The sequence below is a fragment of the Centroberyx affinis genome, unplaced genomic scaffold, assembly GCF_046629955.1.
Source record: "Centroberyx affinis isolate AG114_WGS23_722 - 3 ecotype Tasmania unplaced genomic scaffold, CSIRO-AGI_Caff_v1 ptg001915l_1, whole genome shotgun sequence".
Classification (NCBI taxonomy): domain Eukaryota; kingdom Metazoa; phylum Chordata; class Actinopteri; order Beryciformes; family Berycidae; genus Centroberyx; species Centroberyx affinis.
This window is the reverse complement of record NW_027280278.1, coordinates 1-60,827: the sequence shown is the minus strand read 5'-3', so window position 1 is coordinate 60,827 and position 60,827 is coordinate 1. Positions and strand designations below refer to the sequence as shown.

The 60,827-nt window shown below is 42.1% G+C and overlaps 10 protein-coding genes across 11 annotated transcripts; 6 read left to right on the top strand and 4 right to left on the bottom strand.

Moving 5' to 3' along the window:
* The first annotated feature begins 744 nt into the window (after nucleotides 1-744).
* Nucleotides 745-9,410, top strand: plch2b (phospholipase C, eta 2b). The gene is given in 20 exon segments (XM_071530345.1): nucleotides 745-1,072; nucleotides 2,083-2,229; nucleotides 2,637-2,880; nucleotides 3,120-3,249; nucleotides 4,015-4,185; nucleotides 4,328-4,421; nucleotides 4,518-4,721; nucleotides 5,015-5,135; nucleotides 5,287-5,458; nucleotides 5,624-5,740; nucleotides 5,930-6,013; nucleotides 6,159-6,256; nucleotides 6,352-6,764; nucleotides 6,863-6,970; nucleotides 7,056-7,180; nucleotides 7,279-7,363; nucleotides 7,495-7,641; nucleotides 7,762-7,841; nucleotides 7,929-9,030; nucleotides 9,190-9,410. Coding segments are annotated over 20 exon segments (3,987 nt in total). The 3' UTR covers nucleotides 9,207-9,410.
* A 607-nt stretch (nucleotides 9,411-10,017) lies between these two features.
* LOC139653500 (probable glutamate receptor) lies at nucleotides 10,018-13,817 on the bottom strand. The gene is made up of 9 exons (XM_071530350.1): nucleotides 13,754-13,817; nucleotides 12,569-12,600; nucleotides 12,300-12,479; nucleotides 11,853-12,076; nucleotides 11,578-11,675; nucleotides 11,205-11,422; nucleotides 10,862-11,081; nucleotides 10,507-10,751; nucleotides 10,018-10,122 (listed from the first exon to the last, which is right to left on the bottom strand). Exons 1-9 carry the CDS (start codon nucleotides 13,815-13,817, stop codon nucleotides 10,018-10,020), a joined length of 1,386 nt encoding a protein of 461 aa, XP_071386451.1.
* A 4,889-nt stretch (nucleotides 13,818-18,706) lies between these two features.
* On the top strand, nucleotides 18,707-26,997 carry brpf3a (bromodomain and PHD finger containing, 3a). The gene is made up of 12 exons (XM_071530326.1): nucleotides 18,707-20,214; nucleotides 20,487-20,643; nucleotides 21,865-21,996; nucleotides 22,204-22,332; nucleotides 22,444-22,756; nucleotides 22,901-23,233; nucleotides 23,391-23,945; nucleotides 24,082-24,136; nucleotides 24,246-24,334; nucleotides 24,562-24,659; nucleotides 24,778-24,932; nucleotides 25,046-26,997. The coding sequence occupies exons 1-12, from the start codon at nucleotides 18,707-18,709 to the stop codon at nucleotides 25,227-25,229; spliced, it is 3,708 nt and encodes a 1,235-aa protein (XP_071386427.1). The 3' UTR covers nucleotides 25,230-26,997.
* An 859-nt stretch (nucleotides 26,998-27,856) lies between these two features.
* Nucleotides 27,857-32,478, bottom strand: mon1bb (MON1 secretory trafficking family member Bb). Of its 2 annotated transcripts, none has more exons than XM_071530328.1 (6): nucleotides 32,371-32,478; nucleotides 31,463-31,560; nucleotides 30,761-31,366; nucleotides 29,828-30,620; nucleotides 28,873-29,020; nucleotides 27,857-28,649 (listed from the first exon to the last, which is right to left on the bottom strand). In XM_071530328.1, exons 2-6 carry the CDS (start codon nucleotides 31,542-31,544, stop codon nucleotides 28,422-28,424), a joined length of 1,857 nt encoding a protein of 618 aa, XP_071386429.1. In that variant the 5' UTR covers nucleotides 31,545-31,560; nucleotides 32,371-32,478; the 3' UTR covers nucleotides 27,857-28,421. The 2 variants fall into 2 exon arrangements, with proteins under 2 accessions (XP_071386429.1, XP_071386428.1); XM_071530327.1 differs by lacking the exon at nucleotides 32,371-32,478 and adding an exon at nucleotides 32,252-32,364.
* A 409-nt stretch (nucleotides 32,479-32,887) lies between these two features.
* On the top strand, nucleotides 32,888-34,913 carry tcta (T cell leukemia translocation altered). Its single transcript, XM_071530341.1, has 3 exons — nucleotides 32,888-33,214; nucleotides 33,334-33,385; nucleotides 33,736-34,913. Exons 1-3 carry the CDS (start codon nucleotides 33,004-33,006, stop codon nucleotides 33,776-33,778), a joined length of 306 nt encoding a protein of 101 aa, XP_071386442.1. The 5' UTR covers nucleotides 32,888-33,003; the 3' UTR covers nucleotides 33,779-34,913.
* Nucleotides 34,914-35,045: 132 nt separating this feature from the next.
* On the bottom strand, nucleotides 35,046-39,567 carry glyctk (glycerate kinase). The gene is made up of 5 exons (XM_071530340.1): nucleotides 39,363-39,567; nucleotides 36,869-37,255; nucleotides 36,606-36,757; nucleotides 36,321-36,496; nucleotides 35,046-36,232 (listed from the first exon to the last, which is right to left on the bottom strand). Exons 2-5 carry the CDS (start codon nucleotides 37,222-37,224, stop codon nucleotides 35,342-35,344), a joined length of 1,575 nt encoding a protein of 524 aa, XP_071386441.1. The 5' UTR covers nucleotides 37,225-37,255; nucleotides 39,363-39,567; the 3' UTR covers nucleotides 35,046-35,341.
* Nucleotides 39,568-41,562: 1,995 nt separating this feature from the next.
* Nucleotides 41,563-45,722, top strand: LOC139653486 (WD repeat-containing protein 82). Its single transcript, XM_071530330.1, has 9 exons — nucleotides 41,563-41,923; nucleotides 42,399-42,496; nucleotides 42,935-43,001; nucleotides 43,109-43,208; nucleotides 43,350-43,466; nucleotides 43,626-43,781; nucleotides 43,975-44,044; nucleotides 44,559-44,701; nucleotides 45,477-45,722. The coding sequence occupies exons 1-9, from the start codon at nucleotides 41,763-41,765 to the stop codon at nucleotides 45,504-45,506; spliced, it is 942 nt and encodes a 313-aa protein (XP_071386431.1). The 5' UTR covers nucleotides 41,563-41,762; the 3' UTR covers nucleotides 45,507-45,722.
* A 1,668-nt stretch (nucleotides 45,723-47,390) lies between these two features.
* On the top strand, nucleotides 47,391-52,159 carry LOC139653485 (twinfilin-2). The gene is made up of 8 exons (XM_071530329.1): nucleotides 47,391-47,487; nucleotides 49,500-49,678; nucleotides 49,796-49,891; nucleotides 50,057-50,161; nucleotides 50,619-50,744; nucleotides 50,834-50,984; nucleotides 51,242-51,363; nucleotides 51,726-52,159. The coding sequence occupies exons 1-8, from the start codon at nucleotides 47,391-47,393 to the stop codon at nucleotides 51,891-51,893; spliced, it is 1,044 nt and encodes a 347-aa protein (XP_071386430.1). The 3' UTR covers nucleotides 51,894-52,159.
* A 2,817-nt stretch (nucleotides 52,160-54,976) lies between these two features.
* Nucleotides 54,977-57,603, top strand: LOC139653487 (cytokine-inducible SH2-containing protein-like). The gene is made up of 3 exons (XM_071530331.1): nucleotides 54,977-55,587; nucleotides 56,201-56,364; nucleotides 56,638-57,603. The coding sequence occupies exons 1-3, from the start codon at nucleotides 55,568-55,570 to the stop codon at nucleotides 57,129-57,131; spliced, it is 678 nt and encodes a 225-aa protein (XP_071386432.1). The 5' UTR covers nucleotides 54,977-55,567; the 3' UTR covers nucleotides 57,132-57,603.
* A 70-nt stretch (nucleotides 57,604-57,673) lies between these two features.
* On the bottom strand, nucleotides 57,674-59,726 carry LOC139653488 (MTRF1L release factor glutamine methyltransferase-like). The gene is made up of 5 exons (XM_071530333.1): nucleotides 59,687-59,726; nucleotides 59,498-59,603; nucleotides 59,086-59,181; nucleotides 58,687-58,797; nucleotides 57,674-58,325 (listed from the first exon to the last, which is right to left on the bottom strand). Exons 2-5 carry the CDS (start codon nucleotides 59,524-59,526, stop codon nucleotides 58,292-58,294), a joined length of 270 nt encoding a protein of 89 aa, XP_071386434.1. The 5' UTR covers nucleotides 59,527-59,603; nucleotides 59,687-59,726; the 3' UTR covers nucleotides 57,674-58,291.
* Nucleotides 59,727-60,827: the final 1,101 nt, after the last annotated feature.

The window sequence follows — 60,827 nt, the reverse complement described above, 5'->3', positions numbered from 1 at the left end:
TATATTTATTATATTAAACAATATTATTTACTGAATGTGTCTGAACAAAGGGTATAATAAGGATATATGTATGTATGAGTTAACGCGTGCGCAATATAATTGCCTCTAGGGGGAAATCATGACACAGTTGAATGGTAGATACTTCCAACTTGATTGATCTTCGCCAATTGTGCCAATCTGACTACAGTCTTGCATTATCTACATACCTATGATGGTACTAGTTTATTAAATCTACCATAGTTTCTATATTATAATAAGCACAACCAGTTACATGAATATTCCTACCCATCCCATCCTACCCTCTTCCCTTTTCCTCAGAGGCTTATTGGTTGCGTGAAAATCCCTCCATGAAAGCAAGGCTGAAGCCTCACTCCAGGATTAGGCTACAGCTTGAGGAAGATTTAGTGACTGACACATGTTGTTCACTTCCTCTCCGCGAGCCTTCTCTCAGTGCAAAAAAACAAACAAGGAAAACCCGTCAGGTCTAATGGCTGCATAGGCCTCTACACTGGAACACTGGACGGAGGATGACAAGAAATGGACCCTCAAAAAGTACAGAAGGTTTTCTGATCCATGTGGGAAGACTGTAACTGGAAGAGGTAGATATGTTGATGCTGACACTTTCAAAGCTGTATGAAAGAAGCTGTGAGATAAAACGTATTTTGCTGAAGAGCCCAACAGAGTGAGGGGAAGGGACGAAGGAAGGTTGATGTCCTGTGAAGGGGACAGGAGGGGTGGACCCAGATGTACGGTGCAGGAATGAACAGCGCCCCAGCTATGGCACCTCTGTCTCCAGGGCTGAGCAGCACCCCACCAATGGCTTCCCTGTCACCTGTGAAGAGCACCTTTCAATCTTTGGGGTCCTTGTCACCCGGAATGTTTTGCCCCTCTCTCTCCAAGAGCTCCTCTTCCCAGGGGAAGCAGCACTCGAGCCCCTTGAAGTCGCCCTCCCCATCCATCATGACTTCCCCAAAGCTGTGGCAGAAATCCTCCATCTCCAGGCTTGCAGAGGAGTTTTTCTGGATTGGTGGAAGTGTGGTCGCACAGCCTAAATGGAGATTGGGTCAGATAGGTAAGACAGTACTCATTATTCCATTTGTCCTGTTCTTCAAATACTCCCAGGAGGGTGTGAATTGATTGTTTAGCATAAGTTTAGGTACAGTTCACTGCTAACTGAATTTTAATTCTTCCTCTGTTAGCATCCAGAGCTGCTGAGCCTGAAATTAATATGATATTGTAAGACAAGGACACATGAATTTGGAACTTAAAACATAGTGTTATCATTCAGGTGGCCTCCAAAATGTTGGATTGCCCAGTATTAGGCTACAGAGTGAAAATGCAGGGAAGCCTGTGAGTAGATAATGGGCATATGGACACTAGACAATCCTTTAGGATTAGCCTGAATGATGTGCCAGGTTGCGTCACGCGTATCTGAGCTTCAGATTACAAACAAAGGTTACCTGCTCTCACCTCAAAAACAGCCATACAAAACAAAACAAAACAAAGCAAAACAAACACCAGTTCACCATGAAGAAGAATAGTCTCAATGCCAATGAAAAGTTGTTGAATTTCACATGCTATTCCACTACAAGAACTATGCGCACACAATGCACAAGATGAAAGTATTGGCTGCATATACTAAGTGTCTATAAATCAGTGTCAGGGGAAATGGTCACAGTAATCACAGTTATTCTATTGATGATTCATGGATTTGCTTTTTAGACCATGATCCTTTTCAGGGTTGTGTATCTTTTCCTTCAGTTATCATTAACATATACAGCTACTTAACCCCCTGCATGACGTAGCCTAGTAATCTCATAAACAACTGCTTGGTGGTAAACCTCTACTTGTCTAGGCCGCTCATCAGGGAAACCCCATAGTATTCCTTTGGGCTTTTCATTATGTCTGCCCCTCTAATGTTGGCAGTAGATACATAATAATGCGATGAACCCACTGCACTTCTGTCAAGCTTGAAAAATAAAGAGGACCAGGTGCTCAACTGGATAGATAATATAATGTGTGCCATTTAATCTATGTGCTCAATATCTGTCCTGTTCTCCAATCCCTTGTGTGACCCTGCAGTGGAGAGGTGTATGTGTACCATGCAGACAGGCACCCAGATGACCAAAATGAAGGGGAAGAAGAAAGGACTGGTCCGATTCTTTTACCTAGATGAACACAAGTCTTGCATCCGGTGGCGGCCCTCCAGGAAACATGACAAGGCTAAAAGTGAGCCATATAAATATATTTCTTTTACAGAGCCGACTATCTACAGCTGGTGTTTTGCTAGAGGATTTCTTGGTTCTGTTTTTGATCTAGCCCTGGCAATGAACTGATTCAGATCTAATACTGCAGGCATGGGAGCACTAAAGCCAATTACCATCCCTGATTGACAAATTAGGCCTAACAACAATTAGGAAGGGGTAGAAAATAGATTGAATTCCCTTTTTATGCTCCATGAGGCTATATCAACATGTATATCTGTAGAGGATTACAAATGTAAACAGAAATTTAAGCCGGTGGTTCAACACAAGTAGAGGGTGGAGGCACCCAGTGAATTTGATTGGGGAATGATGAAGAGATTCGAATGACTATACCAAAACATTTATTGATTTCTTGAACAATTCTTGTTTCAGTAACTATCGATTCCATCCATGAAGTGTGCGAGGGGAAAAAGTCTGAGATCTTCCAGCGGTACGCAGACAACCGCTTCGACCCCAACTGCTGCTTCAGTATTTACTATGGGGACCGTGTGAAGTCTCTTGACCTGGTCTCCACCAATGGAGAGGAGGCCCGCACCTGGATCACTGGACTTAAATACCTCATGGCGGGTATCAGTGACGAAGACAGTTTGGCCAGGAGACAACGTACCCGCGATCAATATCCTTTACCCTGCCATTCAAATATATGGTCACTCCATCCATATGATTAGCTATTATACATATACTGACTATTTTCCTGTGAAGTGATGGTAAGAACTTCCTAAATTGGTTCCTTAGCCCATTTCTATAGAGCAACAAAAGTGAGAATAACAATGTCATCCCATAACGGAGCAATACGCATGAACTGATTCATCAGTCTGTATCATTGTTGTGGTTCAGCCTTAACTCCGGCCTTACATGGTTACAGCAGACCTTCTCTGAAGCAGACAAAAATGGGGATGGCACTCTAAGCATTGGAGAAGTTCATCTGCTGCTCCACAAACTCAACGTTAATTTACCCAAGCAGAAAGTCAGAGAGATGTTTCAAGTAAGATCTTATATCTCTTAATGGTAAATATATATATTGCCAAAGATTAAATGCACATGACCTATCGAAGCAACCCCTGGGCTTAATGAGATGCTAAAAAATAGATGCTTTGTATTGTTTTATATGATAAGCCACAGTAACACAAAACGATTAGTGCATGCCATGTAGCACAAAATGTTTCAAACTCTGAAAGAGAAAGGAGTTATCCAGACTTTGAACATAAGCAACAAGGGGAAAGAAGGTTAAAGATCCTTTCAAGCTGATCTTTGCTCAAGAGGATTATGGCCTTTGTTATCTTGTGTTTGTGTTCCAGTGTCATATCTTTCAAGTCATAGAAGCAGTGAGAGATGCAGGCAGAGATATACAGAGACAGCGAGAAATAGTTAGTATACGTTGCCAGGACAGTGCAGGAGAATGCCACAGGAAGGCCATATGGCCACCGCTGAACAGATGGCTTAGTTGCACTGCAATATTGCATTAGTTCAGTAGCTCAGTGTGCCCCCCCCCCCCCCCCCCCATCCATGATGATGTACTCTCTATAATACATAAGTTCCATTACCTTGGTTGGTGATATAGACATATCCTTCAGATAGGCATATGGTACATACTATATTATACATACATATTATACATATTATATTATCTATAAATATGTTATGATATATACTGTTAATTGTTTAGTTCTTTGATAGACTAGTTATCTCAAACACACATACTGAGTCGTTTATTTCTTGCTCCTACAACGCTTTTTGTCTCCATCCACAGCAAGCAGACACAGACGAGAACCAGGGTTCACTGGGGTTCGACGAGTTCTGTTCCTTCTATAAGATGATCTCCACACGCCGAGACCTCTACCTGATCATGATCTCCTACAGCAATCAGAAAGAATTCATGGATCTAAACAACCTGGCCCGTTTTATGGAAAATGAACAGAAGGTAGAACAGACCGGAAAAAAAGAGAAATCATCCTGACCTGTCATGTCAGGGGATAGATCTAGATATTTTATGTGTATGTGTAAAATACTGGATGATTACAACATAATTCTATACTTCACTCCTGCGATTTTTTCTTTTACAGATGGGAGGCATAACCAGAGAGCATCTTGTCGAGATAGTGGCCCAGTTTGAGCCGTGTCCCGAGAACCTGCAGCGTATGGTGCTGGGTATTGATGGTATGGGGAACTTGCTTATAGAACAGCTTAGCCTCTGAAACATTATGACTATCAACAACAAGTAGACAACTTGTTCTAATCTGCACCTTCCTTCAGGTTTTACCAATTACATGCGGAGTCCTGCGGGTGACATCTTCAACCCGGAGCACAATCAGGTGAACCAGGACATGACCCAGCCTCTGAGTAACTACTACATCGCCTCATCCCACAACACCTACCTGACAGGAGACCAGCTGCTCTCTCAGTCCAGAGTGGACATGTACGCCTATGTTCTGCAGGCTGGCTGCCGCTGTGTGGAGGGTAAGGCTCTGCAAAACCACAGCTTCAACTCTCTTTACTGGCATGTCATGATGATACGGTATATACCGTATCATATAAGGGAAGGTACTGATCCTTACCTCTTCTTTGTTTCTTTCTTCTTTCTTTCTTTCTTTCTTTCTTTCTGCATTTCTGCATTTCTTTCTTTCTGCATTTCTTTCTGCATTTCTTTCGGCATTTCTTTCTTTCTGCATTTCTTCCTGCATTTCTGCATTTCTTTCCACATTCCTCTCTTGCATTTCTGTCTGTCTTTCCATCTGTCCTCTCTCTCTCAGTGGACTGCTGGGATGGGCCAGACGGGGAGCCCATTATTCATCATGGTTACACTTTGACATCAAAGATCCTCTTCAAAGATGTTATTGAAACAATTAACAAATATGCCTTCACAAAATCACAGTAAGTGCTTCTGGGACAATTTATTCTGATCTGACACTGATATATTTTGTCAAACAGTTGAATAGCAGCATGCTGGTATGCCATGCTGGCTCATGTATCATGGTGGCAAAATGAATTCCAGGTCTGCTGTGTATTGTTGCTCCATTGCCAGGTACCCAGTGATCTTGTCCATAGAGAACCACTGCACTGTGCCTCAGCAGAAGAAGATGGCTCAGTATCTATCAGAGGTGCTGCAGGACAAACTGGACCTGTCCACTGTCAACGTGAATGAATGCAAGAAGCTGCCCTCGCCTGAGCACCTGAAAGGAAAAGTTTTAGTCAAGGTAAAGTTGTTTTAACCTTGTCAGTAATCAGTGTGCTGCCTTCTGTAGTCTTTTCAATACTAAACTGAAATTATTCTCACACAAAATACAACAATACAACAATGATATACAACAATAATACACATAAACATCATTGTCACACAATAACTAGTTTTTGTTTTTCAGGGGAAGAAGCTCCCAGCAAACCTTGATGCTGATGCAGAGGAAGGAGATGTGTCGGATGAAGACACTGGAGAGGAAGAGGATGAAGAGGATGAAGATGATGACTCACAGGCAAATACAGTGAAACCTTGACAGACCGACAGACCGACAGACGGACAGACAGACAGACAAACAGACAGACAGACAGACAGACAGACAGATAGATAGATAGATAGATAGATAGATAGATAGATAGATAGATAGATAGAGGGTCTTTTCAGCTACTTCCTCATAATTTCATTAATTACACTGCATGTTTGACTGTTTTAGGATGGGAATAGCGCAACTACTGCCACTCAGCCCAAAAAGAAGAGACGATTTGGCAGATCCATCATGAGGAGCTTCAAACGTAAGGTCAGCCATTTTGCTTATTTTCTCAAACTATTTTAACTCTCACACTCTTTCAAAAGTTGTGTAAATAACCATTTTGACAGCTTGCTACTTTGGCTAGTTGTGACAAAAAAAAAAAACTCATCCTCTGTGACTGGTCTTTGTTCAGAGGAAAAAGAAAGTCAGAGTGAAACAGAAGCCGATGTCTGATGGAGAATCAGAGTACAGCAGCAGCAAGGAACGGACACAAATTGTTTACCACCCCAAGTAAGGCTAACCACTGAATTTAATAGTTTAGCCATCCAGTTCTTTTAATCTTGCGGGTTAGATTTGCATCTCTGTGTCCATCACTCTCTCGTCAGGAAAAGGAAAACGATGAGGTTGTCCCGAGCTCTGTCTGACCTGGTCAAGTACACAAAATCTGTCCGTGTGCATGACATAGAAACACAAGGTAAATGCAAGAGTCCTTAAAGTGAACATTCAACTTGAAATCTTTTAATCCTTTTTAACATATAAAATAAATTCATAGTTCCTAATAGGTTTTTGGAATGCATGCTTGACACATTTTTTTTTTCTTTCTGTCTGGCAGCTTATATGAGCAGTTGGCAGGTGTCCTCTCTCAATGAGAGCGTTATGAACCAGATCTTACAGCTGAAGCCAGGTCAGTTGGTCCGTTTCAACCAGCGCCAACTTCTAAGGGTCTACCCTTCCAACTACAGAGTCGACTCAAGCAACTTCAACCCACAACCCTACTGGAGTGCAGGATGCCATATGGGTAAGACCGTCACAAAGACTGTAATCATGCCTACTTGGAAAAAAAAATTAGATTGCAGCAGTTTTTCATCTTGTATATAATTTGGTATTTCATTTCAGTTGCAATGAATTATCAAACAGAGGGCCGTATGCTTGAACTAAACCGAGCCAAGTTCTCAAGCAATGGCAACTGTGGATATATTCTGAAGCCTAAGTGCATGTGTAAAGGTATGTATATGCAGATAGTGCAGTAAATGGCAATTGTCTTTGTGTGATTGTATAAGAGGTAGCAAATTGTCCTGGTGTTCCTCAGGTGCCTTTAACCCGATGTTTGAGGATCCTCTACCAGGACAGAGAAAGACTCAGTTAGTTGTAAAGGTCATCAGTGGGCAGCAGCTTCCCAAACCCAAAGACTCAATGTTTGGGGACAGAGGAGAGGTGAGGCCATACACACTGCAGACATAATCTTGGCCCGATCAAAAAAGCACTTTAAAATCAAGAATTCGTCTTTGTTCATCACTACTTTGTTGCTCCAGATTATCGATCCTTTTGTTGAAGTTGAGATTATTGGTCTGCCTGTTGACTGTTCCAAGGAGCAGACCAGGGTGGTGGATGATAATGGTACGTGTGGAAACCTCATCTTGGAATACAAATACTGTCAAACCCAGTCTGTTTTCATATTGGTACAGTCAGTGAAAATTCCTTTTACATTAGTAATGAATTGTGGTACTGACAATTCTACTGTCTTCCAGGATTCAACCCCATGTGGGAGGAAACTCTTGTCTTCAATATTCACATGCCACAGATCGCCCTGGTGCGTTTCCAGGTGTGGGATCATGATCCCATTGGACGAGATTTCATTGGACAGAGGACTATAGCTTTCACCAGTATGATGCCAGGTAGATTATTACATGATGAAATGTTTGATTTAACAATCAAAGAAATACAGTTTACAGAAGAGAATTATTAATATGTATAAGATTAAGGTTAATACAATTCCTCTAATGCAAAACATGCAGGTTATCGGCATGTGTACCTGGAGGGTATGGAGGAGGCGTCCATCTTTGTTCATGTTGCTATAAATGATATAACAGGAAAGGTAAGTAACTCCAAATGTACTCACAAATCAAATTTCCTTCACTTGAAAATTCTATCTTGAAAATCTTTGGTGTCCTTTATGAAATAGGTGAAGTCCACAAATGCAGTGAAAGCGGCCAAGAAACATATCCAGAAAGCAGCCCAGAAACATATCAAGGGTCATCAAAGACGGCCTTCTGTGGACTTCTCCATCCAATCCTCAGATGATGGACGCACGCTTCACTTCCGCAGGGAGATGGATTCCTTCTCTCAGGACAGCAGGAATGGGGAAATGTCTCCCATCAGACTAGGGCCAGCAGCCAAGGCTGCCTTCCACAAAGGGGTCATGAGTGAGCCATTGAGGCGCGCTCACAGAGTTAAAATTCACGAACCACCAGAGACAAAGAGCGGGATCCTCCACCGGATGTCCTCCACTGTCTCCAACTCAGGGGTTGCTGTCCCATGTATGAAAGGGGGCAGCTCTGACCTTGAGACCTCTTCCCAGGCTTCCTGTCCTAATAGTCCTGCTCCTGAAAGCCAAACTCCATTTCAAGCAGAGTTGGAGAATCAACCTAAATCCCCACAGTCAGACTGGGCTGACCAGCAGAACTCTGTTCAGACATTTGAACCAAAGTGGCCTGAGCCACTTGAGGAATTAGCAGCGGGACCAGAGCCAGACAGTGAAATTGCCGTTGACCCGCAGTTAGCACCAGAAACTGAGAGTCAGGCTGATCCGATCCCTCAGCCTCAGCCTCAGCTCATGGCAGAGCCTCTGCCCAAGTTTGAAGCCAAATCCTTTCCACTCGTCGCCCCAGCGTCCCCCGCCAGGGTCAGACGGACCTTGGAGGCTCCAGCCAACCCACGCCCATCCAGCCCCATACGAAAAAAGGCCCGCTCATACAGTTGCCCACGAAAACGGACTACCTCTCCCCATACACCAATGGTGAACCGCAAGCCTGCTCTCCACTGGAAGACACAGCCTGCACAAAACTACGGCAGCTACAGCAACCAGGTGAAGCCTATACCCAACGGCCTCTGCCTGTCTGACAGCATGTCGAGCAGCGATGCCAGTATCGACAGCCTGGAGTTTGTGCCCTCCTGTGTGGCAGCTGGTGGAGAGGAACGTGAAGGCACCCTGCAGAGGGAGATGAACGCTCTTTTTGACCAGAAGATCAGAGAGATCCGCTGCAAATCGCCACTTTTTCTAAATGGTGAGTTATGGTTGTTTTGTGATTCACAGGACATTCACAGGGGTAAAATAAACAACTATTGCAATTGTGCAAGTTCCCATCTTTCTCCCCTGGTGTGTCTGTATTAAATCATAAATATTCATGGCTTTTGTTTTTACTGTTTTTACTGTGATTTATTAGATCACGCCACACTTTAGATAAGTGACTACAAGGATAACAGAAGAACAAGAAGAAGAAGAAAGGAGGGGCAGGAGGAGAAGGAAGATCAGGAGGGGATGAAAAGCAACAACAAAAAAGGGAGAAATAAAAAATTCAGTAAAAAGTTACATAGGTGTTCAAACTGCAAATGTACGTGTAAATGTTTCTTTCCTTGCTAGAAAAGAGTGACCAAGCAAAAGTACACAATTAGACTTCTTTATTATTTTTTAAAACTGCTGTAAAGTTTACAAACATCATTTTATGAATGAAATGATGTTTTTGAAATGATGATAACAAAAACATATTTTTGTATAGTAAAAAAAACAATGGATATGTATTTTTAAGAATGTTGAAACTGTGATGCCATTGCCAACTGTACAAAACAGCATGATATAAAAGTATACTGCAAGGTCATAAAAAAAAAATGCAGTACTAAGTACGTAAATACCATTTGTTAATCAAATTTTCAGTTTTCAGGGGTAAACATGTATCATTTTAACGTTTTTTAACATTCATCTATAATTTCTGCTTTTTCATAGAGTTCATACCTCTAAATCAATAAATTGATTTTTTAATAAAATGTTCTTGTCAGATGGAGCTTTTTATCAATTTGATACAATGAGACAAAAATGAAAACTACTTTTTAAATTCATGTGTTGTTAATATCTGTCAAATGTTAAAACAAAAACATTGAAGTTCTCTAAACAAACAAAATCTAAAAATTAAAGTAAACAAACTGTTCACACTTGTTAATACTGCAAAATCACTAGTTTCTGGAAAGTTCCTGGGCTTCAGTTTAAATATATTCACTCATGCTTTTTCTTTATCTTTTTCCACGGCCTCCTGGGGTCTGTTTGCATTGCTGGTCCTCAAGCGCAGGCTCAGTTCATCAGTCAGTACGGTGCAGCATGATTTCTGTGGGACAAACAAATTTGATTATGTAGACGTACTTGATATATCCGCATGTGTTCATGGGTGCATGCATGTGGGTGTGCATGACTGGGTGACTGTGGGTGTGTCTCCTACATTTCACAGTGAAAGCCTTGTAACTCCAGTTTTAGGGATTTTCATGTTTTAACTTCAATTGAACGATTACATGGTTCTCTATGGGATGAGAAAGTTCCTCGACCCTTGGGCTTATGAAACCCCTTCAAAATCCTATTGGATAAACTCAAAAACTCATGGTCAAGCAAAAAACAAGGCTGTTTTTCATAGTTTCTGAAAAGTTGACATTTTGGAGTCGTGAGGTTTTCGCCTGAAAGCGAGGATTTGTATGTGTGCACTTGTGTATGCACATACCCTCTGCTCCCCAGCACTGCTGCGGCTCCTGGAGGTGAGCTCCAGCACAGCCAGCACTATTCCCAGGACCAGGCCCAGGGCCAGAACCAAAAACATCCCCTTGAGGCTGTGGGGATTTGCAGCCGAAGCCTTGGCACTGTCTGCCATGCAGCTGCTGGCCCACCACTTGCTGCGCAGGTAGGTCAGCTCTCCTGCCTCACTCAGCTGGAGGATTGCCACACTTAGGTTCTTTATGACTGGAGAGCCTTGAGGAAACAGAAATAGTTTTGACATGACTTTTTCTATTTTGTAATACCATCTACAAACTTAGTTTTTTTGGAGTTGTTTAATGACATTTCTAAGTCAGTAGCCTCACCAACGGCAGCAGCAATGCTGTATCCTCTCATGCCGATGACTTCATGGGCTCTGACCAATTCGCAGTGACGTGCGACTGCTAAGTCCAGCGAGACAGACTCTCCAATAAAGGCAAAGTTGCCCTCTTTTGCACGCTGAACACCCTCATCCATAGAGGAGACAAAACTCTTGGTTCTCTCCATGTGTTCATAGATTCTGCGGTACGCTGGGTTGTTTGAATTCTGAATAAAGGAAAAAAACATAAAAAGAGAGGATGACTATAGCAGTAAACTAGAGAGAACTAAGTGACATGAGCTATCTCTTTTAAGGCTAAAGAACCAGGAAATAAAGATTATGAGGTTTACCTTGAAGAAGGCAAGGGTAGAAGAGCCAGCCAGGCAGCCGTACTCAATCACGTCTTGATTGGCCAAGTCCTCAAACCCTTTCACCATCAGGTGAGTGGACTCAGAGCTCCTGGAGGAGCTGAGGTTGGAGAAATAGCAGGCCAGGAGTACGACAGTAAACAACCACCAGCTGCAGCAGATGACCCGTCCTGACAGAGCTTTGGGGTGAGGACCAGCACCTGACACCACACAGAGAATGGATAAAAAGAAGAATGAGAGTTTACAGAAAAAGAAAGTATCATTGATTAAGTATAAAAAATGCTTCTCTCCATTTGCTGCATTGTGATGAGTAACAAAATAGGTTCAAGTGCTTGGTTTGGACCCTGTTGTTCACCTTGTAGGGTGAGCGCTCCAGCTGTGTACCACAGGCTGTGGAAGAGGCTGAATCTGTTCTCCTCACTCTGGGGTTGACTCCACTCACATGGGCTGAGTCTGCATTTACATAGATATTAATCATGTAGTAGCACTCAAAGAGATTTCAAAACAGGCAAACAAGTGGGAACATCCAAAGGTACGAGGTGTAAAAAAAAATGATGCCACATTCACAGCAAAACAATAAACAACAAATGATCACATTCTTTTTTATATGAATCTACGTGCATCACCAACCTGGCAACTATGAAGATACAAGCAGCAGTCCCCAGGTAGGCAATGAGGATGCCCACCCAAGTCTCAGCTGAGAAGGGAGACAAGAAATCAAAGAAGCCTGCGGCCTCTGAGATGTCCTTCCTCAGCAGGATGCTGATCCCTGTCTGCATGAAAGGTTTGGTCATCCCCACTGCTTTCTCCCGCGCTGCAGTGAGAGTCAAGGGAGCAATCGCAAGGTCTGCCTCCTGTAAGGAAAGCATCAATATATCTGACACGTACGTACATACTGTATGCATCCTTAAAATCGGCTCAACATCACACTGAATATGCTGATATTCCTCACACCATATATTTATTTATTTTGAATGCATTAATCATGAGTCAAAGAAACCAACTGGGAAATCCAAGCCTCTGTATATGGGGTTACTGTCCTTTGATCCCTCCAAATGTCAGTTTTCATGTACTCACCCCTCTCACAACCTCTCCAATCATTCCATTCCAGTTCCCATTCTCATCCTGTCTGCCATATGAACCGTCTTTCACCAGGTGCACTTTGTACTTGAAGCCCAGTTTCTTGGCCAGTTCAGACAGCAGGTCCATGCAAAAGCCTTCCAGCTGTGAGCCTTTAGACATTGTATATGGATCTTGCTAAAAGAAGACATGCCAAAACGTAATCAGTACAACGTATTTCATCTCTAATTTTGTATTCACAGCCACAACAGAAATAGATGAATTACCTTTATTGTTGTGATTCTCAGCTCTGATTGCACTGATGTCGAGAAACAGAAATAAGGAGCATGTAAACAGGACAGTTTTTGGATATACAACAGCAGTTTAGCAGCCATTCATGCCTATGGAAATGGAACTGAAAAGTTATTATGCCAACACATTGTAGAGCAAGAGGGCAAGAGGGCACCACTAATGTTTACGAGTTCTCAAACCATGTGCATTGAGGAATTGCCATTGTGTCTTTTTTGTCCCACTGATTAAATATTTCTGATTCACCAAAGTGTTTCACAGTTGAAGTCCAGCCTAAATTTAGCAGAATCAAAGACGCGTTTGTGCAAGACCATCTTTAGCCCTTACCCCAATATGCAGTGAGCCTCTATTATAAAATGTGTGAGGTGAACGTGGGGGTGCATTGATGCCCTCTCAGCCACAACTGGTTTCCGGTATCCTAGAGATCTGGCCACTCTCCTCTCCTTCTTGAAAACAGTTTGAACACCACAATCTATTTGGAGCAGTGTGTTAATTCAAAGGATCACAAAGCCGTGGCGCTGTGAGATGGGAGGGCAGTCAAAGAGTATCAAAAGCCTTGATTCAGGCTACGGCCTTGGGGCTCCATCACCACAGGGTGATCCTGACAACCATCAGCTCCTCCTTTTCAAAAGATGACACGTATACAAGCTCTTCAGGCCCCTGTCACTTTTTGGCCTCTCTGAAACACAGGGCCTTTGTTTGTTTTGCAGAGTTGATTTATAACCGTTTTTTTGTGAGGATGTCAACTGGCTCGCTTCCTTTGCTACAAGAGTTGGGTTTGGTGTGTGCCAGACAGGATTTGGCGCTTCACTTTGATATTGAGCCCAGCTGACAGTTTATCCATTTATGTCTCCTCAAGCCTGAGAAATTCCTACCAAATCCAGCAGTGAAAAACATGAGGAATCTGGCACAGAAAGTTGTATGCTGCCATCACACAGAATTACAAATGCGGTGACCCGGTCAAACTTCAAAATATCAGTATCCGGCGACAAAACATGTTTTTAGATTTTCTAGTGTTGTCAATCAGGTCGTCTTCCATATCATTACACAGTCAATCTCCTCCAATAAGGTTTGAGGTTAAAAATAGGTCAGTGGTTAGATCTAGTATGTTAATATTATTTCTGCAGCATGTTTAAAAGTGTGATAAATAAATAGTTTCTTACCTGCAGTACATGTTCCAAAGTCCAGAAGAAACCCCACAGAGAATACAAAGGAGCCAAACAGCATCCTTATTTTATCAATTTGCATCCTACAAGTTATGAAAAGAATTAGTGATTGGTATAGTGTACCAGATGGATAAACTTAAAGAAAAACATAGATAAAGACTTTTAATACAATTTCAAAGACCTGAATCAAATAAACAGATTAAATCCCAGAGTAATTTTAAAGACAATCAATGAGACTGCATAATATGATAGATATCATACCTGACAAGACTCCAAGATGTGACTGCTGGATTGGCACTTCAGACGACAAGCAGATCCTAATGAGCTGGACTGTGATAGAGGATGATGTGAAGTTTCCAGATTCAAGCCAGTTAAGACAGCCAACAAAGCTTTTGTGGGTGGAGAATGTGGAGGATTTTTTGAAGGGGTGGGGAGAAATGTAACAGGCTGCTTTTAGTACCTATAGCTTCCACTGAGGAATTAAATTTGGTCATTTATATGAAAAATGACTTTTTAGGAGACGTTAATAATGCAAATTAATGCAATTGTGTCTGATTGTGGTTAGGCTAACTGGGCGACACACATTGATGTTTATGACCACTTAATGTGTAGAGGTGGACAAGAGAAAAGCATTTTTTTTTTTTCTTGTTTTTTGGTATTATTATCATCATGATTATTATTATTATTATTATTATTAAGTCCCTTGTTGTTAGAGGTATATTTTATTGACATACACAACTAACACGTCTGCTTCTTATAATTTGAATATTGGCACTATTTGTCCATTTCAGACCATTTTTACACAAATGAAAAGAATCAGATGTTAATATCGAACTTCATGTGATATGATACCAAAAGTGGAGGAGCACTGAGGGTCAATTACAATACTTGTTCTGGGTATTATGGAAGGATTGAAATCATTACTTGTTCAGGTTACATTTTCTGAAGAAAACATGAGTGTACATCCCCATTTTAAAAATTCTTTAAGGATTATTGGATAGCTATTATCAATATAGCGACTTGTAAAGTGAATTCTACAACTTATAATGAAATAGCATGTGATAAAGTATTGCAAGTGCATGGAGCAAGACAGCATATATTAAGACAAAGGCTGTACAAAAAGGTTATTAAAAAGATGTAAGTACAAGTGTTGAGGACTATTATAGCATATAGTAACTTGTAAAATGTATCACCTGTTCATATGCAACTTGTAAATTAAAGAGATGAACTTGATTTGAATTGTGTGTTATATGTATATTAGAAGTCCATGGATTAGGTGTATTTCCATGTGCTATGTGCTTCAATGTGCAGCAAGACACAAAAACCACAATACAAGAGAAACTTTAAAAAGCTATAACAATGAGCTTTTGCAGCATTACATAGTCAGGGAATTTTAAAAGGTCAAATCTCCCCATAAGATTTACTAACTTATATCACTCAAATCTAGTGAGGTCCACAAGTATGAGAGCTTAGATCAAAGAGTGGCAGCAGTATTTTAATTCAGAGGACCAAACAAAAAAGGAGGTTTGTGTTTGTCGTAAGCAGTTTACTGATAGAGAAGACAACCTTGTGAAGACATCCGAGGCTCAGTGAAGTGGTAAGGAAGCTAAAAAGCCTTCATTATGACATGGCTTGGTAAAAATAAAAACTACCAACGTGTTTTCAGCTCACAGGGAGCCTACGAGGGTTAAGGTATAAGGGAATAGCAAGCACAACGAGAGGGAAGGAACTACTGGCAGACATGTAAACAACAAGCTTCTTCAGTCTGCATGAATCATTCATTTTTGTTTTCACTTGTATACCCCCATTAACCATGTGAAGCAATATATGGGGCTGAATCCAGGTTAAACAAACAGCAACTGATTTTTGGAGCTACAGTTAATATATGATTACTGATAATATGTGTGAGAGCTAGTAATTAGAATGGATTTTCTCGTTTGAGAGCTGACTGAATTAAAAATACAATGGAAGCCGGTGTGCTCCATTGGCCACTGATATTGAATATACCAAAATTAGCTTGATTAGCACATCAATTTGAGTGTTCGGCCAACTGGAATGGTTTCTGAATTATAAATAAAATGGAAGTCTCTGAGTTTGATTCTTCAACATGTATTTTATAGCTCATGTGGTGAAAATAGTAGCAAAAAGAGCTTAATCAGCCTTTTGTCAGCTCATCAATCTGAGTGTGTAGAAATTGCAATGGGGGTTTTGAGTGCAGCCTATAAACTGAGTTATGAATTCAACAAAAGCCTATTGGCATGGTAAAATTGTTCTATAACTCAGCCTTGACATATGCTCACAGTATTATTTGAAGCAACCACACCTACTCCAGCCGGTAGAGGCACTCAATTTAGCAAAAATCACTAGCTGTGATGTGGTTGAAACATTATTGTAAAACTCTGTAGCCTACCAACTGAACTGCAAGGTCACCCGAAGCTAAACTTGTGGTAATTTCTAATGGAATGTAGGCTACTGTCACTTCAGGTGATGACAGTATATAAATTGGGATTTTGTTTAATTGTATCTAAGCATATATGTTTGTTTGTTTTGTTTTTTAACAAACTGAATTCCAGTACCAACAACATGATGTTTTATTGTAGTCTAATGTTAGCCTAGCTGGCTTGATCATTATATTTGGTAATTATAGGTCACTAGCCTGGTCAAACCTAAACCCCATGTAGAAGGAAAAAGAAAAACCAGTGGGCATAAGTTTGTTTGGAAACTCAAGCATATAGGTACAAAGGCAACATTCTGTGGTTTTCCTCAATTTTGGACAACACCTGGCATTAGCTACTGGGTTGGTTGACTTGCACACCAGCTTCAGAAAACATGTTACGCTAGAAGTAGTACGTGTGGGTTAGTTTAACCTTTAACGCACAGTAAACGCGTATCACGACCTGGGGTCTGTCGAAAATGAAGATAAGGCGCGCAATAACGGTCTTAATGTTTTTTTCATCGCTTCATTCTCGTATGTGCTCCAGGTTGAGTCCGATGACTTCGGGTTTTCGTGTTGACCAATCACAAACCAATGCGCGTTGCGTGCGAGGTGAAATGGCGACCTACAATTGGCTGTGGTCGTTTTTTCCAAAGGGGCGTATTTTTCAAGCCATCTTGACTGAATATTTAGCCCCATCCAAGGTACATTAACTTGATATCTACAGATATTTTATTATCCTTAAATTGAGAATCTGCAACGTTGGAAAGGTTGAATCCATAGCCATGAAACCAGGTCGAGTTTGCGTGTTTGTCCGAAGTCACAGCGGAGGACTGAAGTACTGAAGATGACGCTATCGCTCCTGAAATTACCGGCTAGCTAAGCTAACGGCTAGCATGTCCGCCTTGGTTGTAGTCTGTCACTAGCTGACATTTAGCTAGGAGGTTCAATTGTTTTCTCTGGCACTCGCACTGCAGAGGACGGTTTCTCAAGGTAAACGACTTAGGTATTTTCAGTAATTCTGTCGCACTTGGTAGGACATTTGCCGTTTTTTGTGAGAGCTCCGTGTGTCCTGCCCGACCGAGTAAACGTTATCACACCAGAAAGAGAAAATCTTTTTGCAGGGGTCTGGAGTACAAAGCAAAGACCAAAGCGTTGCACATTGCAGTGTTGTAATCTAATGTCTGCAAGCGATTAATTTATGCAGTTTGGTACTGTGCATACAATGCATTTGCAATGTTGTTGCTGTTGGCATGTATAATTGGGCTGCTAATCAACTTGCAATACAAATGTTGTCTCTGTTGTTGTACGGGTAAAATGGCTGACAGATGTTAGATACTCGGGTTGGTATTTAGCGCTCTTCAACCTAACTACGCACAGCAACAAGGAAAAAATAGAGGATGCTAGCATTTGATTGGCTTGAGAGTAACGTGGCAGTGTTACAGACTCCTGATTGGACCAATGGAGATACGGCTGTGGTGCATGCAAGCAGTACAAGTTACTGTAGTTGTGTTTGTGCAGCTACAGTACTTGAGATAACACACACTGTCATTTTTATCAGTAACAACAGCACTACAGCTGTCCTCTTTTGACAATGTGGTGATTGAGTCCAGCAATAATGAGAAATACAGTGCACCTTTCCAATAACAATAAGATGAGATGCAACTTTATTGATCCCCTTGAGGAAATTAGGTTGTTGCAGCAGCAAAAGTAACAGGATTCAGCAGGATAGAAGGGAAACAAATATAAGCACATTAATGGAATATAAAATAAAGACAGTAAAAAAAAATTGTAAACAATTTCTTAATTATAAATGGTTGGTTCACCAAGCAACATGTTATCATGAAATGTGAATCATAACATTTCAGTCACTGGCTTTTGGTTCTTTCCTCTCACCTCCAGTAACATTGTTATCAGGAACATTTACTTACAACCAGAGCAGTCGTATCAGGGTAATGAACAGCCTCGGTGTGCTAAGAGGGATGGTTGCACATATAAACACGCACACACACATAAACACCTGGCGCATAAACACCAACACACATACACACACATTGGGAGCTGCCTGGGAACACCACAGTCTTATACTTTTGCCCCTTTCAGAATTTGCCATCCAGTCTGGGGATTTGAACCGCTGGACACCAGATCACGTGATCGCCTCTGTAACAACTACACTAGCACCAGCCAGTTATTGGACAGATATTGCTATACTTAGTATTTTCATGGCATTTCATGAGTTTTCTGTCCATATAACACATTGTTATACACATTACTCATTGGCTGTGGCTGCCATTTAGTTATTAATGCCTTACCTTAGGCAGTACCTTTGGTTTAATAACAGCCTGCCATCAAAATGGTTGTGTAGCAATGTAATCAAATATAATACAGCAGCTAGAACTATGTGGCTAACTGCATATTTGAACTAGAAAATAGTATGGAGGCAATAATGGAAATAATTTCTTCAAAGTTTTTACTTCCTTCTCTTCTCATCTGTTAGGGAGCTGGTGTAAACCCTCATGCGGAAGGTGAGGAGGCGGGAATGTGAGACAGTTGCTAGTGGACGCGACATGGGTAGGGGCCGAGGCAGGGGGAGGGGAAGGGGCAGGGGTTCATCTGGCCAGTTGCGGCCCCCCTCACCCTACAGACTGCAGTTGTCTCCATCCAGGGAGACTTTGACCTATGCTCAGGCACAGAAAATAGTGGAGGTGGACCTAGATGGAAGGCTCCATAGGATTAACATCACAGATCCTCTGCCAGTTATAACTGAGGATGAGATGATGGCCCAGGACATTGCTGAATGCAACAGCAACAAGGAGAACAGCGAGCAAACACAGAGCAAGGCCAAATCGTGGAGGAAGCCCTCAAATGCTAAAGGTAGGAGGAACGGCAAAAATGCATCTCACCAGAGCCAACGATCTGGCTCCCAGCGGCACACAAGTCCTACTAATTCCTCCCAGCACCCCTCCCAACAAAGCCCTCTGCCTGAGCCCACTTTCCGCGTGCTGACTTCTGTCTGCCCTTCAGACGCACCTCCTCTCCCAGCAGCCTACTACCGTTTCATAGAAAAGTCAGGGGAGGAGCAGGACTGTGAGGCAGAGTATGACATGGACGAAGAGGACCTGGCCTGGCTAGAGATGGTCAATCAGAAGAGGGTGTCTGACGGCCATGCCTCTGTATCTCCAGACACTTTTGAGCTGTTGATCGACCGCCTGGAGAGGGAATCCATCCTGGAGTCCCGTAGCCAGGCTCTGTCCCAGAGTGCGATAGACGAGGATGCTTTCTGCTGCGTCTGCCTGGACGACGAGTGTCTGAACAGTAACGTCATCCTGTTCTGTGACATCTGCAATCTGGCTGTCCACCAGGAGTGTTACGGTGTGCCCTACGTCCCCGAGGGCCAGTGGCTGTGCCGCTGCTGCTTGCAGTCCCCCTCCCGTCCTGTAGACTGTGTGCTCTGTCCAAACCGGGGAGGTGCCTTCAAACAGACAAGTGATGGACGCTGGGCCCATGTTGTCTGTGCCATATGGATCCCTGAGGTGTGCTTCGCCAACACTGTGTTCTTGGAGCCCGTTGAGGGAGTCAAGAACATCCCTCCTGCCCGCTGGAAGCTCACCTGCTACCTGTGCAAGCAGAAAGGCAGGGGAGCATCCATTCAGTGCCACAAAGCCAACTGCTACAGGGCCTTTCATGTCACCTGTGCCCAGAAGGCTGGCCTGTTTATGAAGATAGACCCGGTCCGGGAGACAGGAGTCAACGGTACCACCTTTTCTGTGAAGAAGACGGCTTTTTGTGAGCATCATTCTCCAGTTGGGTCAAGGCGGGATGGGTCCGGAGACGAGTCAGTAGAGGGGAGACTGGTGGGAGGCAGAGGCAACCGAGGTCAAAGGTCCTATACTCAAAGCCCCCCCTCACCACCAGCCAAGAAGGCTTCCAAGGGTCAGAAAAAGAAGACTAAGAAAGGGTCTGGTGGGTCGACGCGTCGCTCTACTGTGCCTGTGCTGCTGGTGCCTCAGATCCCCTCTCACAGGTCTGATAGTCACTTTCTTTCATAAATTACATTCCTCAGCATGCCTTATTCATTTTATGGCTCCTGTTGCCTCACCAGAGGTGGTTGGTGTTCTTCCCGGGGACCATAGGATGCGTTCTACTAATCCATGGATCAATTTTACTCCTTGCATTTATTGATGATTTAATTCAGCAATACCATTAGGCCACAAGTTGCTACTGTTCAATTATCTCTAGTACCAGAATTGCCATACAGTGATTAATATGACTCAATCTTATATCGTGTCTCCACAGGCTGAACAAGATCTGCACAGGAGTTGCAGTCCAGAGGAAGAATCAGTTCATGCAGAGGCTTCATAACTACTGGTTACTGAAACGACAGTCACGGAATGGGATGCCTCTAATACGCCGACTTCATTCACACCTGCAGGCCCACAAGGCTGCAGAACAGGTGAGGAGGGATATGTATGCATATATGGAAAGATGTAAATAAAATGAAAATTCATTATTGCCCCCCAAAAAATCACAATTGCAATTACAGCACAATTATCAGTATATCATTATATAGTCCCCCTGGTTTTTCACGATTTCGCAATCACATAATTGTTTGAGGAAAACTGGTTGAATCACTGAAAATGGACTGAGACAGAGAAAAACAGGAAGCACAGGGGAAAAAAACAGGAAAGTCAAGGAATCATGCAAAAAAATCAATCTTTTAGATGTCACTGAAAGACGGTTAAGCTTATTTTCTTTTTTTGCTCACAGTCTCACTTCAGCAGCCATAGAGCCATCAAATCAAAATTAGGGAACGTTTTACAGCATGCAGAGCCCAGTTTTTAGTAGCTGATATAAATCTTATGTCAGTCTTTTATGTCCAGGGTTCCCCTTTATTGGCTAAAGTACCCTTGGTGCATACAGTTTAAAAGTGGTTCTTGTTGCATTAAAACACGTTTGACTGCGGGTTAAGCAGCTGAGGCATGATATAATTTTCCATACTTGATCTATGTTAACTATGACCATAGCTTTGATTGATTAAACTATTACCCACTGATAATAATATATAATATAATGCCACAGATGGCTTTAGCAATTTTAACCATAGTATGTAGGTGAAAGAAACACTTAAATTTGCTTTTTCACATTTTATTCATACACATTTGTTAACATGTATTAAATTTTTATGACAGCTTATATTTTTTACATCCCTACATCCCTATGGTTACATGTAGTTATCTTATTGCAATGAACATGTTTTAAATGTTAATAGCATGAATTGAACATCAAAAGCAATAGCTTATGTAACTTAAGATGATTTGTTTAAAAACAATTGTCATTTTGTTCTGTCTGCATTTCATGAAAAATTTTATTTTAGTTTTGTAAATGCCACAGAACATTGCAGCATATCTCTCTTTCTAACTGGATTATGTTTGGTTTTCCCTCTGCAAAGCTAGAGGGACTAATTACATACATTTCCAAATAAGAGCGATTATTTAGCTGCAACACTTATCTGGAACTGATCCTGCAATGGGCCCAGCTGCGAACCTGGGCCTCAGAGCCAAAATGTCCCCCCACTATCCATATCTTCAAAAAATCTACAGGAAACACTGATTTCAATGCATTTTAAAGCTGAATCTGAACTCTGAGCTCACTGTGCATGTTCCTTTGTGTTCAGAAGGAACCTGATGAGAAGATATGTGCTGCAAGAGAGGAGCTTCGTTACTGGCAAAAGCTGAGGCAAGACTTGGAAAGAGCCAGGCTCTTGGTGGAACTCATCCGCAAGAGAGAGAGGCTAAAGAGAGAACAGGTGCATTACAGATTAAGACTGATTATGTTAAATGATAGAAATGGCACAAGCAATAATGGCTATTTTTGTTCATAGTCAGCATTGTCACTCAAATGCAACCCTGCTTCTCTTGACTATTTGTCATTCATTATAACCTCACTGAGTGACCTTGTATTTCCCTCACTCTGCTCTCCCCTATTTATTTCTGTCATGGCTCTGCCTCCCCAGATGAAAATTCAGCAGGCTGCTTTGGAACTGAAGTTGACCCCTGCTCTAGTGCTTCTCCGCTCCACATTGGACCAACTGCAAGAGAAGGACACAGCCAAGATCTTCTCTCAGCCTGTCAATCTAGCAGAGGTTGGTGCAGTTCAAGAAAAGGTCAGCCAAATACACAGAGACTAGACTTTTCATTCAGCATAATTTTTGCATGACTCGACTAATAGATTCTTATCTCAATGATTCACTGAGGTCCCGGATTACCTGGAGTTTATTTCCCAACCCATGGACCTCTCCACCATGCGTACCAAACTGGAGGCACATGCCTACTGCTCCATCGCAGACCTAGAGAGTGACTTTGAGCTCATGGTCTCCAACTGCCTGAAATACAACTCCAAGGACACGATGTTCCACAGGGCGGCGCTGCACCTGCGGGAGGTGGGTGGAGCCGTTCTCCGCCATGCTCACAGACAGGCTCAGAGCATCGGCCTGGACCCCAACACTGGCATGCACCTCGCAGAGGCTCCGAACAAACATGGCTTCTACCACTGCAGCTGGGATGACGGTGAGTTAGGAGGGTTTGTCCTCAAGAGGGTGTGAGCTAGTTTTCTCTTCATCAGCATAACCTCATCTCTCATGTCTCTCATCTCTTCTCATTCCCTCCTTTTTCTCCACCTCCAATTTTCTTCTCCTCTTATACCGTCTACAGTTGACTCTATCCTGGATCCAGAGAACAGACTGCACCAAACCACAGATGAGCAGCTAAAGGCCTTACTGGATAAACTGGACATGGTTTCGTCTATGCGTTCCAGTGGAGGGCGAACCAAACGCATAAGGTTGCTGCGCAGAGAGATCAACACGCTCAGACAGAAGATGAACCAGCAGCATAGCACTCAGTCTGTGAATGGTAATGACAAGGAGGAAGAGGGAAAAGAAGAGGAGGACGACGAGGAAGAGGAGGAGGAAATGGAGAAGGAAAGGAAAAAGGGGAAGAAAAACATTGTGGATAATGGACCTTTTACATCGTCTAACACTGGGACAGGTATCAGGATTTTTACATTGTGTGTGAATGAAAGATGAGATGTAATAACTTTGCTTTAAAGTAATTTGGCTTTATTCTATTACTACTACAATTTAGCTAATAATGGCACCAATTATACCTGATTTATGATCCTTAATTAAATTTCTCCTTGATCCAGATGACTCTCCACCTGTACTAGAACTTACATGTCCAGTGTCATCGCCACTGCCAGGAGATGCTCCGCTTGAACCCCCCGTCCTGGGCATAGTAACTGGAGGGCGAAGGTCACCCGGGCGCTCCTACAAGCGTCAGAGATCAGCCCGCAGCGGAAGCAAAAGCCAGGGTGAAGACGAGGCTGAAGTCGGCGAAACCCCATCTTCACAACCAGAGGCTGTTCACGAAGTTACCCCGCTGGGCACACCCCCGACTCCGCCATTAGTCGGAGTTGGCCGCCGTACATCCGTTCTGTTCAAGAAAGCTAAAAACGGGGCGAGAATGGCGAAAAATAAGACTCCACCGCAACAGAATGGAAATACGTCTGAGGGTAAAAGCAACGGCTTGGACAGCAGCCCCGCCAGTCCAAATTCACCCGGTGTGACCACCATCTCCACCTTGCCCCCTACCCCGACCCCCACCCCTACACCTCCTTCTCCCTCCTCCCACCACCTGAGGTCCAGAGGCCACAGCTCAGACAGTGAAGCAGACAAACTCCTCCCATCACCCAGGGAAGCAGGTAAGAGACACATTTAAGACTTGTTTTGTATACATACATTGGTGGAATTGTTATCATTCCCTTAAGATTAGTTCAAATTGTTTAAGAGAGTCTGTTTCTGGTCACTATTCTATTGAGCTATTTGTGTTTCCACTAGGCCTAACAAATGGAAAGCATTTCTCTGCAGATGACCATGATGACCAAAAATTAAAGTGAGTATTCAATAGCAGGTGTATGATCTTTGAAATTGAATTGTAGTTAAACCCCCATCATAAATTGTAAATGAATCTTAAAATCAACCCCCCACCTCTGTGTTTACAGTTGTAGTGTCTCTCCACCCAAACGCAGTCGGGGTAAACCGGCTCTGGTGAAAGACCCCAACAGTGAGAATGGAGACATCTCTGGCTCTGGTGTGTATTATCATAACAAGACAATCAAAATGCATTGAAATGCCTCTGGAGTTTTTTTCCTCAAGTTTACATTCATTGTTTGATGAGTAATTTACGATTCTACTAACGATCAGAAAAGTTCACCTCAACTGTCATGACTATCAAACTGTCAAATAAATGCCAGAGTTCAGGACCTTTCACAAATACAAATTAACTGGATGTCTTCAAATTGTTTTTCCTGTGTGCAGGAAGGACTACGCTTCTGTCTTTAGACAGTGAGATGGAGCTCACACCTCTGGACCTAGTTTGGGCCAAATGCCGAGGATATCCGTCCTACCCAGCAATGGTGAGAATGAATTTGATCTTGTAGTTTATGGTGTGCATAATTTTTGTTTGGCTTGCATCCCATCTAAAGCAATCTTTTTTTTTTAAGCCACTGTAAACTACATAATGCATTCCCACAGATTGTTGACCCAGACATGCCGCAGGAGGGGCTTCTTCACAACGGCATCCCCATTCCAGTGCCCCCTGTGGAGGTGCTCAAACTGGGCGAGTGGAGGGAAACGGAAGCAGGCGAGAAGCTCTTCTTAGTGCTCTTCTTTGACACCAAAAGAACTTGGTAAGATTCAGACAGGCAGGATGAACCTGAGGCTGAATTTTAAAACCATCAGGTTTCATCTCGTTCACCCCCTGGCTCCTGTCACTTTCAAATTTGTCCTTCTTGCCTTTCAGGCAGTGGCTCCCTCGGGACAAACTGCTGCCGTTGGGGATGGATGACACTGTAGACAAACTGCGCTTAATGGAGGGCAAGAAACCCAGTGTTCGCAAGTCTGTGCACACTGCATACGACCGGGCCATGGTGCACTTAAACCATGTGAGAGGAAACCTAAACTTCACCCCCTCCAATTTTATATGAATTTAGTTTCCAAATTTGATCATCCTTAACAGGTTGCCTGGTTAGATGGATAGAAGCTTAATCAAGGTGAAGCTCCTGAATAGAGGGTTAGGTTAGTAAAAGAAAGTAAAGCTAGGGTTTCCATTTCAACAGTTCTGCCTTGATTGGAATTTTACTATTTGGTGCATAAAATGATTGCTCCAATTATGAATTTTTTTTTAATGGGGAAAAAAGTAACTGTGCTTGAAGAGATTCTTTTAGATGAATTTGTGATTATTCATTCATGTGATTTTTTTTTTTATTGTTTTACACAACCACTGTTGCTGTGTGTTAATATAAAGTTTGTTTTAGGCCAAAGTGAATCAAGACTTAAAAGTGGGAAAAGTGTAAATATTTTATCCTCAAAGGGACTGTCTTGATTCAAAGCATATTCAGATTGTATTTGCCATTGAAATGTCACTGCTTTCTTATGGAGTGGTAAAGTCCCACTTGCTGTTCACGTCATGTCCGGACCCTACTTTAAGAAAGTTTGGTTTTGGTAGCTATTGACAAAAATAACTATTTTTCTAAGTTCACCTTCAAATGTTCCTTAAAATATATCAAGTGGTGCTATTAAACAGAAATTACATAAAACGTTATTTTTCCAAATAAATTTGAAAGGCACATTCACATCCTCATCATTCACATCCTCCCTCCATCAACTCACTTAGTATCTAGCCTGTTAGGTGACTTCTATGATTGATGCTTTCCATTTGGAAAAAAGCGAACACTTTTATTCTAGGAGGAGGCCATCAAACCTGCTAGAGCCAGGACTGACATTAAATTTAATTCCAAGTTTGAGTGTAAGACTGGCGCCATGCTTTGCTGCTAGAATATGCCTTGTACGCTTCACGTTTAATTAAATGTTTTTCTCATGCAATCAACATTTCTGACCATGGTTCACTTGAATAGAGACAGCTAAGGAGGTGTCAAAGAACAATTTAAAGTGAATGGAAACATTTAAAAAAAAAAAAAAAAATAGCCCATAGACTGCCACTGCAAACATTCTTAAAATTTCAGTCCAGCTATGACTTGGTGTGAGTGAGACTTCAGAACTCTTTACTTATTTTTCCATATTGTGAAACTGTTTTTTGTATTATGATATTAGAATGTTGGAGTACTTGGTGCAGCTACTTGGTTGAACGGTAAGATACAAAGTCACTACAAGAAGGTGATGCTGATTATTTCTGGTCATGAGTTTTCTGCAATCACTCACTGAATAACTCCAGCTGTAATGACTTGAAAAGCACAATCGGCCTGTTTTGGAAAAACTTGTAGAATTGATGACTCCTGGAGCCATATGTGTGGCAAAAACCTTATGTGTGTATATATACAAACTGAGTTTAGTAAATGTGCATGTGTATAGTTTTGTAAATATGTAAATGTATGTTTATATTCGCTTACATGAAGTAATTTAAGGAATGCAAAAATCTAATTTAGATTTTAATTTATATTGTGTGACAGTTGAAAGAGTGTTATTTAAAAAGTAAATATTGAAAAGATTTATGTATGATGCTCAGTAGCTCTTTGTAATAGTGACGGTACTTACCGAAATGTCAGACCATATTCTCTAGCAGTCAGTTGGCACAAAACCCTAGTTCCGTAGGCATGAGTGAGTGCACTAGCCTACTAGACCTGTTTTGTTTTCTTTCTTGGGTGGCACGGGAGATTTTTGATCTTGTAATTTGAGTTGTACTGCAAGATCTATAATCTGCCTGAGACAATATTTTCTCACACAAGAATAAATACTGTTTGAAAGGACTACTTGTGTGGTATAGTCTATTGAAACACTTTTTGAACTTTTGCAGCCACACAATTTATCGATTCATAGCATCTGAGTTCCTCCTGGGTCAAGGAAGAATCTTTTTTCGATCCCTGGATGAAGAAAGTGACCTCAGAGAGACAGTCCTGTAACTGGAGGGTCTCGGGTTCAGTTCCATCAGCCCCACTGGCTTACTGATTTAAGGCACTCTCAATAAGAGCGTCAGCTAAATGCCTACATTTAAAGTGATAAGTAGTCAGTTGGCAATAATTAATGAATACAGCTTAATCATGACATTTCATAATGCTAACTGTAAAACTTGTACAACATCTCTGGACTTAAATTATGACAACTGTGTAGCTTTGTGTAACCTGGGATTTATTTCATAATACTATGGACACATTTTTTCTTAAGACTTGAATTGATATGAAATTCCTCATGACACAAGGATGAGGCTATTACTTACATACCATCTTTACAAAACTATTACCCAGAAAGATAAGAGGCCTCAAGGCCCTCACTACTTTAGGTGTCAAATTATAATCTTACTGTAGGAAAAGTTTTTTTATGAGACCAATGGCATCTTGCTAACCATCTTTGCTAACCACATGATCTCGTGAGGGTCAAATGATTTGGCTCTTACCATTGAAGACAATAATAAAGACAGTGAGGATCACTATTTACGATGTTTTCTGCACAAATGTAACATGGATAAAGGCTGATCAGTTTAAATGGAGTAGAAACAATACAGTGTATTCAAGTTCTTCCTGTTCCAGTTGTCATGAAGCCCAAAAACAACACTACATGCTTGCATTTCTTGTATATCCCGTTTTGAAGCTTTGGGATGTTTTTGTGTCACAAAAAAAAAAAAAAAATCAAATCTAAGAGGTCTTATCTGAGAAAGGTAGTTAAAGTTTTTCTCCTTATCTTGTCTTGCACAAGAAAGTGTCAGTTACAACAAAAATCTTGATTGCAATAGTTATACCATATGTAACTTGTGAATGTGAACTGTCTTTGATGTGGTACATTCACTGTCTGTGAGGGAAATTCCTCACTCTTGTTGCAGTAATAAAACAATATAAAAACATTTAAATATCATTGCAGTGATATTTGACAATTCTACCACAGTTCAATTTAAAATGTACTATTTTATAATGCTGTTTTTCCCTGACTGTATCTGACTGAAAGCAGTGATGCAATGACATGCTTTCTTGTTAAGGTAAAGAAATAATACTAGTTTCAAAAGAGACCATTCCTTCTTAAATAGTGTAAAACTTAGTGCTTGAGTCCAGTAGTCAAAGTCTGTTAAGTCCAACAAGCGTCAACAGAGGGTTCCAAATATTTTCTAGCCAGTGTGCAAACTATTGTTGATAGAGTAGGGTAGAGCCACAGTAAGTAGCACCGAGCGGGTCCTATAGCAGAGATAAGAAGCCATTATCTGTGGAGTCCGACTGGTCAGATTTTCCTCCACGAGAGCTCTTGCTGGGGTTCGGGGTGGTTGAATACTTTGGGGGGTATCTGATGAAGAGACGGTCCTCCTCCTTTTTAATCCACCTTAGAAGCTTAGTAATAGCAGTAATGGCGCAGGCCTTGGTCACTAGGGGACTGAAGCAGGTGTACAGCTCAAATTTGCTTGTGACCTATAGCAGACAGGAGAAGAGACATTTTAGGTTAGGACATAAAGTTTGCTCCTCATTTACATCAATGCAACTGCAACAATTCTTAGCTGTCCGAGTGGTTTCAAATCCTTTAAATCTATTCAGACATGCCTGTGCAAAGGATAATCTGACTACTGGCACGGACAGTGGCCAGGAGCTGAACACAGCAGCACCTGTGAATGTTTCCCCGGAGGCAGCTACATACCCAGGCTAGCAGAGTTTCCCTCTCAGCGACATGGTAAATGAGCTTGAGGGGCCGGGAGGTGCTGTGGATGCGGCTGTGCATGTAACGGTAAAGGTCCAGCAGTCTCATTTTCTCTTCTTCGCTGCTGTATGGAGCCTCCATCTCTGGGCTAGATGCAGCAACAAATCACAGCAAAGGGGTTACATACAGAATACCTACATAAAGTTTTCATAAAAACAGCAACATAGTGACAGACAAAGACATACTGAAATGTTTGGACATAAAAGCTGGTAGGGCTGAGGAGATAGAATCGAACAAGAAGGTGCTCCCAGCATAATTTAATTTTAATCAAGGCCTGGCTTGGCTGCTAGCTCATGTAATAGGACACCTAATGCTTTCAATTCAGCCCAATGCAAGATAAGTGAACTAAATTGGCAGGCTTACAGTGGATGACACAATCTGGTTAGATTCACATCAAATGTCACACATTTCGTATTTCTCCGTGCCCCTGTAACCGGTAGGGTTATTTCAGGAGCCCTAATTTTCTCAAGTAACCAATATAAGACAGAGAACATTTTTCAATCTGACTTCATCACATAACACTGACAAGAAACTGGAGGAGGAGAAAATTGTAATATTAATTCCACACACAATGGGATTTTGAATGGCATTTCAGATAGCCTACACTAGGTATTCATACTGTGCAGAAGCCCTGGCCTTTATATAAAGTCTTTATATTTTCTTCAAACTGAGAAAATGCTAAACAATAGCACCAAATTCCCATCCATCCATATTTTTAGAAATTGAAAGAGAATGTAAAAAATCTGTGCCCACATGTATTGCAATTCATATCACAATATTTTAAAAGCACAATCTCATATTTTGTCAAAATCATGTAGCCCTACCATAGGCTCATATAGCCCTACTGTAGTGAGTTGCAAGGACAACGACAAATTCACAAACCCAACACACGCACCTGGTGAACTGGGTGAGCTGGCGGTAGTTGTCTGGCACATCAAAGGGCTTGTACATGAAGTGTCTGAGGTCTGAGACGCCCACCTGGCTCACACTGTACGACTGCGCTTTAGCAATGAGGCTCAGGGAGTTTTGAGCCACCATGGCCTCCTCTATCCTCCTCTTGCACTCGGCCACAGCGTAGAAGGCCTCCTTGTCTGTTGAGAGCAGCAGCAAACACACAGTGCATTCTGGAGGGTCCAGGTAAGAAATGTAAGCGTAAAAGTAACAGTCAGGGTTAAAGAGCGGTAGGCAGATGGGAGTCCAGATCTCCCCAGCCTGAAAGGCGGAGGAGGCTCCAATGAGGTTGAGCAGGAGGTGGACGTCAGCGGGCTCCAGCCGGGCGTCCTCAATGACGGTCTTTTCTTGGACGATGGTGAGCAGCTGATTCTTGGCGATGAGGATGGAGAAAACCAGGTTGGGGGTGATGGCCTTCTGCAGGATCTGGCTAAGGGAGTCCCTGAGAGAAGAGGCCAAGGGTAAGCAGTGCACCGCTGCCAGCAGGAAGCTGGGGTCCGAGTCCACCAGGTTGAGAAGGCCGTCCAGGATCTTCTCCGAGCCCGCCAGTAATCTCCTCAGGTCGTAGTTTTTCTTGTGTTCAAAGATCCGGGCGATGCTGGCCTGGGTGAGCATGCTGATGATCTGATAGTAGACATAGAGGAGCTCGTCGCGCAGCTGCTGCTCAGACTGACGACTGCTAGACACACACACCAGCACCAGGGGGCCCTTCTGCAAGAACACCACTATGTGCTCCTCTGATGGAGGGAAGAAGAGAAGACACAAGCAAAAGATATACATCACCTAAGGTCTACTGTTATAAAGTTGGAGAAAGTTTGTAAAACAATCGTCACACAGAAAATTGGTCAGACTTATGTCAAGTGCCCACAGCTCTCACCTGAATAGACTGAGCGGATGATGTTATCTCCACTCTGGACAAAAGACACCAGTGCCATCATGACCCCCATGGTAGAGGAAAGGGCCTCTTCACTGCCATAGCGGGAGTAGATGGGCTTGCCTGCTTCACTTAGCACAAAAACATGCTTCCTGTGCTGCCGCCAGCTCTCAGCCGTCACATCCTCTTCACGGTGAGACAGAAATGCAGGAGCTTCCGGGGTGCCGGTCTCCAACAAGGGAGACGACCTCCCCTTCACACCTACACCCTGCTCTTCCAGTTTGCCCCTGGCCAGCATTGTAACGACAAACTCCCCAGAGTCATCCTGGCCGTTGTTAATGGCGGCCTCCTCAGGTACTCCATCAGCTGGCTGGGTGTACACGTTGTTCTGACATTCAAAGTTGCCTGACTCCTCAGTCTCTAGCTCTGTAACCTGGTTTGCTTGGGGCTCTGGATCCAGACTCTGCTCCCCCGCTGCATCATCTGACAGCACCGACTCTGCAGGCTCCTCTTTGTTAACACTGGCATTGTCGTCTCTCTCCACGGGGTCAGCATGGTCAGGAAACATGTGATTCCCCAACAGGGAAAGAGAAGTCGCCAAGGTGTCAGCTATAATAAAAAGGTGAAAATGAAGACAGGTGGGCTGAACAAAGCTTGCAGCTTTAACAAAAGGTTATCAGTCAGTAATATAATGAATGTATTTACCAGTTGGAACGGAGATCTCAGAGGGTGGGTCACAAATCCTCACTCCCTCTGCCTCTCCTTTTTGTTGATTGTCTCTCTCCATGTTATCATCCCAGTTACTGGAGATCAGAAAACAACATAAAACCTCGACAATCACAAACCAAACAAATCCTAATCAAATCCTTTATGGCTAATGTATTTCAATGTCAGTCATATTGTCACATGCATGAGCCAGTGTTATAATTATTGTAGCTGGCCTCCTGAATCCTCAGAAAGCATGCATCACAGTCTCTATGAATAGGAGTACTGATGCTGGATCAGTGGTCATGTCACATGACTTTGGAGGCAAACTGGACTCAGAGCAGAATTCAAACTCCAAGATACTTAACAGACTCTGGAATCAGGACTAATTTCAGCTCCCAAGAGTCAGATAGCCTGGCTAATATTTTGGTCAGTAGAAGTCGGGTATATAAGGGCTGTTTAACGCTACAACACATAAACCAGACAGGCACACGAAAGTAGTTGTCCGCCAGAGCTAGACAGCTAACGTTAGCGTCTGTTTAGTAACTAGATTACTTACAAGGCTTATTTCAGCTTGCCTGCTGATTGGCATGTCAGGTAGTAGTTTGCTATTCTGATAAAGCTTAATTGTAAATTCCGATGCTGTTCAGTAGTTGTTGGCTGTAGCTAAAAGCTAACATTCTCAGCTAACAGCGACATAGATCAATTTCATGGCCTTGGCTTAATAGTGAGCATGCAAGCAATCGTTGACAATTAAAATTGACAGGTAAAACGAAGAGTCAAACTTACGATTATTTGTACCGTCGAACCGTTGGAGGAATACTTAATTTACTACATAAACTTTCATCAGCAGCCAGGTTGCAAACAAGCTGTCAAGATGAGAAGCAGAAAACAAATTTTCCTCTTACCACAGCAGACATCCGGAATCCCTGATGACAAGCTCAGCTGACCAATCAGGCAGCTCGGTAGCCACAGCTAATCCCGCCCCCCGGGTTGCGTTCCAGGCAGCACTGTGAAATATGACTCTGACACAAATACAGAACATTTAAACTGTTTGTTGTTTTGGGTCAGGTGCTTAAATTGGTTTATTAAACACTGACACTAAACAGCTTGCTATCTCTTTCTATAATAAAGTAATAAAAATATGGATGGCCACTTGCCTTTTGGCTGGGGCGTTTTGCAGTACTGGTGGTGCAATATTTATTCTGATGTGCTAAACTTAATAGGAGAATGTACAAATGGCAGACCGATGCACTGGGTACAGTACAGTAATAATGAAACCTGTAAACTGCATAAAAAAATGCAGTACTATACTATTCTTTGAATGCTCTTTGCTATAGACTGGCGAAGTGACGCATGTAGCGTGGCTGCGCGCTGCGTACATTCAGGCTGATTCCCCAAAACCATACAACCCCCCTACCGTAGATAGCGCGCGACGTATCCTACCTAACTAGCTAAAGGGATGTTGTAAATAAGATATGTTACGGACAGAAACTTCAGTTCGCCCTGTGGATTTTACGCTAGCTAGATAACTGGATACAATGGAAGAGCCGTGGGATTTTGAGTTTTTGTCCCGGATTGCTGACAGCTGTCTGTCGTTTCTCTCCGAATTTGTGGACGATTGGCTTGCCAATGATATGAGAGTCTCCATATTCAAAATCTTACTTAGCTGGTTGATTTTTAGTCTAATCGCAATTCACTTTGCGTGGAAAGTCTACGGAAACACAGTGAATGATATGTATTACAGACAAGGTGAGTGTCGCTGAGCGTTAGCTGTGGTTTGCTAAGCTAGCGCTAGCCATGTTAGCTGCATTTCATAACACTGGCCTTTCGGTGTGTGTTCACCGCTAACTGTGTGTGTTGATGTTCAGGGACGGGACAGAATGGAGGCACACCTGACACAGCACCTCACCTGAGTGGATGGTAGGTGTCCCAGCATCCAAACAGGTAGCCGACCCTCCTCACACTGTCTGGTACTCTCAGCTTCAATTTAGTTAGGTTACCATCAACACAAATAACTAAATTCGTGATCTTTGCTTCATGCATTTGCTGCCATTTGACTGACTGAACTTCTGTCTGTCTAAGATGGCTTACAGTTGCAAAACAGAATGGATACTATGAAATTGTGTCCTCTAAATTGAAGCTACAAAGTTTGTTACCAAAGAGTGTTTAGAATAAGAGTATGAGGATTAGGCTAAGTCAGACTTTAATTGCATTATCATCACTGTTTTTTTTATTGCTTTGTGTGTAATGATATTTTGTCATCCTTTTAGGGAGAGCACAGCAGGAGATACTCTGAAGACCCACCGAGAGTAACAGTCAGGACAATGCTGTGGACCCTGTGAAAACTGCATATTTGTTCTTCATCCAAACGATGAACCAGGAGATTCAGCTCTGCCAGAGACACTGAAGTGTGCCTTCAAGTTGTTTGATAATAATGCATCGTCATCATTGCAATAAGGATGTACCTACTGGAAAATATAGCTGTGATCACTTTTGATGCAGACCACCTGTAGGACTGTGTTACTCCAGTATCCACTCATTTAACTGTCTGAAATATATTTATTTTGGCCCGTCAAGATTGGTCATCAAGTATAACCCTACTCTACATAAATGCCCATCTTCATCTGTTGGCCAGTGCTCTATCATTAGTCAATGGTTATGGTAGAGGGTTTTATGTGTGAATATGTGATTGACGACTCTTCAGTAACATACATCAGCTTTTGGGAGCAAACATAAGGCTATTTCCATTCAGAAGCCCCGAGCAAGGAATAACTATTGGACTTGATTCAAATGGCGTATGCAAGGAGTAAGGATAATATATAGTTCATTTCACATTTCCACTTTGTTGGCCACACTAAGATGCTAAGACAGGGCACATTGAGAGTTTAACAGGCAGAGAATACTCAGAACAGCTTATTTTTATGGTCCCACTAAGTTGCACCAGAAACAAGATTAAGTTAATAATTTAAGAGGTTGAGTGCTGTGCATGGTATGCTTTTGATCAAGGAGATGCTTTGGAGTGGACAGGGTTATTTTTATCGCCGCTGTTTCATGAACAATGCACATGATCTGCTGAAAGACAGAAATTATGAATAGTGGTTCATGTCTGACAGATTTATGATTCATGAAAATTTCAGGAACTTTTCTGTATTTCTCTCAGTATGCAAGGAGCATTTTGTGCACTTAGTGGAAGAAATGGACGGTCAGTTATTATGACTGACGGTGAAGACCAGTGCAAGTCTGTAGTAGTAGACAAGGTACTACAGTGTACATTTACAGAAATGTTTATTGATGTGGATTGTCCCTGTCAAATAAACTAATAAAATAAAATAATCAGCATACATTTGGTACCTGAAAGTACCTGAAGCAGTCGAGCAGCACAGCCAGAAGACAATACAACTGTGCAAGTTAAAGCCTTGTGCCAATAGCCTGACTGATAATAAATTTGTTTGTGCTTATAAATATTGATGTCTTTGATGTCTCTCAATGCCAGAGCTGGGTATCATTGGAAAATCTGTTCTGTTTAAAAAAAAAAAAAAAAAAACGTTTTCAATACCACTTAGTTTTTAATGAAAGCACATTGTCATTATGCAATAAAATAGCTTTGCAGTTAAAAGTACCACTAACTTTAAAAATATACAGTATGCATAATCAGAGCAGGTCCAATTGATTTTCTAAATACAATCTGGTGTAAAACTTCAGTACCATGGATGGTATTTATCATTTAATATAAGCAATACTAATCCTGTTATTAGTGTAGACTTACAAAGAGCTGTGCAGATGAGAGCCAAAACAGACAAGGTATGACTCCTGAATATACTTTCTTCATCTGAATTAATCTTTACCACTACTACAAGTATGTGCTCTGGAATTAGTTTATTTTATGTTAATGGGAATTGATGGAATAAGCAGCATATGCACATCCATCACGTTGGTGCCTGTTAGGCCGGGTACAAGTAGGCGCTGCCCACCAGAAAGACGTGAAAAGAAAGTGAATGAGTCATTGTTAGTGAGGCAGCCGTCAATGTCCAGCCCCTGTGCTTGTGCTTCTCCCCACAACCCCCCGTCAGTGACCGCCCCCGCTGCCTCAGTGGGCCCGTCCTGACCGTCAGTCCCACCGCTCAGGAACACAGGCCCAGTGGGTGGGAGCCCCATGTCTCTCAGCTCCAGCGCCACTCGCAGAGCCAGCTCCTGGTTTCGCCCGCCACGACCCTTGCCTGTCAGCTCTACGGTGGGCTCACCCCCAGCTAACAGACAAGTGGCACCCCAACCCTCCGTACGCTCTTCGTCCAAGACCTGCATGGTACGGCACAGGTCCCAGCTCTCGACGCCCACCTCGGGCCCCAGCTTCAGCAGCTCAGTGGCCAGTTCAGGAGGGGGCTCCTCTCGAGAACAGGCGAAGCGAGCCAGGAGGCCATACAGGCGGGAGACGGACTTTACATCGCCACACACTCCCGGTGACAGCACAACGGGGCGGAAACCTAACTCCCGCGCACGGCGACCTGCACACTTGAGGGCGATGCTATTGGAGCCGATCACAACATTGAGAACATGTCCTGCCCCGTCGGATTGGTCCTTATTCTTCTCCCACCGCGGACTCGCTTTGCTGAGGACATTCTTCACTGAGGCTGGGAGAGAGGCAGACAGCTTGTACCGCTCAAGGACTGACAAAACCTCCTCAGGCCACACCTCACTCCACACTGTGGGACCGCTGGCTATCAAGTCCAGTGGATCTCCAATCACATCGGACAGAATCAGTGCGACCACCTGTGAAGAAGTGATGAGACGGGTGGTATTTATTGCATTTAACTTACTGGCATTGTGATGTTGGGATGAGTTATTCTCCTGAAAGTACCTGGGCAGGATGAGCACAATGTGCAAGCCCTCCACCCTTCAATAAAGAAAGGGCGCGGCGTACAGTGTTGAGTTCCTGAATAGTGGCACCAGCACCTGCCAGTTTGCGCGTGACATCCTGTTTCTCTTGCAGGGAGATTGGTGGGACGGGTGCAGGTAAAAGTGCAGAGCCCCCACCTACACACAATTTCACCACCTTCTGTTAGAGATTTAAGTCTACATTTTAAGATAGATAAATTTTGTGCAAAGAATACGCTTCGTGATTAATTACATTTTTATTTTTTACCTGAAATCAGTACAAGTAGCAGGTCTTTCTGAGTCAGTTCACTGGCCAGCTGCTTGATGCTCTCAGCTGCCTTCTGGGCATCAGTGTCAGGCAAGTTGTGTTTAGCTCCTTCCATCACCTTGATTTGACTGTTATCTTTTAACAGCATCTGGCTGAGACAGGAATGAGACAGTTTAATATGCTTGATCTGATTGATTGACTGTTTAATACAATAATGGCAGACATTTACATCACAAGACTTACATTACAAGACTTTTGCTTACTCTTTCCCATGCTGCCGTAATGTCTCCTGAATCCCATTTGGCACGCTTATCACTCCTTTCACTAAGTGATCACCCATAATCCTCTCTGCCTCAGCAGCCATGCCCAGAACAGCTTTTCCAAAGCCCACCAAGTGCAGGTTGTGCCTGAGCATGAAGGTGTGGCCATCGATAAGGACCGAGTCGCCCTTACGCTCTACACTCCGCCGGACCACAGTGTCTGGCTGCACAGCCTCCACTGCTGCTGCAAACACCTCACGCGCCCGTAAGTCCAATGACATCCTGCGAAATACAGTTTTCCTCCCCCCCGCGAGGGCCAGGAAGGGCTGAGGCCGGAACAGGGAGAGAACACGTGCCATGGGCAGTTCAGTGGGTCCTAGCAGGGAGCTCCTGAGGGGTGAAAGAGCAAGGTGCAGATAATAAAGCAAAGCTCTATGTAAATCAATAAGTTAGCACAAAAGGATGTCATTTAAAAAGACCAATTCATAAGTAGAGAATGTAAGAAAATGTGCAGAGAAAAAGGACAGATGGTATAGGGCTGTGTGATATGGGCAAAAATATTATCAGAATAAATGTTTTCATCTTGATTGATAACAATAGTTATCACAATATGCATCATTATTTATGCTGTTTAAAGGCTACTTTTTGTTCCTGAGTGAAAGAAGAAACCAGAAGGTTAACTGTGTAAATAATTCTTTATTGTCAAAACATGACAAACCTTGGTCTTCTTTACAAGGCACACTTCAGTATCTACTATGCTAATTGGCAGCATGGATCTAATATCTAATATGCTGTGGCATCTGTCTTTGAGGCTGTTCTGTTTGTGTCGTAGGACACTGTGCTGGAAAATGCTGATAGCTATGGTTTACTGCTGAGAGTAGTGTTATTTGGTACTACAGTTACTGCTGAAAAGTAATGTCGCACTGTCAGTAGTAGTGTGTGGTGCTGTGGTGGGTGTGTACCTCTCACTGTGCAAACTAATACCCACACGACTGGTTGTTCATATGTCATTTAGCTTACTGTCAAATGTGAAAATTGTACTGTGAAATTAGGCTATACTGACATTTTTGTATGTATATCGAGCAAAATTCTATTTAATTACCATTACCACCCTAAAATGGAAACATGTCTCCCTGTAAAAGATAACTTTCTGAAGCCTTGTGAGGTTGCCTACCTGTGCCAAAAGGTTAGGAAGCCTGTGGATTTCCTCTGTCAGAAAGATATGGGATATGTGCGCTCAGACTCGGCAGTAAGGCGGTGTGGTAAAAATCTGACCAGAGGCTGACTAGATGTTGTGTACCCTCTGTGTAATGATTTACTTGACTTGACCATAGGGCATATCAAACCACCGGCCAGCTGGCTGTGTGTTTGTGTCTTTAGATGGTTTTTGAGTCAACAAAAAGCAGGACAGAGAGCTAGTCCTGGCTTGAGGCTCCGGAGAAACTTCTTTTCTCAGGCCATCAGAACTGTGAACTCTGACCGTGCCCACACACTGCCCACTGATTGACTGTACTGTACTGTGTATATTTAATATTTAAGTGTCATACTCCACATGCATATATTGCTATTGCTATTTGCACACCATTGCTATTTCCTTTTTATTACCTTATTGCTTATATATTTTTTATTATTCAAATTTTATATTTTCTATATCTTTATCTTTCTTTTAAAAAAATGCTTTTTCTATTCATAGTATTCCCACCAATATGGCGCTTTACAATACACAAAGCTCATTGGCTGTTTGTCATTTGATCACCTGTGAATTTATTACAATCACCTGTTATTTTCCTACCAAAATGATCGTGTGGTGATGTAACAGAATACTATTGTGTCTATTTGTGTATTTCGTTTTATTTAGATTAGATTAGATTTATTACATTTTGACTTCAATTTTTAGCACAGCCTTGAGGGTTTTATGCCACACTGCATTTCACTGCACATTTGGATGAGCATGTGACAAAGTCTTTGAATCAGACTTGGTAGGTCACTGCAGAAGCAGCAGTGGTGAAATCCATAAGCACAGAGTCTGGCAGACTTTGGAGCCATAGTGGCAGGGTCGACAGGGTCCACAATCTAATCTATGCAGGGCTTATGTCGCATTCATGTGCGCGTGGGATGTAGGTGTACTTTTCTACCTGTTGTGAAGTCTTGCGCGCGTGATTCATTTTCCAACTTTATTTTGTTGATATTTTGGTTTTACACTTTATTGTTGCGTAGTCCGTAACAATTTCTTATTACTGTTATTATTGTTTCTTATTACTGCCTGATGCCTGTTTTTGACTGTGAAAATTGTTAATAAAAAATAAAAAGTCTTGCGCGCGTTCACGTGCTTTTGGTCATAAATTAAAACAAACATGGAGGCGATACAGCATGTCGCTTTTGTTTCTTCTTTTGACAGCTGCCTGGCACCCGGCTAGTAGAGGAGACAGGTTAATTACATTCAACGTCAAATTTTGGTATTGAAATCACATTCAACCTAATTTGAATAGTGTCTTACCGTCGGCAGGAGCGATGTTGTTGTCAGCCATGTTGGCTAACAAGACGGGGCACGGCAGCAACGTCACGACTCGGCTAAAAACACCGATTTCCCCTCTTCAGTCCAAGAAGGTCCCACTGGAGAGACGTTCAAGTGGTAGCCTACTTCCTGGTGGCGAAAGTCGTATGAACGATAATGCTGACAGCACATGAATGCACAGGCTTCCTATCTGGTTCATGGGAGCATGAGCATAGTGTCTCCTACATGTGTAGTTTAGATTATAACTTCTTTCCTGAGTGAAAATTGGGAGAAAGAATTACCATATTTATTAAGAAACATTGCCTCCATTGTCTTCGACTGGAGTTGTTGAAACTAAACATAACAAATCATTATCATTATAGGCCTACACTTCATTTAAAGGATGTTAAGTATTTTATGACCTCTATCGGCGATCAGTAGGTATTGCAACAACATCGGCAGAGCTTGCCTCCTCTCTCCTCCTCTGGCTCAGCTCAAACCCTTCTTGTAGCCTAACTGACAGAAACAATAAAGTCACATTTTCACAGTAGAGACGAGTAAAGCATAGAGCAGATATCCAGTTAGCATTCATATATATATTTTTTTTTAACGTTTATTATTGTGATTAGTTGGGCATAGCCTACTTGTGGATAATATGCAAAGACATCAAATATTTCTGAGACAATAATCAAACTTTCTTACATTATAGGCTATCTATATATATTTACAATGGTATTCCAACAGGGGATGACATGGAATTGAGACATTAAATTTAAATGAAGAGCTTAGGCTATGTGACTCTGCTACATTAGAGACCCTATAGGAAGAGCAGCACCCATTGCATTAGATGACATTACATTAAGAGTGTGGGACTCACTATATTTTTTTATTAAACTATTTTTTGAGGAATATTGTATTTGAGGAATTTGTGCTGTAGCCTATATTTCTTTTATTCCATTTGAAATACTTATATGGTGAGAAAATATGTTTACAGATCAAATTCCTTGCTGATAAAACTTATGAGAGACTCAAAGTTTTGCTGGGATCTTCTCAATGTTGTAGTTACTAAACAGGAAGCTTAAGCACTGACACGTGAAGTGACATAATAGGGAATAAAATTCCAGATAGAGATAAGATATTTTTTCAGAAAATGCCTTATTGAATGTATTGTTTAAAGAGCTAAAATCTAATAATATAATGCCGCTGTTTTCATGTGTATTCATTATCACAGAGTTCTTTGTGTAATGGGTGAAATTCTTCCAAATGAATTTGAGAAGGATGATTTATTGCGTTGCTAGTCTTATGATCCAGATGAACAGAAGAGGCTTGTCAACCTGGAGATAGCCTCTGCCTCTGTAGGTTTTACAGATAAATCTGTTTGCGACCACTCTGTGAGTTTTCTTAATGACAGGACTGATATTAAGAGACATCTATCTTTGGTTAGTTGCCAGTTTTGCATGTTGGAAAGATATATTAGATATTTAGGAAATGACTGAACTAAGATGCTGATAGAATGAACAGAAGCAAATAAGTTGGTTACATAAACCTTATTTCATTAATAGTACTGAGGTCGAAATAAAATTAGCCTATGACTTTTTTCAGTCAAATTTATCTGAGAAAGAGATGGGCCTATAATCCTGCACTGTTTACACTTGCATAATACTTTATAGGCAGGTCATAGGACCTACAGTTTTTGTCCTATGCACCTGTCAAAGACTTGTAGGTGTGCTTTTGTTTTACCAATCAAATTTATCTGCAAATGGCAAATTGATGAAATAACAGAATAAAGGCTACAAGCAACACTTAAGGGAGGCAAAGGCAGTTGTAAACTATTAGTGACAAATGCTCTCAAATATGGAAGACAAACAGGAGGAAATACTGACAAGGAAACAAGGAAAAATATAAGTAGGCTTTTGGTAGGAATGTGACTGGCTGTGATTGCTTAATTAAAGTTTGGATCATTCGGGTGTTTTTCTTTTTCAATGAGTACTTTATAAGTGTTTCTCATTATTTCAGCCCGACAGCCAAGCCAAACCTGTTTGTTAACTTGGTTTTGAAAGGTTACTTCCAGCTACCAACATTTGCCACGGTCCCCTGTGCTACAATGCGGAAGTGGTTGTACCTATCGCGATAACTCACCACCATCGCGTGACGTTTCTAACGAATGCGCGTGTCTGATGAATATGCGCGTCACCGACGTGGCGAAGGCGGTGCTTTTCCATCCCGTAGATTACAAGTGTCACAGGCGGGCTTTCATTACAGTTTTTGAAATATCCCTCTAAATAGGGTACTTTTAGTGCCGTTGCAGCTCATATACTTATATGAATCATCATAACCGACTATTGTAAAGATATTTAAAGTGTGAGACGAGGGTCTGCACCCCCCTCAAACACAGAGGCCATCATGAAGCTGACGGACAATGTGCTACGGAGCTTCAGGGTGGCTAAGGTTTTCCGAGAAAATTCAGACAAAATCAACTGTTTTGACTTCAGTTCAAACGGAGAAACGATAATTTCCAGCAGTGACGATGACTCCCTCGTCTTATACGACTGCCAAGAGGGAAAGTAAGAACTTAATTTCGCTCTACTGTTTTTGTCGCAACATTAGCGCTACTTGCTATGCTAGCTAGCATGCCATCTCCCCTGCGTCTGGCTCGATTATTGTTGTAGCAGCGCCGAGGCCTGCTGCATTGCAGGGGCCGCGGTCTTGCGTTAATACTCAAGCCGCAATTATATGCAGTGTACGATAACTGCATGTAGTTTGAAAATCCCGGCAACGTTAATTCACTCGGTGTTTAGTTTTCATCAATAGTCAGTGATCTGTTTGCATCACGTTAATTAGATGTCGACTATAAGCTGTTGAAACCAGGTTGGAGCCAGTGGTCTTTCTGATTTAACGTTAGTAATGCTGCAAGAGTAGCTACGCATCTATGGCTGCTTAAATTATAGAGCAGGGACCATAAGTAATTCGTGTTGCGATGGATTAAATACAATGCTAACTCTCCCTCTTTTCTCTCTCACAAAATCTAATTTATTGCAGACCCAAGCGGACACTTTACAGTAAAAAGTATGGAGTGGATCTGATCAGGTACACACATGCAGCTAACACAGTGGTCTACAGTTCCAACAAAATCGATGGTATGTTGATGCACAAATACTTCTATGTAGTTTTTGTACGGCAACATAGCATGAATGAGTTTCGGTTTGTGTCCAAGATGATATTATTGGTGTATAACCTTTACTATTCAGACTGTACAGACATTGTCCAGTGGTTACTGTATACAGGATGTTCCTAAAGACACTCCACACCCCTGCAGACCGCTACCGGGACGGCACACTGCTCACTTTGGTCTGAGGTAGTTGTTTGTACAGTTTGAGGGTCTGTGATTCTGCCCCATACAGGAGCTAACTGTACAAGTGACTGCCTTGCCCAAGGTTGAGTCTGCTCATCTGACCTGCCTGTAGTCAACTTTAGGCTTGGACACCGGCTTAGTTTTTGCTGCTGCAGGGCATGTTTGATGTACAACTCTAAATAATTTTCTCCTCACCTCAATTCTCTTGGTTTGATTCTTGAAGACACTATCCGGTACCTGTCCCTCCATGACAACAAGTACATCCGATACTTCCCTGGGCATAACAAAAGGTGAGGACTGGACTTCTGATGGATTGTGTTCCTGTTCCTACATTATAGTGGAAGTTGCTTTGTTCTCACTTTTTCTTGTTTTTTTTTTTGTTTGTTTTTTTGACTAGAGTGACATCTCTCTCCATGTCTCCTGTGGATGACACGTTTATCTCCGGCTCAGTAGATAAAACTATAAGACTGTGGGATCTGCGGTCGCCCAACTGCCAGGCAAGTCTCCTCTGTGCCTTTTCTTGTCCTCTGGTAGACAGCCATCGGTGTTGCACAGATATGTAATTTATGATGTGACATTCTGAAATGGGGGATATAGCATTGACCTCTTGTCGCACTTTGTCATTTTGTCACTCTTAGGGTCTGATGCATCTGCAGGGGAAGCCAGTGTGCTCCTTTGATCCTGAGGGTCTTATTTTTGCTGCTGGGATAAATTCAGAGATGGTTAAACTTTATGACCTACGATCTTTTGACAAGGTAAGAGGTGTTTGTGTGTGAGAGAGAGAGAGAGAGAGAGAGAGAGAGGGGCAAAAGGAAGGAGTGTGAGGCAAATTAGTGGTGGATGGTTACAAGTAGAAGTATATTGTTTTAATTCAATAGAAGGAGCAAAACTGTCATGATCCTTCTTGTCCGCAGGGTCCCTTCGCAACCTTCAAGCTCCAGTATGATCGCACTTGCGAGTGGACAGGACTCAAGTTCAGCAATGACGGGAAACTCATTCTTGTTTCTACTAATGGCGGAGCCCTTCGCCTCTTAGATGCTTTCAAGGGGGCTGTGCTACATTCCTTTGGGGTAAGAGGTCGCTCACCTTCATAGCAACATTTAAAAGCTCGACAGACAGGGGAAACATTTGTTACTTGAAGCAAAAACACAAGGACACACTTCTAAATCACAATGTTGGGACAGTCCTCAGTGGAAAGCACTGTTGTCATTACTAATGAACACAGAATTATGCTTATGGTCTTTGTTGTCCTTTTACCCATAGGGCTACAACAACAGCAAAGGTGTAACACTGGAGGCATCGTTCACCCCTGATTCTCAGTTTGTTATGATTGGTAAGTTAAAGCTTTGACCTTCTCTTTAGTTTTTGTTTCAAAAGTTGGAAATACTTCCTCTTATGATGTAAAAGCTATTTACATCCTAAGAACTAGTGTTGTCACAACACGACAACTTCGACTTTGTGACAAAGTACCAAGTATCGATGGATTCTGAATGATTCCACAGCCATACATAGACAAACACATATGCAGGAATCAGCTGAACTACAAAAATTGATTCAGGAAACCTAGGGACAGCACACAGTCTGTAAAAAAGTTTCTGTGCTAATTATGTAGCTTTCATGAGGCCAAACAATATGATATGAAATGTTTTGATAGAAGAATCAGTTCTCAGAAATGCCTTACAGCCATTGAACCATTTCTCAAGAATGTACCATTTTATCATTTTTTGTTATTTTTAGATATTTTTTTGTACTTGTTTTGAAAATCTGAAACATGTGAAACACTGTTATTCACAGAAGAACCTTCTAATCTCAAGTGGTTGTTTCTGTTTGTCTATCTAATATTACAGGCTCTGAGGATGGAAAGATCCATGTGTGGAATGCAGAGAGTGGCATGAAGGTGGCTTTACTAGACGGGAAGCACACTGGGCCTGTTACTTGTCTGCAGTTCAACCCCAAGTTCATGACATTTGCAAGTGCCTGCTCCAACATGGTGAGCCGGCAGTGTACACTACAAGGCTTGGGAATTGCTAAGATTTTATCAACGTGTATTGCATAACTATTGCTTCCTGAAGCTGCACTAGACAGTTTTGCATGTTTGCGGTCCCAAACAGCAGCAAGAAGTAACTGTTTTTGAGGAGTAATGTAACGTGATGTCAGTAAACTGTGCCCTTCTCTGACCTAAATTTCTTCTTTTTAGTGGCTGGAGTAAAACATTAACTGGTGTTATTATTAGCTGTTCATACCATACTGTTTTGTTGCTGTGTTACTCGCAGACAGCCTTGACTTTTGACACAAACTATACACACATCATATAACTGTGAGACTGTGATGTGACATAGTGAGTTCAGGGGAGCAGAGAGTTTATTCAGTTCTCCACGGCATGGGAATAGTTTCCTTGTAGTTGGAGCATGTAGCGTTTTCCTAGTATGTCCTTTTAACTGAAGTGAAGCCACACTTTAGCTCACAACGTCATGTCACAACCTTATCACAACCTCACTCATGCACAGCAGATGGTGTAAAAATGGAGAGTAGGACAGTTTGATATTGTTTTAAAAATTTTATCCATTTTAATCCAAGACAAAAAATGATCCAAGACAAAAAAATGGTAGTCGATAACAGGAATCCTTCAGGCAAACGTATTCTGATCCAGTTGGTTCTAGAAATATTGGAACCAGTTCTTCAATCCTATGACCTGACCACACACACAAGCAAATACACAATGGCTCTAATCAGACTTAAAATCTTAAATGTTTTCTTGTCTTCAGGCATTCTGGCTCCCCACCATTGATGACTGAGTGAAAAGCGAAGAGGAGGCTACTGTTGAAGGCCGAAGGCAAAGCAAAGACCCAGCAGGGACCAGCAGGGGTCAGCACACCCAGCTCTGTGATTTTCATGAATTTACATGAAGTGTGGTAAATCAACTCAATTGTAAATAAGTCGTTTCCAGAAATAGATTGCTTCTCTATTCTCTTCTTTTATACTTGTATTTAACATTAAATGCTTTCTTTGTATGATGCTGGTTTTGTCGACTTTATTCTTCTGCCATGTGTATTGATTTGTGTGCAGGCTTATTATTGCCAAGTGTTCCTTGAATCTTATTTTAACTGAATGAGGCTGCCTCTAAGGGATAGACTGTTGCACAAATTATTTGTCAAATTCAATGACAGGTTATTTTTATTGATGAAACAATACAAAATTTTCAGACATGACATTCTGGTGTGAAAGGTTTTACATGTTATTGCCTTTAGTAACAAGTTGGGGAAGTCAATATAATAAGCTTTATTTGTATAGCACTTTTCTAAAAATAATTTACAAAGTTCATTACAGCCAAGCAGAACAATAATAAAAACAGCAGGGGGAAAAGAACAACAGCAACAATATAAGAACAGTTGCAGAAGTCAGAACAATAAAAACAGAATATAATAATGGTAACGAGAAGGAAATATAAGGCAGGTGCAGAAGTAAGGGCAATATAATATTTAAAAAAAAAATCAAAAGGCAAGTTTATAAAAACTTCTTTAAAAGAGACGATGATACAGGTTTATATAGTGGCAGATCATTTCACTATTTAGGGGCTCTGATTGCAAAAGCCCAGTCTCCCTTTGACCTCAGTCTGGATTTGGGGATCTGGGGTTTCATATCATTCAAAGCCTCATCACAAGCACAGCCATCTACCATTCTGGCATGGCAAGCCTGGAATGTGTGGGTCTGAGTTCGAGAGAAAGCTCACAGCAAGGCCAAGATTTTGTCATTGTTAGCATGAATGACACCTAACGATGTTTCCAGCCCTGGTCGCAGGTGTGATGTGTGCAGTAAACAGAGGTGTGAGATCAACAGCGTTGAATAGGTTGGATAAACTTGCTCTGAATCAGAAGGCTACACTTAATCTGCTTTGATCTACTTTTGAATAAGATAAAACAACTGCATGCATGTCCTTCATTGTTGGCATGTGCCAGGAAAATGCCGCTCACCCAAAGTCATTGTGACTGTTGTGTGACAGATATTCTGCCACAGTGTTATTACACTAAATGTTAACTGTTGTTACAGAAAGAAACAATTCAACAGCATTTTTTTTTAAATCAGAAGATGAATACAGAACATGAGTAGGAGGCTCAATATAACAGTGCAGTAGGTTGGATGCCTGAAAACCCCCAGGATTAAAAAGTACCAAAAAGTACACTTTAAGCCATAGCTGAAGACATTACATTTGACTCAATTGTTACTGGGTGTGGGGCTCAGAGGTTGGTAGTTAGGTTAACAGGTCAGTCTCCCCAGTAGTCCTGGTGGGGTGGAGTTTGGTAGGCCAATACCCAAGGCTGGACAGTCAGTGGCAGCTAAATTTGGGAGAGAGGTGATCAGGTTCCCTCTCTGTGTGCACATGATACTGCCCTAGTTACATGAGCGATGTCCCTTCTCACACTGTCACACTCTCTCAAAGAGCCCAGACTCACTCAGCGATCCTCTCTCTAGCATTCAGATCGGTGCTTAGTCATATAAGCTCTTCGTTTTCACGACAGTTTGTTTATTGTAGAATCTTTTGGTTGGACCCCATCTCTCTTGACTGGACTGAATATCTGGGCCTGGTGCTGCGGAACTTCAGCCCTATCTAGGACCCCCCTCTCCGTTTCTTGACCCCCCTGGTAGAGCGCCTGGCGGGAGGAACAGACTGCTGACCCGCCATGTTTCTGGTACTAGTGGTGACGCCAGAACTGAGGGAGTTCCTGGCCAGGGCAAGAGGTGGAGCAGTGCGCCTCATCAAGGTGCGCATCCAAGACGGTGAGTGACCCAGGACGGTGCAGCTGTTAGGATGGGGACCAGGAGGGCCTGAGTGGGATAGGATTTAAAACATGATCATCAATGATATTAGCTCTCTGTGTCAAAGTGTGTTTAACAGTACTTAATGATGTTTGATCTCTGGTTGTTCATTCACTTGATAAAGTGCATGGTAGTGAAGTCACTATGGATTGCAATGTAACTAAGAAAAAACAGCTTGCACAATCTATTGGGCAACTGTCCTCAGCTTGTCATATGACAAATTCACATTCAATAAATAGATGGGATTATGTGGGTTCAAAAACACTAGGTTGCATCCTCTAAAACAAATCATACACTGTAAGATCCAGCAGTCAAAATAAAGTTCCATCCCATCATCATACCTGTCAACTGAATACTCCCATGTCTAACACTAAAGACTAGATGGCTTACATCTTGGGAAAGAAAAGTCACGACTCGGAATGGGGCAGCTGTTGTTCAGCTGTGTGAAAACAGACATTCAGTGGGTCATGTGCCAGCTGAGGCAGCTGAGTAAAATGGTCAATGAGGCAATAGGTTTCTAGGCACCAGGGCTTTAGGGGAAGGCTAAAATGTTCATGAGATGTTTACATCCTGTTTTGGTGTCTGACTGATGACATGCTGAGACGGGACAGATGCTGGAACTTTTTGGGGGCTATCCGTAGGAGTTTGGCATTAGTATCTGGGTTATTTATGTCAACAGACAGAGAAGCATGGGGCTACAGCGACAGACTGTCTCAAAGCAAAGGGCGTCAGGTCTGCTTTACTTCCTAGCTCAAGTCCTTTGAGCTTTCTGGGGAGTGTTGCTAGGCTATTTGGAACGGCATGTGACTTGACGTGGTTGCATGCTGCTGCCCAGTGACACACATGTTCATGCCAGCGTCAAAAGAGAAACAAGATCATTCGACCCTATTTCATCACTTCTTGTGATACACTGGATCAGTATGACACTTGTTTTTCTCTCACCCCACTGGCGTCTGAGCATGTGCTGAGAAGAGCCTCCCTGATACCTGAATCATTGGTAGCTGATGTTGCTGAAGTCGAAGTTTTAAACTTCAGGGGAAAAAGACAAAACACAACAACTTGTGTGTTTGTCATTTATACATACAGTATATTACTACACATGAAGCCATGAAGACAGGGACTAAGAGAGAATGGCTGATGGAAAGTATGTGTCTGTGCAAAGAGATGGAATGTGTTGCGGCTCAGAATAGCAACTGCCCCGAGAGATGGTCAGGAAATCCCCCTGCACCCCACAAGGACATCAGACTTTAGGTTTCTGTGTACGTTTTTTGTATTTCACCATGCTCAGCTGATTACATTTTGATTTTGTTGTTCAGCTCCACAAGGATTGTCAATACCACTGAGAGAGTTAACCTAGTGCTGTCAAGGACAACACTTTGATGGATGTCTTTCACAACTTAACCCGTTAATATTTTTAACCCAGTGGTTGGTCTTTGCCGCCTTTCACCATAGCTGAGAGCAAAGATTGAGACATCATGAATTCTTAATTGACGCGTTGAGACTGATCTAAGCTAAGTGCTGCCACTTAGCTGGTGAAAGATGAGACTCAGATGACAGTTGAACAACGTAAAGAAAAAGAGATGAGGATGATATCACTAAGTGCATTTTTTTTTCTGACAACATAGACCAGATTGTGTTTGTGTCTGTCAGCATATGTACAATATGTAAGTCTGTAAGAGTAGTGTGTGCAAGTGTATGTATGAGTTATGATATTACACTGAACAATCTAAAAGCCCTATTCCTTTTTAACGTTTTTGAATAATCCAGCAAGTATAGTTTTACAACAACAGCAACAGATTACAGTTGCCCTTTGTAATCAGATTACTGTAATCCTTGCACATGTAATCCATTACACCCCAAATATGTCTGTATTTACAGAGTCAAATGACACATAATGTATGTCAACAAGTTGTGCAAAGGGAGTCTTACATATAGGGGGTAAGGTATGTGATGAGTAGTGGTCTGATTTTCAGAGCAGCTGGTGCTTGGGGCCTACAGAGAGCCGGAAAAGAGCTGGGACCAGGACTATGATCACTTCCTGCTTCCTCTGCTGGATGACCAGGAACCCTGCTACATCCTGTACCGCCTCGACTCCCAGAATGCACAGGGCTATGAGTGGATCTTCATCTCATGGTCTCCTGACCAGTCTCCAGTATGACGTGCCATATCTCATTCATAGCATATACATATACATATACATATACATATACATATACATATACATATACATATACACACATCTTCTCTCAACTCCCTCTGTTGCCCGCAGGTGAGACAAAAGATGCTGTATGCTGCCACCCGCGCCACAGTGAAGAAAGAGTTTGGCGGTGGCCATGTGAAGGACGAGATGTTTGGCACAGTTGAGGTCAGAACTAATAAAATGAATTCTGGTTTACTCATCAAAATAGCTTTGGGCTCATGTGTATTATGTCATTCATTGTGATGCGATGACAGATTTTCTATTTTGTAGTGATGACTGGTTTTGAGAGCTGCTCCTGTAAAAGGCTTCTTGTTTTGCTTCCAACCCTAGGAGGACATCTGTCTGCTAGGCTACCAGCGTCATGTGTCATCCTGCTCAGGTCCTGCCCCGCTCACATTAGCTGAGCAGGAGCTCCAGCGGATCAAAATCACAGAGGTGAGAGGTCAACATGCCTTCTGCAGTGTTGTCATCATTGCACATAGCTTTGTATGTGGACTAGTTCCTATCTACCTAATGTGCCAGTGTCTGTTTGCTGTTTCTTGCAATTAACTTTTTTTCCTTGCAATTAACTCTTTTTGTTGTGGCTGCTTTTTCCAGGGAATGGTTAAACAGGTGAGTTGATACACGCATGATTGCGCTTCATTGAATATTAACACGTGTGTGTATATTTCTTTGTGAACTCAGAGAATTCAGATGGTGAACATGGAGATACAGGGAAAAAAGAGAACCTCCATGATGGGTGTAATAAGTGATAATGTTTGTAAATACATTGGCATTACTGTAGCTGTATATAAAACTACAGGTTCACCCTCCCATAAAACACTTTCTGGCTTGTCCTCAGAGGCTTGAAGTGACAGTGGAGCCATGTGTGTGTGCTTGCTGCCCCCCACAGGTAAAGACAGAGATCAGCGTGGAAAGTAAGCACCAGACACTTCAGGGCCTTGCTTTCCCTCTTCAGGAGACAGCCAAAAGGGCCTTACAACAACTTGCCCAAAAGCGCATCAACTACATACAACTGGTGAGCCAAACGAGTGGATATAGAGGCATATTAAACCTCTAATATTTCTGTCTAGAGAGATGTTTTGAATGCGTTTTTTTGCGTCTCAGAGGTTGGACGTAGTGAAGGAGACAATTGAGCTGGTCCACTCCAACCCAACAGAGACTCGAGACTTGCCCCGCAGAGTTCCCACAGACACACCCAGATACCACTTCTTCCTCTACAAACACTCCCACGAAGGAGACTACCTGGAATCTGTTGGTATGTCATTGATCGTTAATCCTCCTCCTTACACGTCTCTCTGTGCCGTTCCACGACTTTAAACAGGATAACCTCGCATTTTGGAGAATGTAGTTTGAAGCAAAGTTTGGACTGCAGATACTGAGAGATGATTGAGGTTTAAGAAGCTGAGGTTAATTGTATCCTCTTTCATCTACGTCAACAGAAAATGTGTATTTCTTACAAGTGGGTAAGAATTTCACCATTATTTCTTCCTCTCTTCCCCTCTCTATCTGTAGTGTTCATATACTCCATGCCGGGGTACAGCTGTAGCATCAAGGAGCGGATGCTGTACTCCAGCTGCAAGAGCCGACTACTCGAAGAAGTGGAGAAAGATTACCATTTGGAGGTTGCTAAAAAGGTAATAGACAGACAGACAGATAGATGGATAGACAGATAATACTAATAAACTTTATTTATATAGCACCCTTCATACATAAAATGCAGCTCAAAGTGCTTAGAGGAAAAGACAACACATAGACAGACAGACAGACAGACAGACAGACAGACAGACAGACAGAGAGATCGATAGATAGATAGATAGATAGATAGATAGATAGATAGATAGATAGATAGATAGTTATCTAGAGTTATACTAAATGTTAGTGTTATGTCTGTTCAACAGTCTTGTGGATTTCAGGGCCTTTCCTGAATGTGAGGTCCTACAGATTCACTATTTTGTACGCCTGCATGTTTACTCCCATTCCCTGTGTCTGTACGCAGTTGGAGATCGACAACGGAGATGAACTGACGGAGGAATTCCTTTACGACGAGGTCCATCCCAAGCAGCACGCCCACAAACAGGCCTTCGCTAAGCCCCGCGGCCCGGCAGGAAAAAGGGGACACAAGCGCCTTATTAAGGGGACGGGGGAGAGCAGACAGGAAAGCTAGAGGCGGACAGAGATTTCTCCTCGTCATGGCCGCCACGTCCCGTTCCACAGTCCTCCCGGTTTTACCAGACCCACTGACACCCTGTCAGGCCCCGAGGAAGGAATATGAGCGCATAAACAGATTTCTTTTGTCATATGTATACTGACCACCCCAACACTTGTGATATATACTGTATATATATCAAATGTTTTTTCATGAAAATCTAATGGATAAATTATCGTCTTCAATCTGTCTCTGTTGGTCAGTTTGTAACAGACTCCCACCCCACAGACAAATAAATATAAACAAAAATATAAACAGGTTTAGGAAAATAATGATAAAAAAGGCTTATTGACGACTTCCTAGACTTAGAAATGAGTCGGGACAAAACCCAGACAGATTGCCCTGCTAATGTGAAGCTAATCTCTCTGGTTCTTCTATTCTCATGAGTTGCTGTAACAATATAGACCTGCTGTTTACAATATAGACCTCGACTGAAACATTCATGCATTATACAAACGTTTCAGTCCTCATGTGCTGTTCATGTCCAGCCTCCAATAAGAGTTTTTGTATCAACCATGTTTATAAGAAGAAACAATATGAAAGGAAATTCCAAATAAAATCTTGTTTATACAGTGTTGCTTGACTTCCGTCTGAGTGCAGAACTGCATATAATTATATTTTCATTCTTAAACAGCATACAGTAATAATGGTACACAGATTGAGAGTTAGACATTTGACTGATGACAGATGGAAACTTCATGACTGGCCAGTTAGCTAGGGGTCGAATGCATGTAAGACTTACTTCCTTGTACATCTCTGTAATTAGCCTCTTAGTTAATGCACACAAGATTTAACTAAGAGGCGTTAGCGATCGGCTATAATCAGGTAAACACAGGGTAAGAACAATGTCACCCAAAATAATTAGTTCTCCTATCACAAAGGTTTTGTTGAATTAGACCCACGTCTCCAGGAGGTTCAACAGCAGATTCAGGCCTCCCAGACTATTCCTGTCTACAACCCCTTCTTGTAATTGCTCAAGTGCGCTCTCAGCACTTGAAAGACTGCATTGTACTACCTTAACTGTATACAGTAGAAAATATTAGGTACACCAGGAGCTGTGGGCAATGTATGACTGTGCAATCCTGCAGCCACAGCTATGCTATCATATGATAAATTCAGACTCTTTGGGTCCCAACCGGCATCCGCTCTTTTCAGACAGAGACGCTGGCAGCTCTTTTTCAGCTGCTTCTCAAGTTACCTCAGCTACTAGATCAGTGTTTGTACTGTAAACGTCTTCCCTTCATAAGCCTCATCTACTGTGTCTGCCACATGGCTCCACAAAGTAAACAGCTCACTAGGTGTTGGACCACAAAACCAGGTCAGGTTTTCGGCAAGTATTAACTGTCTCTGGGGGATTTGTAATTTGTCGGCCTACATCTACTCGTATTTACCAATCCTTATCCTCCTGTAGCCGCCCTGCTGTAAGTTGTACCTACTCAGGAGTAATTCTTTTCTGACCTGTTCTACTTTGAACAAAGCCCAGCTGATGCATATGGTTCTCTCTCATAGCATGTAAAGAACTGATTTCTGTTGCCATGCATGTCAATACTTGGTTGTACCACCAAGGGTATCAAACCCTGGGAGATAGTAGCTTTGCATTGGAACAGGATATATGCAAGTGCTGCTATATCTGAACACCGAGGATGTGAGGCTTCACCTACTTGTTGAGGTGTTCGGGCGATAGCACTAGATAGCAGGTTAAATAAATAAAATGCTGTGAACTGAAAACTGGAACTGGGCTGGTTTGCTCTGTTTGCTGAGGCCGAGCCTGGCCTGAGGAGAAAGCAGATGGCAACCCTGTAAACTGATTATCAAGATGAAAGATGGGAAATGCACCATTGCTGCAATTTACCAGAGGGTTCAGACCATTAAATAAGGATCACAAACTCGTGGATAATTGGCAGAGGGCCCATTCATATTCTTTTAAGTTGCCCAGTCAGAAAATGAACTAGCTGATAACAAACATTCTTTAGTGTCATGGCTGCCTCAGCATTTGGTTCCAATGTCAGTAAAGTATGACTCATTAATGAGGAAAATTCAGTGATGAAATCTAAGAACAAGTTGAGTCAAATGTTGTTGCTCGATCTGTCACAACGTCAAGCCTTTCACAAACAAATGTGAACGTGACGATCAGCAGGCTCTGAGATGGCTGTCACAACAACTATGATGTTGTAGTTTCATGTGCTCTTTTGATTCCCATCTTCTACACGTGTGTGAGATAGCTTAGAAAAAACTATTGTTAAAATAAACATTTTGTAAGCTTTAGCCCTGGTTAAGCTGCCCCGCAAAATTTTAGTAGATCAGGGTCAAAATCCTGCATCAGCAACTATTATTTACCCTGATCTTGAAGCCATACTAACCTTACTTTGCAATCAAAATAAGACAAGAGGTAAGACAAATACCTACAAGCTGGAGGACCCAGGAAACCCAAAAGGCTTATGTGGAGGCACGCACCAAGCAGATTCCCTAGAAAAGAAACATGAGTAGGAATGAATTTTAGAATGTCCAGGAAATAGGATTTAAAGTATAACTATAAACTTTAAATGAATACGCACTGACATTAGTGTCATATTTTGTGGGTAGGACTAAGTGTCAAGGATGTTTAACCAAACATTAAGCTGTGTTATAGGCCTGTGTAAAACCGAACTATAACCCCATATAAAAGACGGTGTTAACTAGACTGGATCCAAAAGTGAGCAAAATAGCCATATTTTGGTTGGCCTAACAGTAGAGTTACCTCATTTTCTGTTTATTTTCACACTAACAACCTGTTTTCTCGAGCGTAATTAGTTCAACAAACCTCCGAGAAAAATCTTGTAGTGTTTTTCCACCCTGAGGGAAATCTATATTACTGGAAATAGCCTGTGTGCATTCCTATTATCTTTAATGGTGAGGCGGTGAATTCCCAGAATGTAGGCTCGGCCAGAGCCGCCCGGGTGGGCGGAGACAAACCCTGCAATTATTCTTGGAAAGCGGATAGGGGGAAGCTGCAGCGCGATTCCTGGGAGCCTCGGTTCAGCGAAGGCAGGAGCTGGGACACGGGCTGGAGATTAGCCTCAACCTGTGCAAAACACTGTCTGAAAACTAACACAGACTGTTTACTACCGACGATTTCTTTGATTAAAACAGACCTTTTCTCACCTGAACCTTTTTTCTCTCCGAGTTGTTATCAGACCGACAACAAGCGGCGGTTGAACAGGAGTCGGTGCGGCTGGTGTGACGTCAGAGCCGCTGGTGTTCTGAAGAGTTCTCAGAATAGAATTCTAGGAAATGGTGAATTTTAAAAGCCAAGCCTTACACTGTGTCCTTCACACATTAGGATCCCATTCTGGAGGCAACACACTCCATACTGCTGCTACATTTTTTCATATTCATAGTGTTGATTTTTTTCCTCCCATTTACTGCTATATCTGTAGGTAATTCAGTATTATTACAATCGAGTAGACCAGACCCTATTTGGGCACGCACCGCACTCTTCGTGTCTTTACACCGCTTATAATATTCAAATTAAACCGATGTAAAGATTTTTTTCTTGTAGCGGTGTTTTCGTTTGATCGCGTATATATTTCATTTGGGATTTTTTTTCTTTGCTGGAACAAATAGTAACTGGATTTAACCTACAGGACAACAGCATGATTCTTTGTGTTCAAGGGTGAGTTGACATTCTTTTGTTCCCCCTGTTTTCCCTTTTGTTCAAAACATATTAGGGGTTAAGTATATATGTAAAATTAGTGTATCAAATTAAAGTTATTTTTTAAGTCGTTCAGTGAAGAGCAGGCTATACGGTCTCACAAATGTAAGGCTGAGATCAATAGTCCATACTTTGAGGATCGTCAATTCAAAATGTAGCCTATTATAAATATATATATATGAAAATAAAACAGCCTTTAACATAAACTTGTCAATATACTGAATATTAATACGATTTGTCAGGTTTTTGGTTGTGTAGAAGATACGGGTCCCGACACGACAGTGAATTGAATCGAGTGAACTTGAAAATGTTTCCATTATATCTCTATCATGGCCTACTTTTACTGAACCTCTCTTTACACAAGGAGTCAAAAGTTTGGCACCTGTTAATAAGAATCCAAAATAATCCAAATTATGATTATCATTATGAATATATTTAGTAATGCACACTGGACTAAAAACGATACTCGGTGTTGATTCCTTAACTCCATAAGTAAAAAGGTCTTCTACGACCTTTTTTGTTTTTGTTTTTGTTATTTATCCCAATTAAATCACAACTATCCCCTTATTTCCAGTCCTAGAGCCCTTCTGCCCACTGGCCCATCCACTGAAGCCCCACTGGGCATGCGGGCAGGAACAGTATCTCCACCCCACTGCCTTGAAAGCACCCCTTCGCTATGGGACCCCACAAAGGACCTGCGAGCAATTGCCAGCAACTTCTGCTACCTAGAAAATTCAGGTAAAATATATATATAAGTGTTTTGCATTTACACCTGCTGAGCTGTAATAACAGAGCCGATCAGTCAGTGAACCTAACAAATGAGCAACCTTTCCCTGGCATTGTGTTTGTCATATTTTATTTTCTGCAATAACAGCTTTAATAAAACGACTTAATTGTCAACTGTTAAATACATATTAGAAATTACATATCAAGCAACATATAGTACAATACAGTGAAAAGAACAATATTGAATGTTCAGAGTAAATAATAGTCTGGGATCTGTGTGTGCAGGATGGTACTGGGGAGCTATAACAGCAGCTCAGGCCCACGCTGCTCTTCAAGAGGCGTCCGAAGGGGCTTTCTTGGTGCGGGACAGCAGCCACCCTCTGTACATGCTGACCCTCTCGGTCAGGACGGCGCGAGGTCCCACCAGTATACGGATCCAATACAGCGGCGCCCAATTTCTGCTGGACTCCAGCTCCCCGGCCCGACCCAGCCTCTTGTCTTTCCCCAATGTGCCCAGCCTGGTGCAGCACTACATGGGGCCGGGGAGGAAAGTAGAGGAGGGGAAGGTGGAGGAGGCCCCTTCCAAACCCTCTCAGCAGACGGTCCAGGAGACCTCTGTGGTACTAAAACTAAAGAGGGCCGTGTACAAACCGCAAGGCTTCCCTTCCCTACAGCACCTCACTCGCCTCGTCATTAACCGGCACTCTGACTGCCCCGACCAGCTACCACTCCCCAGGCCTCTGCTGCGCTTCTTACAGGACTACCCCTTCAAGGTATGAGATGTCCCCCGCGGCCCGCTAAGTCTCAGCTGACCTGAAGGAAAAAAAACTGTCAAACAGGTCCATGGTGCCCATAAATGACACTGCTGCTCCAGCTGCGAGAGGCCAGTCACAGAGACACTGGACACAAGGTCGTGTTTTTGGTGAACAAGAGATGCACAAAGACTGATGTGTCTGGTTTTGGACTTGATTTGTGAAGGACTGGGTCGTCACACAGCCTCGAAAAAGATGAATTTGCGAGCAAACCTCGGTACTGTAATCTATACTTATTTTATGACGGATGTGGAAATTGTCCACATCTACCTTAGCCTCATCGGTTCTGGATGTACATACTCTATACTGCTCCTGAGCAGTGAACTGTTTTCAGTGAGACGTATTTTCACCATTTTATTTTTGTCACAGTAAGCATCTGACTTTTTTCTACCTTTTAAATCTGTACATTTTTCTATTAAAAGAACCTACTGGAGTCGAATTGCTGTCTTTAATGTCTTTTTGTCTCGTAATGGTTAAAATGCCATTATTACTCACAGGGCAATGAGAAATATCATCATCATCATCATTATTAATATTATTATGATTAAAGAGGACATGACGACCATTCTTGTGACACTTGTTACGAAATATTTGCGCCTGCAATCACCTTTGGAACACAAAGACTTGGCGGCCTTTGAGCTCTAAGTAAGTGAGAAGCAGACAGTGTGACAAAGTGAAAGCCAAATTGTATGTGTTTTTGCTTAACAATGCGCACAGCCTGCGTCTGAGTCAGCGAGTGGATAGGCGGAGGGGAGGACCATTCATCAGCGGATTCGTAGAACTACTGAATGCTTTCTGGGAGGGTGAGATTCTGAGAGGGAGGCTTCTAAGAAAAGCCTCGGTAATTACCTTCAGCCTTGAGAACGCTTTTTTTTTTTTTTTTCTATCTCTCACACATTTATACAATGATACAGGGCACAATCATAAATGTTGCCAGATAAAAAAAAAAATCCACTAGCAACACGAATGTGATGTAAGCTTCTTTGAATTTCGCAGACCAATGAGTGCGAACGTGTGCTTGGCGGCTCGGTGGGGGCAGAGGAGCTGAGGCTGTGGCCACCTGGCCAAAAGCCAGTGTAATAGGATCTCACAGTTTCTCAATCCAGATCCTTCTCGTGTTCCGTGGTTCACTTCTCTGTCCCAAGGATGCAGAATCGCGGCCTGAGAAACAAAGGACAAATCGGTGCGGTGTGTTCAGTGGCATGATTTATTGACCGCTATAGGGCTAGAGTGAAGTGTGTGTGTGTGTGTGTGTGTGTGTGTGTAGAGAGTGAATCTGGACGTGTGACACAAAGAAACCAGCAAGTTTGGCCTGAGCTCAACTGTATGATGTCATCTCTTCATCTCTTGTTTTATCAGTGCAGCCTGTTACTCAAGTGAATGCAAATTGACAGTGATGGACCTAAAAAAAAAATCACACCAGGTCAAATGATGACTCGATGACTAAATGATAAATTAATGATGAATTAATGATAACCTAATGATGAATTAACGATGACTGGGCGGCAGACGTGACACCGACCTGCCAGTGACGTCGTGTTGCGTCTCTACATAATGCAGCTCCTCCACATGCGCCTCCACCCACCGCTGGATGAGTGGGGGGTGTCTGGGGTCAACCTCCAAGTAAACACGACTGTTGGTAACGGGAAGAGAACACACGGAACGGATTAACATCTCATTAATTCATGGATTATCAAAATTACAGTGAGATGGAAGCGGTGGCACATGCCTGGAACTGAATTAACTGGAAGTCCCTCTAGAAGCTTAACTCATTAAACGAGGCAACATGATACATGTGTTTTTTAGCACATGCCTTTCTTGTGACAAGCTGCAGCTTTTAGGAATTAAACCCAGGTGGGGAGTGTGTGTATGTGTATGTGTGTGTGTGTGTGTGGGTGTGGGTGGGGGGGCAGTCCTTTACCCATGGTTTGATAGAATCTGTGGAGCCAGAGTCAAAATCTGTTTGATCACTCTCAGGCCATCCTTGCCTCCGTCTAGTGCAGCGTGGTCTTCAAACCTGCGAGTTCAAAGAGTTCCCATACTCAAATACATCTTTAGTCTCACGTATACATTTACATTTTCAAGGAACTGAGGACCCCTAATGGATTTCCTAGCTGATGCAAATTCATTTTAGAAATTTTATGCATTTGTAAAGGTTTGATTTAGTCTCTGACCATGAAATATTTCCCATGAGTGGGAACACACCAACTGTCAATTACATTAAAACAAACGTAAAAAAAATTGGTACGTACAAAGTTTTGGCAGCACAGTGTCAAGATGATTCAGTTATAATCGACAGGGGATGGATGTGTATTTGTCGAGCAGTTTTTCACCTCAGAATTTCAGGCTCCAGTGATGTCATATCCTCTGAGAACAGGTACGGAGGGTTGCTGACCAGCGTTGAGACTGGGCTGCACAGGCTCACAACAGCATCTGCATCTTAAATGTAAATTGCAAATTATAGTCATCGATGTGTTACAGTGTGTTATTTAATAATATTGCACTGCTATCATTTGCCTTACCTTTAATGACATCTATATGATGAACCTGTAGTCTGTCATGAAGCCCTAAACTGTAGAGTAAAATCCATCATCACACTGTATGCATACATGCCCCACTTTCCTCTATATCAATTTAGTTCATCTGATGTCTCTCATCACTATAAAACTAATAAACAAAATAAAACTAAGTCAATAAGAGCACTTAGAACTTTTTTCATGCTATATGATTTGATTACCGGAATGCGTTCTCTCTCGTTAGATCCACTGCATCCTGGCTTTGATCCAAGGCAACTGCTTTGAGCTGAGAGAGACAAATATTAGCTGCTGTTTGGCAAAGCTCTGGAAAAGGCCATTTGGACACTTCAGAAGCACAGCTAGCTCGGTATAATATATATATATATATATATATATATATATATATATATGTTATAGTGTTTACAGAATCTGCAAATTTGTAATTGTCCCATACTTGATGTATCTCTGTTCTCCTGTTCTTTATGAAAAAAAAAAAAAAAAAAGAGCAATGCCATTAGTCTGTCTTTATTGCTGTTAGCAGGTTTGGGGTCAATTCTTGAATGAACTCAGCAATTCCAACTGAGGAATTGGAATCGGAATTTGAAAAAAAAAAAAAAAACCTACAGGAGACAGAACTGGAATTGAATTGGAATTTCAGGAAGTTGAATTTAATTCAATGAAATTCTGTGAAATTCCATGTTTTAGTTTTAGTTTTAGTTTTTTCTTACCACATATCTGAGATTACACATAGTGTTATCAATACTGAATGTCATAAAATGTTAAAGGTATGTTTCAGATGGGACTTGATGCATAACATGTAATTGTAATACATACATTATGATTGAATGTATTTAATTTGTTTAACTGTCTTTTATTTGATTCATAATGTTTGATTTATAATGTTTAGCAAGTCAAGACAACCTCTCTTAGAAGTGGAATTTCACAGAATTTAATGGAATTCAATTCTTGGCATTCCAATTCAATTCCAATTCTGTTTCCTTAGAGGTGGTTAACATTCCAATTCCAATTGGAATTGGAATTTTACCATGCATTCCCAATTCAATTCATGAATGGCCCCAACCCTGGCTGTTAGCATTACAAAGTTATGAATTCTAACCATTTTACAGTCTGTTGACATTGGAGACAG

Excerpts from the sequence above, each read along its gene's own strand:
- LOC139653500 (XM_071530350.1), bottom strand. The coding sequence starts at position 13,817 with ATGCTGTTTGGCTCCTTTGTATTCTCTGTGGGGTTTCTTCTGGACTTT. Across the intron at positions 12,480-12,568 it reads TGAGAATCACAACAATAAAG|CAAGATCCATATACAATGTC; the intron begins GTAATTCATCTA and ends GTCTTCTTTTAG. Across the intron at positions 10,123-10,506 it reads GCAGTGCTGGGGAGCAGAGG|AAATCATGCTGCACCGTACT; the intron begins GTATGTGCATAC and ends TTTGTCCCACAG.
- brpf3a (XM_071530326.1), top strand. The coding sequence starts at position 18,707 with ATGCGGAAGGTGAGGAGGCGGGAATGTGAGACAGTTGCTAGTGGACGC. Across the intron at positions 22,757-22,900 it reads CCACTGCAGCTGGGATGACG|TTGACTCTATCCTGGATCCA; the intron begins GTGAGTTAGGAG and ends TACCGTCTACAG. Across the intron at positions 24,335-24,561 it reads TGGAGACATCTCTGGCTCTG|GAAGGACTACGCTTCTGTCT; the intron begins GTGTGTATTATC and ends TCCTGTGTGCAG.
- mon1bb (XM_071530328.1), bottom strand. The coding sequence starts at position 31,544 with ATGGAGAGAGACAATCAACAAAAAGGAGAGGCAGAGGGAGTGAGGATT. Across the intron at positions 30,621-30,760 it reads CATCCGCTCAGTCTATTCAG|AGGAGCACATAGTGGTGTTC; the intron begins GTGAGAGCTGTG and ends TCCCTCCATCAG. Across the intron at positions 28,650-28,872 it reads GGGAAACTCTGCTAGCCTGG|GTCACAAGCAAATTTGAGCT; the intron begins GTATGTAGCTGC and ends TGTCTGCTATAG.
- tcta (XM_071530341.1), top strand. The coding sequence starts at position 33,004 with ATGGAAGAGCCGTGGGATTTTGAGTTTTTGTCCCGGATTGCTGACAGC. Across the intron at positions 33,215-33,333 it reads TGATATGTATTACAGACAAG|GGACGGGACAGAATGGAGGC; the intron begins GTGAGTGTCGCT and ends GTTGATGTTCAG. Across the intron at positions 33,386-33,735 it reads GCACCTCACCTGAGTGGATG|GGAGAGCACAGCAGGAGATA; the intron begins GTAGGTGTCCCA and ends TCATCCTTTTAG.
- glyctk (XM_071530340.1), bottom strand. The coding sequence starts at position 37,224 with ATGGCACGTGTTCTCTCCCTGTTCCGGCCTCAGCCCTTCCTGGCCCTC. Across the intron at positions 36,497-36,605 it reads GCTACTTGTACTGATTTCAG|GTGGGGGCTCTGCACTTTTA; the intron begins GTAAAAAATAAA and ends AATTGTGTGTAG. Across the intron at positions 36,233-36,320 it reads ATTGTGCTCATCCTGCCCAG|GTGGTCGCACTGATTCTGTC; the intron begins GTACTTTCAGGA and ends ACTTCTTCACAG.
- LOC139653486 (XM_071530330.1), top strand. The coding sequence starts at position 41,763 with ATGAAGCTGACGGACAATGTGCTACGGAGCTTCAGGGTGGCTAAGGTT. Across the intron at positions 41,924-42,398 it reads TACGACTGCCAAGAGGGAAA|ACCCAAGCGGACACTTTACA; the intron begins GTAAGAACTTAA and ends AATTTATTGCAG. Across the intron at positions 43,782-43,974 it reads CTGTGCTACATTCCTTTGGG|GGCTACAACAACAGCAAAGG; the intron begins GTAAGAGGTCGC and ends TTTTACCCATAG.
- LOC139653485 (XM_071530329.1), top strand. The coding sequence starts at position 47,391 with ATGTTTCTGGTACTAGTGGTGACGCCAGAACTGAGGGAGTTCCTGGCC. Across the intron at positions 50,745-50,833 it reads GCATCAACTACATACAACTG|AGGTTGGACGTAGTGAAGGA; the intron begins GTGAGCCAAACG and ends TTTGCGTCTCAG. Across the intron at positions 50,985-51,241 it reads AGACTACCTGGAATCTGTTG|TGTTCATATACTCCATGCCG; the intron begins GTATGTCATTGA and ends CTCTATCTGTAG.
- LOC139653487 (XM_071530331.1), top strand. The coding sequence starts at position 55,568 with ATGATTCTTTGTGTTCAAGG. Across the intron at positions 55,588-56,200 it reads ATGATTCTTTGTGTTCAAGG|TCCTAGAGCCCTTCTGCCCA; the intron begins GTGAGTTGACAT and ends CCTTATTTCCAG. Across the intron at positions 56,365-56,637 it reads CTGCTACCTAGAAAATTCAG|GATGGTACTGGGGAGCTATA; the intron begins GTAAAATATATA and ends CTGTGTGTGCAG.
- LOC139653488 (XM_071530333.1), bottom strand. The coding sequence starts at position 59,526 with ATGACATCACTGGAGCCTGAAATTCTGAG. Across the intron at positions 58,798-59,085 it reads CAGATTCTATCAAACCATGG|TCGTGTTTACTTGGAGGTTG; the intron begins GTAAAGGACTGC and ends CGTTACCAACAG. Across the intron at positions 58,326-58,686 it reads CAACACGACGTCACTGGCAG|GCCGCGATTCTGCATCCTTG; the intron begins GTCGGTGTCACG and ends TTTGTTTCTCAG.